Genomic DNA, 72,089 nt, shown 5'->3' with positions numbered 1-72,089 from the left:
CTACTATTAGGAGCTTCAGAATACAACAACGGCCCAGTGTAATCCCACAAGTGGAGTCTAAGGAGGGTAATGTGTACACAGACTTTACCCCTACCCCGAGGGGCAGAGAGGTTGTTTCCAGGAGACCATCGGCTCAAGAAGGCAACAAAGAGACGATATATTAGTACCATCAATAGAATTCTAATAAAATAACAACAATATAAGAAATACGAAATAGATGGAAAGTACAACAATAACCAGCAGATAAAGGCTTGCATCAGTAGATAACCACTAGCATCCTAAAACTAAATCCTAACTGGCTAGTCTCACTCTGGTGCGCCGTAGAAATATTCACAACTTCCTCTTAACCTACAACCTTAATGTTCGACCTCCACAATTCTCTATCAAGGGCCATGTCCTCAGTAATCCTAAGTCGCGCCAGGTCCTGCCTGATCACCTCTCCCCAATACTTCTTGGGCTGCCCTCTACCTCTCCTCGTGCCCACCACAGCTAGTCGCCCACACCTCCTCACCGGTGCATCATTGCTTCTCCTCTGAATGTGCCCGAACCATCTGAGTCTTGCTTCTTGCATCTTGTCCTCCATGGGGGCCATGCCCACCTTCTCCCGAATATCTTCATTCCTAATCTTATCCATCTTAGTATGTTCGCACATCCACCTCAACATCCTTATCTCTGCTACTTTCATCTTCTGGATGTATGAGTTCTTAACCGCCCAACACTCAGTCCCGTACAACATGGCAGACCTAACCACTGCTCTATAAAATTTACCTTTTAGTAACAATGACACTTTCTTGTCACACAGGACTCCCAACGCTAACCTCCACTTTATCCACCCCACCCCTATATGGTGTGTGACATCCTATTCGATCTCCCCAATCCCCTTAATAACTGACCCAAGGTACTTGAAACTATCCCTCTTGGAAATGAGTTGAGAGTCAAGCCTCACATCCTCTCCGGCTTCCGTCGGCTCGACACCAAATTTGCACTCGAGGTACTCCATCTTAGTCCTGCTCAACTTGAAACCCTTAGACTCAAGGGAATGTCTCCAAACCTCTAACCTCTTATTGATGTCGCCTCGTGTCTCCTCAATCAGAACTATGTCATCAGAAAATAGCATACACCATGGCACCTCCCCTTGAATATGATGAGTCAGTGCATCCATCACCAGGGCAAATAGGAATGGGCTGAGCACAGACCCTTGGTGCAACCCCATACAACCGGAAAATGCTCTGAATCGCCTCCTTATCCTAACCCGAGTCTTAGATCCATCATACATGTCTTTAATCACCATAATAGGCAATCAAAACCCCTTTAGCCTCCAAGCAACTCCATAGGACCTCCCTAGGAACCCTGTCGTACGTTTTCTCTAGATCAATAAACAACATGTGTAGATCCTTCTTCCTATCCATGTACTGTTTCACCATCCTCCTAATAAGGTGGATAGCTTTTGTGGTAGAACGCCCCGGCATGAACCTGAACTGGTTGTCTGAAATAGACACCGTCCTCCACACTCTCATTTCTACCACTCTCTCCCAAACTTTCATGGTATGACTCAGTAATTTGATATCTCTATAACTATTACAATAAATTATACATATCTTCCTATCTTCTTTTGGATACTCCTTGCTCTCCTTTGTTTAACTCTAGTCTCCAAACATCCTACCATTTCAATTTTATTTGTTACTAGGAAATCTTTAAACTTTCTCTGTTTAAAAGATTTGTTTAGTCCTCTTATATTCCATGTGTTGAATATCATATTGGTGGTATAGTTGTTGGAGTATGCCCTTTAGTAATCCTCTACATTTGGTTATACTCATTGCCTCCATTGATATCGGGAGGCTCACTCTCCTGAATCCTCAATGTTGCATATTTATTTCTCCTTGTCAGCTCCTCATAATCCATTGTTAGTTGGTCTTTATTACTTGATGTACCATGGTATACCATTGCTTGTTTGCCTCTGCCCCCAACCTGTATTTGAGTCTCCTATATCTCCTCTTGTGAATCCTTCTTGTCATTTGTTTCTTTGTCTGCAATAGGTGGTTCAATCTCTTCATTTATATCAGCCTTAGTCTTCCTCGCCCATTTCTGCTTTTTACCCTTATTCATCTTTATTTGCCTCCCTTCCTGTTTTACCACTTGCATTCCCCATTAGAGTGACCAAATTGGTTGCACCCTTGACATAATTTGGGCTTCCATTCATAGTCCAATATTTGCTCCCTTATTCTACCATCAGGATTTCTATATTCGGTGCATCTGGTAATGGCCGTGTTATATCCATTTCTATCAACACACGAGCATAGGAAATTCGTTCACACTGTGCCATGAGTCTGTCAGTACATATAGGCTTGCCCAAACAACTTGCAATTCTTTCCAGATTTTCCCCAGCCCACCATTTAATAGGTACGCCTGGGAATGTGACCCACAGTGGTATCACACGCATAGTCTCTTTATCAAACCCAAAGTCTTGCTCCCAATTCTTCAGCACCATTGGACTATTATTGAAAGTATATGGTCCTTTTGCCATAATCTACATTTTGTCCTCAACTAAATCAAATCGAAATATGAAGTAACCATCATCATGTAACAATACCGTAGGAGTAGTGACTGAATTCCACACCACATATGCAAACTCCAGCATCTCCTTGAAGGTTGGATTTCCTCTCATGACGTATCCAATGAGTGATGATTCCCATTTTTGACATTGCAACTCTATTTCCTTCTGATTCATCTTCACAATTTTAACTTCATCCCTAACCTAAAGCTGATAGAAATTGAGTTATAACCCTTGTTGTACTGTTCTATTCCCTTTGACCACATCTGCCATAGTTCTCTTTTCTTCCCTAGATCCAGTAAATAGGTCAATTTCCTTGTTGTCGTAGCCACAGTGTTCTCCATTAGTTTTGTAATTTCAACTTCCTTAGGCAGCGGGGCTTGCATGATTTTTGATGCACTCCCCATCCCTAGCATCCACTGTAGCAATTGTACCGGAGCTAGCTGTTTTACAATTCTTGTTTCAGGTGTAACTATTCGATTAGAAGTTTCCTCATTACTGTCCACCGACTCCATTTGCTGCGAATTAGGTTTCCTGTTAGTTTTCCAGTGAGTCATCTTTGTTGGTGCATATTAGCTATCCTTGCTAAACATGTGCCTCCAGAGCTATCTTTAAGAATTTTTCGGAATATATTTACAAAAGCCCAACAAATACGGCCTCAAAATAAACAAAAATGTTCATAAAGAAAGACAAAAACTAAAAAAAGATGATAAGGTATCTACGCCTAGTCTTCACAACTGGAATCATCAGAGCCCTCGGCATCCTCGGGGTCGTATAGCTCCTTCACCTTGACCTCGAATCTCTTTGCTTCCTCAATCTCGGCCAATAAGTCAAAGCCTCGGGCATGGATTTCTTCGAGGGTCTCCCTTTGGGATAGCCGTTTCATGTATTCAGCCTTTGTCTTTAGGCAGATCTCGGTAGCCTCCACAACTGCCTTGTATTGGGTCACCATTTCTTCGGCATCAATGGAGGTTATTTCTAACTTGGACTTCAGTGCCTAATATTCCCTACCGAGGGCATACCGCTCTCCGGTGGGCGAGCTCAGCTGTGCTCGAAGACCATCATTCAGCTAAGACCATATGTCAGCTTTGTCTTTTACCACCCGAAGTTGGTCCTCCATCGATGGTAGCTCTACCTTTGCAGCCTCCTTCTATGAGGCCAGTCGGTCTATCCTGCCCTTCCACACTTCGATCTAGGCCTTGACCTCGTCCATCTCAACTTACATCTGATCTATCATATCCATCTTCTATTGAACCTGCGAAGTCGTGTTGTTTGTTATTGCGACTAGCTGCTCGTTCTTATCTTCAAAGACCTTTACCTTTTCAACTAGGTCGGCATGATCCCATTTCAAGGTTGATGCTTCCTTTCGAGTTTTTTCCAGCTTGACCTAGAGAAACGGGAGGTCCTTAAGGGCCTCGTCCTGTTGCTCACTCAAAAGCCTATACATGTCCATCTTATGGACCTTCTCCTTGAGCTCGAACTCGAGCTAGCTAGTTTCCAAGTAGTACCAAAGGAAGCTCTTGTGGTAAAGCATTGAAGCCTATAAAGCAAGAGAACTAAGTAAGAAACATCAAAGTAAAACCTAAGTGATTCATAAGGGGAGTTTGAAAGTGTTAGAGCCTTACCCGGTTCAAAGCCTATTGTGCCTCGTTGAAGAGACTTGACGTGCCCATCTCATTCATCTTTTCTAGATCCTCCTCAGTCGCCAGGAATCTGAGGTAGCTGGCTATGCCTACCAGAGCGGATAGGACCCGGGTATCCTCCGAGACTATGTGAACAACCATCCTCTTGCACTCAGGGTCCGCACTCGGCACAGGGAACAACTTCACCAATCTCGGGCTTGTGCTCGGACCGTCAGCTCCCAAATGCACATCCTTCTTCAATATCTCTAGCTAGCCTAACCCGGACAAATCTTAAAATATAGACATATCCATGCCATCGAAGAAGAGTGGAGAGGGTCTTCTGTACTTTGTGCTCCTTCACTTGATTTTTCTTTGCCCGATTGGGCCTCTTCGAGCACAGACTCTGTGTAGGAGGGAGTCTTGATGATGTCAATCACACCGGTCGCCTCCTTCAGGAAAGGAGCGGTTTCTTGAGAGGTCGCAGCCTCTATTTCTGCTTCGGCCTCTCCAACCAGAAGGGGGTCAACCTCATGTCCCCTCTCCCCAGTCTTCGACTGTTCCATGGTGGGGGTCGATCCATGGGCGAAAAAGATATTATCTTCATTGGACTCATCCTTGAGTCGATAAAGAAAGTCAGGGTCTGGTATCCTAGACTTGGTATTCTTCTTGGGCTTGCGAGTTTGGGTAGCCGCCCTCTTTTTTATTTTCGCGTCGGGGTCTGGGGAACCAGAGAACTTTCTCTTTTTCTTCTTCTCCTCCTTTGTAGCAGCCCGGGTGTCCCATAACGGAGGGATCAACGGATAAGGATGCTTCCTTGTTCCCTTCCAGTGGCCTAAGTTCGATGGTCTTAGGGAAACCTGCGAAGAAAAAAGAAAAGGTCAGCATTATGTAATTTTGAGGCATAGTAATAACTATTCAGAAAAGAACCTTACCATGAGAACGGGCCTCCCATCTGCCTTTTGAAAGTTTTCTCCATGCGCGCTTGAAGTATGACATCTACTTGCAGATGCTTTCAATCCACTCCTTGAGCCAGAGGACCACATTGGGAAACCGGGCAACAACTGCACGAGCACAAATACTGATGATGATAAAGGAAATGAAGGAAAATTGACACTTAAGGAAAGGCTACACTTACGAGATGCATTCTACTTCTCGGAAAATGGTAGGAATTCGGGAGGGATCAAATCTTCCGTTTTCACCCGAACAAAGCGTCCCTGTCATCCTCGATCTCAATCCTCGCTGATGCTCGAAAAGGGATCCTTGCTGGCCCGGTGAGCGAGCTTGATTAGTCCCCCTCAGAAAATTCGAGGACTGTACAGGCGGAGTAGGTGGTCTAGGGTGAACTGAGGAGATTTGGTGTTGTTTACAAAATAACGTAGGAGGATCACGATCCTCCGAAGAGACAGGTGGATTTGCCCAAGGCACACCTCATATCTCTTGCAAAAGGCCAAAACTACTGGGTCTACCAGGCCCAGTGTGAAGGGGTAAGTGTAAACACTTAAATACCCCTCCAAATGAGTAGCAATATCGTCCTCAGGCCCGAGGAAAACCATGTCATTGCCTTCCCATTTACAATACTCTCGGACTATAGAAAGAGTATCTTCAGTAATGGAGCATATGTATCTCCATGCTCCTTCATTCCAGTCCTGTTTGGATGAGGCCTTCTCAACTTTGAAGTCATCTGCAATTGAACAACTCTTGGGTATAAAGCTTTTCATGGGGGGCTTGGGAGCAGCTATCTCGGGGACAACTTCCTCGGGAGCAACTTCCTCGGGTGCAGCCATCTCAGAAGCAGCTACCTCAGCATTTGTGGCCGGGTGGGAAGATGAAGGGACAACCTGCTAAGGAACCGATTTGGAGGTTTTTGCCATCGCAATCTAGGAAATGTATGAAGATTTGAAGAGGGTGTATGAAGATTTGAAGGTTAGAAATGAAGAAATGAATTCCTGGGTTGAAAATCCAAGAATATATATGAAGGTTTGGAGGTTGAAGATGGAGATGTGAAGATTCAAGAAGCGAGGTATGAAGATCTGAGAAAGCTGAAAGTCTTTGTAAGATTCAAAGATCAAAGTTAGGATCAGAAAGTGAAAGAAGTGAAAGGGGGCGAAGATTTTATAGGGGGAAACACGTGATGTTTTGCATACGAAGGCAACCAGCCCACGATCAACACGTGTCCAAAGTCAGAACGACGCGTCTGATGGTACGTTTTGGCTTATCCGTTATCTCGGTTGTAACGTGCGAAGGAAGGAACTGGGGTTCATCTATCATTTTTCATAATTTTGGCAAATCTACTCTCTAGGAAACGAGGGGACTATCTGTATACGGGTAAAACCGGGGCTAATGAGCACCTCAATTTTTCGGTGGGTTAAACGAAGCAAGCACATGACTATATGGGATTAGAATCGGAGCTGGGAACTTCTTGTACTGAGGCCCGAATGGAGTGCTCGCAACCAGGTCTGATAGGACAACACTTCCCTGAACCCGGAACAAGCTCCAAAACCTTGGAAAACACAACAATGGTTGCACACAACCAACAGAGGGCCGTGATATCCGCACCCCACTGCATATCACACCGTATATCTTGCCCGACATTGGCAGCGGATCAGTAATTGACGAGAAAGGAGGATTTTTACCTTTTTTAGAATTGTACTAGGGATGAAACTCTCCTACTAATAAATGAGAAAGTTTTTCTTTGATAAGACACATTGTAACACGCATACCAAGACAATACAAACTCATTTCTCTACCCACTGCAAAGTCTTTACTTTATTTTTGTTCTTTGTTCTTGTATGGCTTCGAGCCTAGGACCCGATCGAGGGCAAAAATTATTGCTCGGTCCAAGTTTAAGCTAGGCCATAACGATACGACTCGATTGATTATTCACTATATCTTTAGCTCATTTATCTAATATTCTTGATTATTTGTGTTGAATCAACCCGCATTTCTTTAAAATCGCATATAAATTCAATTGTTATCCATTTTAAGGATAAACAAGTATAGTGGACAAATAAAAGTAAACCCCCCCCCCCACACACACACACACATCCCCGCAGCCCAAAAAAATAAATTAAAGAAAAAACGATAGCAAAATTCTAAAATAAAATTGAGGTGCTATAACCTAAGTTATTCAAACGACAAATTAGTATATCTTTAACTATTCTTTAGTTACAATTCAATTTTTATTTGTTTATAGAAATAGACTAAAAATGGAAATAGAGAGTCTGGCGTGGCAAGGCATTGCTGCAGTGGGTTAGCAAAAATTTTGAAGAAGCAATAGCTTTCACAATGAAATTAATTAGTAAATCCACAAGTGCATGGCAATTTAGTTTGATAGTATCATGAATACAAAACAAATTAATAATCAATGGCGTCCCAATTGTTTGAACGTTGAGCCAAATAATAAATGTGTCATTTTATCATTTTGTCAAATGATAATTGTAGAGAAATGTTGAGGATTTTAAGATGGAAAAATCATAAAAAGAGGGTGAATGGGAAATGGAGGGAAAATGAAATTTTTGAGTAAAATTTTAAGTTTTCCTCTCTTGAAATATTGTCCTTCAATGGAAGAGGAAAAGGATTTTGGTGGGTATATATATAATTACTCGTCTTGTAGCTCTTAAAGAATTAAGAAGAGGGCAAGCCTCGCGCCGTCGACGTTGTCGCTCGCTCGGCTCAGCTCGGCTTCTGCTACGGCTACGGCTTCGGATTTGGTCAAATGATCGATTGATTAATTTTTTTGACCAAATTTATTTATTAATAATAAATATTAACGTAAGATTATCCGCATTTGTAACGGATATGTTCCAATCCGTGTATTGTACCACCAGTTGCAATAGCAGCCGCCTAGTGCTCCTCCCACCATGGCCAGGTGCTTGCTCCATAACAAGCTAGTGCATGCTCCACCATGGAGGGGGGGCGGGTCTCACAACTGACTGCTATAAATATGAGTAGCAGCAGTTGGAGAATGACACACCGAAACAAATTGAGAGCTATTGACCTTCTCTTCACCGAAATCTCAACGTTGGCTATACTTTGCATTCCTTCCTCTCAGAATTTCCATTCGACTTCTGAGTTCTCCTCCCTTGTTTTGCATTGTTTTAAACTACAAACAAACTGTAAGTGTGATTTGCTGGCAAGCCTCGCGCCGTTGTCGTCGTCGCTCGCTCGGCTCGGCTCGGCTTCTGCTACGGCTTCGGCTTCGGATTTGGTCAAATGATCAATTGATTAATTTTTTGGACCAAATTTATTTATTAATAGTAAATATTAACGTAAGATTATCCGCATTTGTAACGGATATGTTCCAATCCGTCTATTGTACCACCAGTGGCAATAGCAGCCGCCTAGTGCTCCTCCCATCATGGCCAGGTGCTTGCTCCATAACAAGCTAGTTCATGCTCCACCATAGAGGGGCGGGTCTCACAACTGACTGCTTTAAATATGAGCAACAGCAGTTGGAGAATGACACACCGAAACAAATTGAGAGCTATTGATCTTCTCTTCACCGAAAACTCAACATTGGCTATACTTTGCATTCCTTCCTCTCAGAATTTCCATTCGACTTCTGAGTTCTCCTCCCTTGTTTTGCATTGTTTTAAACTACAAACAAAGCAACCGTTAGTGTGATTTGCTGGCAAGCCTTGCTCCGTCATCGTCGTCGCACGCTCGGCTCGGCTCGGCTCGGCTTCTGCTACGGCTTCGGCTACGACTACGACTTCGGCTTCGTCTTCGGCTTTGGCTTTGGATTTGGTCAAATGATCGATTGATTAATTTTTTGGATCAAATTTATTTATTAATAGTAAATATTAACGTAAGATTATCCGCATTTGTAATGGATATGTTCCAATCCATCTATTGTACCACCAGTTGCAATAGCAGCCGCCTAGTGCTCCTCCCACCATGGTCAGGTGCTTGCTCCATAACAAGCTAGTGCATGCTCCACCATGGAGGGGGGCGGATCTCACAATTGACTGCTATAAATATGAGCAGCAGCAGTTGGAGAATGACACACCGAAACAAATTGAGAGCTATTGATCTTCTCTTCACCGAAAAGTCAACGTTGCCTATAATTTGCATTCCTTCCTCTCAGAATTTCCATTCGACTTCTGAGTTCTCCTCCCTTGTTTTGCATTGTTTTAAACTACAAACAAAGCAACAGTAAGTGTGATTTGCTGCCAAACTTTGTGTTCGCTGAAACACTAGGGTTTGAAGTAGCGCTACACCAGTGTGTAATTCGTTCTATCCTGGGAGGAAATAATCCATAACCTTAGGTACTAGGAGGGGATTAAATTTCTTAAGGAAATACTGTGAATTCATTGGGTTCGAATTAATTTCTATTTCATTTATATTTACGTTTATAAGCTAACGTTCTAATTTCCAGAATCATTATTTACAAATACAGGTTAACTAACAAGCTTAAGGAATTTAATAATTTTAATTTTTGTATTTGTGTTATTCTTATTATTCTGGAAACTAAAACCTTTGTGGTTTTGTGTACTCCCGTTTGGAGAGTAAAGCCTTCGTGGCATTTGTTGGAGATTAAAATCTACGTGATTTTTTACTCCAGTTTTAAACATTTATTAAACATTTGTTTGTCATTTTTTACAGGAAAAAATATGGCGAATGATAACGGAAATCAAGTTGTTCCGATGGTGACTGCCAACGCATCGACAAGCTGAACACCGGTGTTGGCATCGACAGAGAAACCCGAAAATAATTTCGGGATTGATTTCAAGCGCTGGCAGTAGAAGATGTTCTTCTACTTGACTATGTTATGTCTACAGAAGTTCATCAAGGAAGATGTTCCTGATCTGCCAGATGAAACTTCAGAGAATGAAAGCTTTCTCGTGATTGAGGCGTGGAAGCATTCTGACTTTTTGTGCAAGAATTATATTCTTAGCGCACTAGATGATAATCTGTATAATGTATACAATGGCGTGGAGACATCAAAAGAATTGTGGAATGTGCTTGAAAAGAAATACAAAACTGAAGATGTCGGGATGAAGAAATTCGTCGCTGCAAAATTTTTGGACTACAAAATAGTAGATAGCAAGTCTGTTATTACCCAAGTCCAGGAATTGCAAGTGATTATTCATGATCTAATTGCTGAAGGTATATTTCAAATGAATACTGATGTTGAAAGTAAAATTTTTAGTATTTTTACTAACGAAATTTTCATTGAAGGTCTTGTCATCAATGAAGCATTCCAAGCAGCAACAATAATTGAGTAGTTGCCTCCATTGTGGAAGGACTTCAAAACTTATTTGAAACACAAACGAAAAGAGATGTCCCTTGAAGATCTCATTGTTCGATTGAGAATCGAAGAGGAAAATAAAGTTGCTGAAAGGAGAGGCCGTGGAAATTCAACAATAATGGGAGCAAATATTGTTGAAGATAACAAAAAGAGAAAGAAGGCTTCTGGTCCGAAATACAACCCAAGCAAGAAGCGGTTCAGTAGAAACTGCTACAACTATGGGAAAACCGGACACAAATCTACGGAGTGTTGTGCTCGGAAGAAAGACAAGAAAAGGGGTCAAGCAAACATGGTAGAAAAGCATGATGATGTTGATGGCTTGTGTGCCATGCTTTCTGAATGCAACCTGGTAGGAAATCCTAAGGAGTGGTGGATTGATTCTGGAGCCACTCGCCATGTTTGTGCTGTGAGGGAAGCATTTTCTACATATTCTTCTTCTGGACCCAAAGAGAAGCTTTCTATGGGAAATGCTGCTACAGCAAAAATTGAAGGATATGGGAAGATATTTCTCAAGATGACTTCTGGCAAGGTTATGACTTTGAACAACGTCCTTCATGTTCCCGAAATTAGGAAGAACTTAGTCTCTACTGGACTTCTTGTAAAGCACGGTTTCAAGTGCATTTTTGTATTCGACAAGGTTGTAATAAGTAAGAATGAAATGTTTGTAGGAAAAGGTTACCTCACCGAGGGCCTTTTCAAGCTGAATGTAATGATTATTGAAAATAATAATAAAATTTCAGCTTCTTCTTAGTTACTTGAGTCAAATGATTTATGGAATGTACGTTTGGGTCATGTCAATTATAAAACCTTGCGAAAAATGATTAACTTGGAAGTGTTGACTAAGTTTGAATGCGAAAAATCAAAATGTCAAATATGTGTAGAATCTAAGTATGTTAAACATCCTTATAAGTCGGTTGAAAGGAATTCAAATCCTTTAGACTTAATTCACACAGATATTTGTGATATGAAGTCAATACATCTCGCGGTGGAAAGAAGTATTTCATAACTTTTATTGACGATAGTACTTGATATTGCTATGTTTACTTACTTAATAGTAAAGATGAAGCAATAGACGCATTCAAGCAATACAAAAATGAAGTTGAAACGCAACTTAACAAGAAAATCAAAATGATAAGAAGTGATAGGGGTGGTGAATATGAATCTTCTCTTGAACAAATATGTTTAGAATATGGAATTATTCATCAAACAACAGCCCCTTACATGCCCCAATCCAATAGGATTGCGGAAAGAAAGAATCATTCATTAAAGTAGATGATGAACGCATTGTTGATAAGTTCTGGTTTGCCACAGAACTTGTGGGGGGAAGCCATTCTTACGGCTAGCCGAATACTAAATCGAGTACCCCATAGCAAAACACAATCCATTCCATATGAAAAATGGAAAGGAAGGAAGCCCAACTTGAATCATTTTAAAGTGTGGGGGTGTTTGGCAAAAGTGCAAGTTCCTAAACCCAAAAGGGTAAAAATAGGACCGAAAACAGTTGATTGAATGCTACCAATAGTAAAGCATATCGATTTCTGGTTCATAAATCAGAAAATCCCGACATTCATAATAATACGGTTATAGAATCAGATAATGCTGGGTTCTTTGAAAATATATATCCGTATAAAAAGGAATGTGAGTTGTTTAGTGAAGGATCTAAACGACCTCGGGAAGAAACAAAAGAAAGTACATTTAATCAGGAGGATCCAAGACGTAGTAAACATCAAAGAACGTCTACTTCATTTGAACCAGATTTTGTGACTTTCTTATTGGAGAATGAGCCTCAAACATTTAAAGAAGTTATGTCTTCTTCGGAATCATTGCCTTGGAAAGAGGCAGTCAATAGTGAAATAGAATCCATTTTGAATAACCATACATGGGAATTGGTTGATCTTCCTCATGGAAATAAACCTTTGGGTTCTAAATGGATTTTTAAGAGAAAAATGAAATATGATGGCACTATTGATAAATTCAAGGCAAGACTTGTAGTCAAAGGGTATAGACAACGAGAAGGTCTTGACTACTTTGATACATACTCTCCAGTTACAAGAATTACGTCCATACGGATGTTAGTAGCATTAGCTGCAGTGTATGGTATTGAAATTCATCAAATGGATGTTAAGACGGCCTTCTTAAATGGAGAGTTGGAGGAAGAAATTTACATGGAACAACCTGAAGGGTTTGTGGTTCCAGGTAAAGAAAAGAAGGTATGTAGACTTGTTAAGTCCCTTTACGGATTAAAACAAGCACCCAAACAATGGCATGCGAAATTTGACCAAACAATGGTGTCAAATGGTTTTAAGATAAATGAATGTGATAAATGTGTGTACATTAAAAATGTTCCAAATCACATAGTCATTGTTTGCCTATATGTAGATGATATGCTGATAATGAGCAATGAAATTGCCAATATAAATACTACTAAGCGTATGCTCAATAGCAAGTTTGATATGAAAGACTTGGGAGTTGCTAATTTAATTCTGGGAATTAAGATCCATAAGACTCCTCAAGGTCTGGCATTGTCACAATCTCATTATATTAAGACAATAATTGAAAAATTCGAGCACTTGGGCTTTAAAATTGCAAAGACTCCAATTGACGTGAATCTTGCACTAGCAAAGAATAAAGGCCAAAGCATATCACAATTGGATTACGCTCGTGTGTTGGGATGCTTAATGTATATCATGAATTGTACACGACCAGATATAGCTTGTGCTATAAGTAAATTGAGCCGATATACGAGCAATCCAGGTCAATCTCATTGGATGGCAATGAAACGAGTTTTGGGATATTTAGAACATACCCAGAACTTTAATTTGCACTACAGTAAATTCCCTACGGTGATTGAGGGATACTGTGATGAAATTGGATCATCGGTTCAGCTGATTCTAAGTCCACGAGTGGATATGTATTCACTATTGGTGGAGGAGCGGTATATTGGAAGTCGTCCAAACAAACATGTATTGCCCGCTCTACAATGGAGGTTGAGTTCATAGCCTTAGATAAAGCCAGTGAAGAAGCTGAATGGCTCCGGAATTTCTTGGAAGATATTCCATTTTGGCCCAAACCGTTGGCACCAATATGCATACATTGTGATAGTCAAGCTACAATTGGAAGGGCTGGGAGCGTTATGTATAACGGTAAATCTCGTCATATATGACGAAGACATAAAATCGTTAGGCAATTACTCTTTAGAGGAATTATCACGATTGACTATGTAAAGTCAAGTGATAATGTGTCGGATCCACTTACAAAAGGCCTAACTAGAGAGTTAGTTGAGAAATCATCAAGGGGAATGGGGCTATGGCCGAGAATAAGTCATTGTGGCGGTAACTCTACCTAGAAGACTGGAGATCCCAAGATCTAGGTTCAAGGAGATCAAACAAAGTCATTAATGATAGTTCAACATTGTCAACTAAATTTTAGTCCATTCTCGTAATGAGACAATGTTCAGTACCAAGGAGAAAACATTAAGGGTTTTTTAATAATTTCTAAGTTTGATACGGGGTATATCAAATAGTGTATCTACTGGACGACACATTTAGGAATCACCTATGTAAGTGTGAAGTGTTAGCCGCTTCAAGGAGAATTCCGTAAGGCCAGTTCTCTACGTACTTATGAAACCAGACGGTGTTCATGGCTGAAACGAACATAACAATGAGAACCAAAAACGGTTAAGGGTTGATTGTGTGACTTATGGTTGTCTAGGTATACACCAAAGATCGACGGTTCAAAGATATCAAATCTACCGATTGACCGAGTATATCCGACATAAATTCACTACGGAAAGTTCAAAGGGAAACCTACTTATCCAGATGCAATTAATCCTTGCTTGCAAATCACACAATTTTTGCATGCATACTTCCGCGATATAGCCGGTCCCCATACATGTGGGGGATTGTTGAGGATTTTAAGATGGAAAAGTCTTAAAAAGAGGGTGAATGGGAAATGGAGGGAAAATGAATTTTTTGAGTAAAATTTTAAGTTTTCCTCTCTTGAAACATTGTCCCTCATTGGAAGAGGAAAAGGATTTTGGTGGGTATATATACAATTACTCTTCTTGTAGCTCTTAAAGAGTTAAGAAGAGGGCAAGCCTCGCGTTGTCGTCGTCGTCGTCGCTCGGCTCAGCTTCGGCTTCGGATTTGGATTTTGTCAAATGATCGATTGATTGATTAATTTTTTGGACCAAATTTATTTGTTAATAGTAAATATTAACGTAATATTATCCGTGTTTGTAACGGATATGTTCCAATCCGTGTATTGTACCACCAGTTGCAATAGCAGCCGCCTAGTGCTCCTCCCACCATGGCTAAGTGCTTGCTCCATAACAAGCTAGTGCATGCTCCACCATGGAGAGGGGGCGGGTCTCACAACTGACTGCTATAAATATGAGCAGCAGCAGTTGGAGAATCACACACCGAAACAGAATTGAGAGCTATTGATCTTCTCTTCACCGAAAACTCAACGTTGGTTATAATTTGCATTCTTTCCTCTCAGAATTTTCATTCGACTTCTGAGTTTCCTCCCTTGTTCTGCATTATTTTAAACTACAAACAAAGCATCCTGTAAGTGTGATTTGCTGCCGAACTTTGCGTTCGCTGAAATACTGGGGTTTGAAGTACCGCTACACCAGTGTGTAATTCGTTCTATCCTGGGAGGAAATAATCCATAACCTTGGGTACTAGGAGGGGATTAAATTCCTTAAGGAAACACTGTGAATTCAGTGGGCTCGAATTAATTTCTATTTCATTTATATTTACGTTTATAAGCTAACGTTCTAATTTCCAGAATCATTATTTACAAATACAGGTTTAATAACAAGAAATCCATACGTGGTCCATATAAGATAACCCCTTAAATTAAAAATATAGAAAAAAAGGTGTCAATTTAATTCACAATATCACGAGTTTTAAATTTAATAATCTCATGACTAATTAAGTTGGGACATAAAGAAAAATTGGCACGTGAAAAGGTTAATGAGCTTTTATTTAAGTAATTGCATTTCATTCTTGACCCCTTCTATAATGCATATTTTGCAATGTTACGACCGTATTAATACCTTACTTTCTTGAATAGACACAATGACCTATGAAAAAGCATCCTATAATTTCTATTCATTTTCCAGAATATTCAGGGATTTCTAAAGGTATAAAATCCATTATTTTCCCTTTCAAAACCAGGTGTATAGCAACATTCAATGAAGAAATCTTCAGAATAAATCCAAATATACTATTTGACCAGAAGGTCCTTAATTATTTGACCATTTTCAAAAGGGTCAGAATCAGACATACACAGAATATGTGGCCTCACTGGCCTGTATAGAAAAGGAAACTGGACCCAATCAAATTCTATGTATAAATATAACAAGCCAGTCACTTTCATGCCTGAACATTTTTTTTTCTGTTCTTTATTTCTGAAACCATTTTATTTTTTTCTCCCCCTATCCTTATGTTGTGTACATAAATTTTGTCACCTTTTGTTTTATCTTTTCTCCTTTTTTATTTTTCACTTATCACGTTGGAGGAAGCCCATTGTTGAATTGTGTGATTGAGCCTGAATCTTTTTCTTATGCAAAGCACATAGAATTTTTTTTTTTTAAATACTTAATTATGTCTTCAGCACCGAACTCTCCTAAGAATAAAATAAAGTTATTATGCAGCCATGGAGGCAAGATTCTTCCCCGACCAGCCGACGGCCACCTAAAGTATGTTGGAGGCGAGACTCGTGTTATCTCCGTTCCTCGGGACATTAAATTTCATGGTACATTTCTTTTTCTTTTTGCCTTTTATTTGTCATATATATATATTCCATTTCCTATTTAATGCATGGAAAATGATGGCTCAGAGTCTCTGCTAATTACCAGCTATTGGCATCATTCTCAATCTTCCTTTCTTGACTCTGCTTCAAGATTCTATTGCTGGCGGGTTATTATTATCGCTTTTATATCTATTTTTTTGTTTCTTAAATTGCTAATACTATTTTTCTAGTTTTTGTTGTTGTTATTGATCCATTGTCTATTGTTTATTTTCTTCTTCTTGAGCCGATGGTCTTTCAAAAACAGCCTCTTTATCCCTCCGGGGAGGATAAGGTCTGCATATACTCTACCCTTCCCAGACCCTACTTGTGGGATTTTACTGGGTTGTTGTTGCTTCAAGATTCTATTGCATTAATCTTAAAAGTCCCCGTTCTCTTATCCAAATTTTGCAATGAACCATTTTTGGTTGTACATTTGCAGAGTTAATGAAGAAACTGAGTGGCCCAATTGAGGGCGACATGGTTCTGAAATATCAATTAGTGCCTGAAGACCTGGATGCCCTTGTTTCAGTAAAATCAGACGAGGATCTACGCCACATGCTTGATGAATACGATCGTTGTGAAAGTGCAGGAGTCCCACGGCTCCGAGCCTTTCTCTTCCCAGTAAAGCCTATTGTCCTGGACCACCACATCGCGTCTTCAGAGCCACTAGAACAGAGATACATTGATGCTGTCAATGGCATTGTTCGTATTGCAGAAGCAGGAATATTCAGGTTACATCCGCCTCCAGGCATAAGCCATGCGTCCTTTGGCATTTCCTCTGTCTGTTCCTCCCCAAGGTCTCCAGAGAGCTGCACGACTGAAGGCGTTGTTAATCAGGAAATCTTCACACAAAGTAACTATCACAATAGAAGTCAAATGCACAAAGTTCATAGCTCCCCGAGCATTTTCAATATGACTAGCCAACAACAACGACACGGCTTCCATCATCAATTCAACAACTACAAGCCGCCAGTCCATCAGTTTGGCAAACCTCCACCCGTTGATCCGGAAAGACTTATCTCTGTTAGGTCTGTGGGGCGAGCTGAGGGGATGAGATACCATGTGGATCATAGTCCACATTACTACCATTCAACCACGAGGCACAATCACAACCGGGGCAATGGATGTATGCATTATGAGGATTGCAGTCACTACGGGGAAAGAACAGGCAGTCTTTCTCCTGTGGACAAAAGAAATGGTAGCTTTTCTCCAAGTCCCCATTCCCTAAGTCCCCTTGCAGGATCAACAGATAGTTGACTTCTCCACTTCTCTCTCCTCAGATTCTAGGTGTGGCTAATTAACACCATGTTATGGGATAAGGTGGGCTTGATCGGAACAACTTTCACCGCTCTTTTTGTACATATGTTTGTGGAGTGTTTCTGATCAGTACATACTATTATCCTATCATCAAATGAAATGGGCATCAATTTTTCATGTTCTATAAAGGCTATCATAGGACATTTGTTTACCCGTAAAAAGGTACAATTGAATTTATAGTGTGGTTTATAGATAAATGAATCGATTTGACCCAAAAATATGAAATGAATAGGTCATCACCTCAGATATCCTCTTTTTCCCAGCTTCATATTCTTATCTTAGCATTTGCCATCATCATCATCATCATCATCATCAAATTCTTAGGTGTAGTGACGAAATTCAATCACTAAACACATTATGTACTTGCTACCTCCCTCGAACACAGGTGTTAGGTAATTCTGTTTTGACAGATGTGAAGAAATCGCCTTAATTAATTTGAACTTGGTCCCCCTCATGGTCCATGAATTTGTCCAAGTTCCTTCAAGCTGCTTCTCAGTCTGGTCGACAACAAAACATGCCTGGTTCTTTGATCCTGGGCAAATTCTTTGACGATTTATCTCAGCCTGTTTCATTCATTCACAGCTTCCCTCGTTGATTTGCATGAGAAATAGGAGGCAGAATTGGCATAAATTTTACATGACAGAAAATGCTTCATAAGTCATATACATACCTTATCACCAGGTAATGTGTTGATGTCTTGCTTCTTACACCATTGTCAATACAAGTGACAGAAAGAATGCATTTGCATTAATGTCAATTTGAGGAACTACTCCTGAGGCTGAGGGTTGTACACTCTAATGCTCAATTCGACTCACTAAAGCCTCATTTGTTTGCACTTAATGGAGGTCGAATCTTAGTCATTCAGATCTCAGATATTAAATGTGTTTGTTTTTAAAGTTTGAATCTTAATTATTCATATCTTAATCATTAAGTTTGTTTTTTTTTACTTCACAACCACTTAATGGGTCTGAATAGGTCTGTATGATTAAGATCTATAATAGAGACTTAATTTCATTAAGTTGCTATCACACATTCATTATTAACTGCCGCCGCCGCGTATCATTATCAACTACCACCATGCTGCCACCACCACCATACTCAACCACCACCACCACCCCTACCACCTCTACCTCCATCACCACCATGCCACCATCATCCTCAATCATAGCCGCCACCATTATCGACCATCACCACCCACTATCCTCACCACTCTGACCACCATCATTCTCACCCACAATGAACACTCATCCACCTCAGCTACCACAACTGACCACCTCATCACCATCAACAACTACAGCCGGCACTGCCTATCATTATAACCTACACACCACCTTCCTCAGTCATAACCACTACCTCCACCCGCCGTATTAACTATCACCACCACCATCCTCTCATAATCGTCACCACTACCAATCACTACTAGCTACTAATATGAACCACCATCATCAACCAAAACTACCACCAACCACTGCCTCTAGTCGGCATTCTCCCGTTAGCCATCACCACCAACAACTATCATATTTTAAGAAACTATATATTTTATTGATAGAATACTAGATTAGTTAATATTTTATTTGAATTTTATGTTTATTAATTTTTAAATAAAGATAAATTTTATATATTCAAATGTTAAAAATCAAGAAGTCTTAATTATTTAGTATTCAGATCTTAATACACATCTTAATATATTCAGATGTGTATTCAAATTCAGATATCTTAATCTTAATACACATCTTGATGTTCAGATGTGTATTCTGATTCAGACGTCTTAATCTTTAAAAAAAAATGAGGCCTAAGTCAGTTCGAACAAGTTATGCATTGCAAGCTTTGACCCTTCATGTTTGGTGGATACAGAGGCCTATCTATATTTCGGATGTCTCTTCTCTCGTTCTGGTTATAATTCCCTTGAACATCATGGTGAGGAATTTCTTGGGGAAGACAACCTATCAGTTCTTGGAAATTGGCTACTGTTAGTTTATATGAGTCCACCAAATTATAGAGTACATGATTCTCTATGAGTTTTCACTGAGAATACTTATGAAGCAGTAAGTAAAAGAGACACAGAATTTTTACGTGGAAAAATCTCACTCAAGAGGACAAAAACCAAAACCTACATCTGTAGGCTTTCAACTTCACTAACTTGTAATCTCACTATTACAAGCCACTTTGTAATGACTCTATTACAAAGACTTCAACTTAACTAACTTGTGATACTCTTACCACAAGCCACTTTGTCACTCTCTAGTTACAAAGAAATTAACTTATGACTAACTCTAGTCACAACACAAACTTAGAGGGTTTGTGATTTTGGGTTTCCTAAAACACAGCTTCTAAGAAAGCAAGATAGGAGTTACAATGAAGAACAAATAACAAGATTACAACTCAATTACGGATACACAAAGACTCATTATGAAACTGATCCTTTAGTGGAGTTGTCTTCTTGTTCTTGACACACTTGTGACTTCAATGCTGGATCAACACTTTAATGCTTGAGAAAATATCACTAAATACTCGAGTGAATATCTTCTGCCTTGCACCAGGTTGTTATACTACAAAAGATATCACAATGGTGATATCAATTCTTGGTACACGCTTCTTCCCAATGGGAAGTGACTGCTGCAATGTCTGTTGCACTGTCGCGTGTATAGTTGCAGACAGTCACTTTCTGCAGTTGCGTTCCAGCTGTATAGTTGACTTATACTTCTGTCAGAGAACACCAAAGGATCAGGTCCCTGTCGTGTTCCTTTTTGTAGCAGTTCATTTGCTGGAGTTCAGACTGAACTTCGTTCATTTGAAATGTGTACCAAGTGAGCCAGGTTCTCTATCTGGTTCTTAACAATAAGTTTGTTAGATCTTCAAAACATAAAAAGCATAAGGCAAAGATATTGATAACCCATCAATTTCCCTCTTTTTTATGATGACAAACTTAGGCATTGATAGTATTTGTTTAGAGCAGAAATAACCAGATGAGGTACCAGGAACTTCACAAGTTCCCCCTGAGCTTTTGCTTTTGATTCCCCCTTAATTAGATCCCCTATTTTTGCGTCAATTTTTCACAAGTTCCCCCTGACCTTTTGCTTTTGATCCCCCATTTCAGAATACATACACCTACTATCACAATGCATGCACTACTCACTATATTATCTTCCCCCTTTTGGTATCATTAAAAATACACACAAGCAGGCAAACTGCATAAAGAAGTCTAATACAGCTAACTCATGCCACATATGTGCACACAATATGACAGAAAAGAGAAGCCAAAGGAAAACAACATTGTACAGGCAAAAAGAGGAGCTGTTTCATTGATATTAACAATGGACTGAGCAAAACAGGAGAAGTAATGGTGAAGTCCAGCATGCTATCAACAAAAAGAGAAGTCAAACAAAAGTAGAAACAACAACCACAAAACATCACAATAGAAGACACTGGTTCACTAGGGGGTATCTAAGAGGCACTAGAAGAGGAAGACTGGGAGAGAGAAGCAGTAAGGGTTTTGAGAACCAGGTCCAGTCGGGCATTTGCAGACATCTGCTCTTCAAGCAGTTTTGCGTGAAGCTTATCATTTTCCTTTGTCAGGCAGTCAATATCTTCATTAACGGAACCGAGTCCTTTAACCGCTTGACTGAGCTGAGTTTCTAGTATGGCATTCTGAGCCCACAACCTTCTGATCTCTTCAGAAGCAGCATTTTGAGCATTTATTAGCTGAGAAATGGTCGCGATGTTTCCACCAACCCTTTCTACGCACTCACATTCTTCCAGAGTGGTATTAAAGAAGGTTTGCTTGTGTGTGCCCACTCTGAGATTACCCAAAGGAACCTTGTAAGATTTAAACACTTAAGTGAGGAGAAAGCCATATGGTAGCCCATGATTCCCACCTTTAAAGTTTGCTACATTTTACATATGATCTATCATGATTGCTGGCAGATTGATTGGGACAAACTCATCAAGAGCCTCCATTAAGACCAGATCAGACTTTATAGCAATAAACCGCCTCTTAGAACGAGGTAAAAGCACCTTATTAACTAGCTCAAAGAGAAGCTGATACTCAAGAAGTAGTACCTTCTTATGCACATGTTCCCCCTACTGAATGCTTGCTCTTTCATGATAGCTCTCCTAAAGTTGGCACCACAAATACCTTTAACTGAGGACATTCCTTCACATGGAATTTGGAGAACCTTTCCAAATGCCGAAGCATCAAGTACAATGTATACTCCATTTATTAGCACACAGATGTGATGCCCCTCAATAGTGAAGAGAGATGCGTAGAAATTTTGTACCGCATCTTCGTACACCATAGGCATGTTCTCCTAAAACAAGTGCTCTCATTGCTAAAATTCCATTATCTGCAAAATTTGCCTCATACCATCCATCTCTAAAATTGTTGAATCAAATGTACGACCCCACAAAACTTTCTGAGTTCTCAATCTCTCCTGCCAAAGACCGTTGTCACTAGGTATGGTCTTCAGAGAACCGGGTTCCCCTACAATTTCCCATTTTCATTTTCTAGATCCTTCAACAGATTCCCTTTCCAACTTGCAAGCCCCACAGTATCTCCTTCAGACATAACTTGCTCAACTATACTCTTCTTAGACTTACTGCTACCCATCACGGATGTTCCATTTTGTTTTTCAATAGCTTCATTCGAAGCTCCATCCATAGACTTCTGGATTTTTATAGATCGTTCTACTAAGGAATTGAGTTCCTTTAGAGCATCTTTGTCAACCTCATCCACTGAATACTTCTGTCAGTCACAAATTCCTTTTGTTTCATTAACCTCTTCTTCCTTATCTTGACACTCCTCTTACTTTTCTACAAGGTAGACTCGTAGCTCTCTTTCTACTGCAACCTAATCGTGGGTGACTTGGAAGAGGATTCTAAGGGCTTAGGATAATCAAGAGGTTCCAAAGTGGGTTTATCTGGAAGAGAATCAGGTTCTCCGGCAGGTTTTCCTAGGACAGTTTCATGGTTTAAAGACTCGAAGAGTACTATGGTTCTTTCATAGCCTAGTAATGGAGTTTCTTCCCCCTGATACTCAGATAAGAGATATGCTCCTTCATTCATCAGACTCTCAGTAGCGATAGCCATGATGTTATGTGCTGCTTCCTTTTCTGGTGACTCTGTGAGAGCTACTGAGTCTAAAATAGAGGAGTTCAGATATTGGTTAGGATCATCCTCAGAGACCTCTGACACCTAATAGGTAACACCTCATGAGTGTTCTTTGATGAGATCAGAGGAATGAGAAGACATGGACTTTTCAATACATAGAAGAGAGACAGGGTTTGATAGAAAAGAAAAAACTATAGGAAATGAAGAGGAAACAGGTGTGGGTACAGTAGCATTGTGAAAGAGTGGAAGAGTGAATTTCTAGAGATGACTTTAAGGATGATAGGGAAGTGGGAGTGGTGTTAATGGTTGGAGAAGGAAGCGATCGTTCGATTGCCATTATAGGAGTATTTGGTAGGTAAGTAGAGTGAGAGAGAAGTGAAGAGAAGATCATAGAGATACAAAAGAGATAAAGGTTCATAACTTGCTATGAAGGAGAAAGAGAGTTTTATTGGAAGAAGGGATAATGATGAGAAGAGAGAGAAACGGGTTCTGAACAGTCCTGAAATGGCGGTAGGTTTGTGGGAAAATGTTATCGTGCATAGGGGATAAAGGGATTTGAAAGACAAGACATGACATGCAGACTTTGAAAAGTCGGATAATGTGGCAGTTGAATTAATTTAGTTAACTCTTTTGAGAAAGCATGCAAAACAACACATTACTACTAACCTGTGGTAAAGAAACCTGATGCTCGAACATATCTTTTTGAAAAAGATTTTATCAGCTCTTCTTTCACAGTTCATAATTGTACCTTTAGCTTCTATGATCGCATGTGTGTTTACTTGCAATGGTATTGATGTGAGTTAGGCTTGGCCAGAAAATACTTTAGCTAATTTTACATGAAGGTGATTTTCATAGCCAACTGATGGAGAATCGGGTTCTCTATTAGGCTTTAATAACCCCAGCTTCACCCTGTTTCTTTCAAAATGTTCCCTACTCAAGGATTTGATGAAGATATTTGGAATTTGGTCTTCTGTGCTGCAGAACTTTATACAGATCAACGCTTTCTCCATATTATCCCTTAGAAAATAATTCCTCACATCAATGTACTCGGTCCTTTTGTTTTGAACTGAATTCTTGTCCAAGTTGAGTGCACCGGTGTTGTCACATAGAAGAGGCACACCATCAATAAATATCCCAAAATCCTCCAGTTGCTTCTTAATTCATAGGAGTTGAGCACAACAGGATGTTGCGGCTACGTATTCTGCTTCAGCTGTTTAAAGAGCCAATGAGTTTTGCTTCCTTGTTCCCCAAGAGATACATGATCATGGCAAGTGAACCATTCCAGAAGTGTTTTTCCTGTCCACAAGATAACCTACATAGTTAGCATCAGCATGCCCAATGAGATTAAAACTGTCACCTGAGGGGTAATATAGGGCTAGGTCCTGTGTTCCCTTAAGGTATCTCAAACTTCTTTTAGCAGCCTTCAAGTAAGATTCCTTGGGAATTGATTTTGGGTTCTATCCAGAATAGAAATACAAAAGGGGCTTAGGGAATTTTTGGATTTTGATTCTTGTCTAAATCTAGAATGAAGGGGAGTGATTATGTTATTAAGTAGATGGGAACTTTTGTGTTTCCAAGTGGGGACTGAAGTTTGATTAGTGGAGAAACTGGGTAAATTAAGTGGATTTCCCTGCATTCCTTGTTCTGCTACTTGTGGAGTACCTTGCACTGTATCTCCAACAGTTTCTTTAGCTTCAATGGTAGTAATTGAAGTACCAGGTTCCTCTTGAGAAGTGGAAAAGGATGTTGCATTGTCGTCACCTGTCTCCTTCATCTAACTCATCATATCAGCCTTCCCATTTGAAACATCAGATACTTCTCAGGGACCAAAAGTGGTTCATTATCTTGATCATCAATGTTCCCTCCTTTGTTAGAGGAGGGTGTCTTGTTGAATAGCTCATGAACACTTTCTTCCACATAGTGTGCCCTTTTGTTGTAGACTTTGTGGGCTTTGCTTTGAGGGAAGTGTCCTAGAAGGGTTCCTTCACCGCTTCTTACATCAAACTTCCCGAGTTGGTCCTTCTCATTGTTGAGAAAATAGCATTTGCATCCAAAGGTTCTAAGATGAGTTATCTTTGGTTTTCTTCCATTGAGCAACTCATAGGAGGTTTTGTTTAGGAGGGACCTGATCATACACCTGTTCACCAAGTAGCAAGCATCGTTTATTGCTTCTGCCTAGAAATTTTGGCGATTTCCCTGTTAATGAGCATTATCCATTCCATGTCTTCCAGAGTTTTTATCTTCCTTTCAACAGCACCATTTAGCTGTGGAGTCCTTGGTGCTGAGAAGTTGTGAGTGATCCCATTTTCATTACAAGACTCATCAAATTTTGGCATTGATATATTCTATCCCGTGGTCAGATCTGATACGTGTTTCCTTCAGTTCCATCTCCACTTGGATCTTCCTGACAAGTGTCGCAAATACCTAAAAAGTCTCTTAACAAACGGTATCCAGGTGGATCTTGAATTTGGCAGTCCACGAACCAGGTTCTTCTGAATCAGTTCATTCAAAAATGAGAGCCGTGAGTGTTCCAATCCTTTATGCCAAGGTTTTGCGTCATTGTCAGCTGCCTTCAAGCAACTCATATCACCAGTTTGTAGGGATTTAAGGTCAGCGAAGTAGATGTTCTTGTTCTTTTGGCAACTAAGACCACTTCACCAGTTACTAGATTGGTAACTGTGCGCATTTTTATAAGAACTCTACTTTGCTCCCTTTATCACAGATTTGGGACACACTCAAGAGACTCTGCTTCAGGCAATGCACATGGCACATATTCTCAATTGAGTGTGACAGAGACTTTCCATATTTTCCAACACCGAGAATGTACCCACACCCCCCCCCCCTTTTTATATATACACAGGATACATTCCCTTTTTTGCAGGGCTTTCTGTGAGGGTTGTAAGGAGTTTTCTCCTTTTGGAACCCGATTCCCTACCTGTTTCCACTATTGTTGAAGTACATGGCAGTAACAGCATCTGAGGACCAGGTCCACTTCAGAGATTTCTCAAGATCAATTTTTACTTTCTCCAATTCAGCTTGAAGTTGCCTATTTTTCTCAAGTTCACCACATAGACTAGTTTTCACATCATTTAATTCCTTCTCAAGCTTGATGTGTGTATCACTAGCTACTTCTTTCCCATTCCCAATATTCACAGTCCTATCTTCTAATTTGAGTCACTTAATGGTTTCCTCTAGGTCAGTGATTATCACTAAAAAGTCATCCCTCTCTTGCTCAGTAGCTGCAATTTTCTCTTCTAGAGTGTGTTTTTCATTGCTAAAGCCTTATATGGTTTCCTTTAAATCAACAACCACTACCATTAGGTCATCTCTCTCATTTTCTACACTATTTATTTTTTCATTAAAAACTTCCTTTTCCTTTTCAAGAATAGCTATGGTCTCATATAGATCCACTACACAGACCACCGGATCATCCATAGATTGTTCAGCATCTCCTAGCTCTATGGTCAAGATCTATTTATCATTATCAAGGCTATAATATGCATCAATTAGAATATTTGCTAATGACCTTAACTTCTTAGAAGAGTGGGATTTCAGATTTCTCTAAACATCCCTGAAATTTACCTCATCATTTTCATCCTCTTCATCATCGTCAGACTGAGCCATCAGTGCAAATAGTGAGTCATATTTCATTGCTTCAGTTTCCACTGCCATTATGGAGCTGTTTTCTGCATCTGGTTCCCTTTCTGATTCACTGGAGGAGTCTCCCAAAGCAGTAAGAGCATGTTTCACAATATTGTCAACTGCACTTTTTTGACTAAATTGTTTGTCTGGAACTGGGTTCCTTTTTGCTGCTTTGTCAGGGTTTTGTTTGTATTGCTCCTATTTCAGAAGTGGACAGTCTTTGATGAAATGCTCTGGCTTTCTGTACCTGTGACAGATATCATTGTTCCTTGCCTTACTTGAACTTCCCCTCTATGGTATACCACCATTTCTTCGAACCATCTTTTGAAACTTTTTAGTAAGATAGGCCATATCATTATCTTCTTCACTTGAGTCACTGTTTTCAGCCTTGAGCACCAGGTTCTTTTCCTTTTTTGGCTCTCTTATTTCACTATCTTTCTTTCTTTTCATCTCGTATGTCTTCAGATTACCAATCAGCTCATCCATGGTTAGAGTTTGTAGATATTTAGCTTCAGTGATGGCATTCACCTTACTCTCCCAAGAACTAGGTAGAACACTAAGAATTTTCCTTACAAGCTTGTTTCTGGGAATAACATCTCCAAGTGAATGAAGCTCATTTATGATGGATGTGAATCTAGTGTGTATATCCTCAATAAACTCATCATCCTTCATTCTGAAGAGCTCATACTCAGTGGTGAGCATGTCAATCTTGGACTGTTTAACCTTAGTAGTTCCTTCATGTGCGGTTTGCAATGCTTCCGATATTTCTTTGGCAGAATCACAAGCTGAGACTCTGTTGTACTCATCAGGTCCTAAACCATATACCAAGATTTTCTTGGCACGATAGTTCTTTTCTACGCCTTTTCTGTTAATATCACTGTACCCCTTTCTGTCTTTTGGCACCATTGGTCCAGTTTCTCCAAGCTTCTTCATAGGAACATGTGGACCATCACAGATGATGTCTCATAGTTTTGAGTCTTTGGCCATTATAAAATCATGCATACGAGTCTTCCACCAGCCGTAGTACTGACCATTGAATCTAGGAGGTCTGTAGGTTGATTGTCCTTCCTCAAAGTTGGGTGGAGCAGCCATTGAGATCCTTTCAAGGTGTTAACCTTTTAGAAATGACCCGCTCTGATACCAATTGTTAGTTTATATGAGTCCACCAAACTATAGAATGCCTGCTCCTCTATGAGTTTTCACTAAGAATACTTATGAAGCAGTAAGTAAAAGAGACACAGGATTTTTACGTGGAAAAATCCCATTCAAGGCGACAAAAACCACGACCTACACTTGTGGGCTTTCAACTTCACTAACTTGTAATCTCACTATTACAAGTCACTTTGTAATGAATCTATTACAAAGACTTCAACTTAACTAACTTGAGATACTCTTACCACAACCCACTTTGTCACTCTCTAGTTACAAAGACTTTAACTTATGATCAACTCTAGTCACAACACAAACTTAGAGGGTTTGTGATTTTAAGTTTCCTAAAACACAGCTTTTAAGAAAGTAAGATAGGAGTTACAATGAAGAACAAATAACAAGATTATAACCCAACTACAGATACACATAGACTTATTATGAAACTGATCTTTAGTGGATTTGACTTCTTGTTCTTGACACACTTGTGACTTCAATGCTGGATCAACACTTTAATGTTTGAGAGAATATCACTAAATTCTCAAGTGAATATCTTGCAATTCTTGGTACATAATTCTTCCCAATGGGAAGTAACTGTTGCACTGTCGCATGTACAGTTACAGACAGTTACTTTTTGCAGTTACATTCCAGCTGTATAGTTGACTTGTACTTCTATCAGAGAACACCAAGGGATCAGGTCCCTATCGTGTTCCTCTTTGTAGCAGTTCATATGCTGGAGTTTAGACTGAACTTCGTTCATTTGAAATATTTACCAAGCGAGTCAGGTTCTCTATCTAGTTCTTAACAATAAGTTTGTTAGATCATCAAAACATAAGAAGCATAAGGCAAAGACATTGAGAACCCATCAGTTACCGTTATTATTGTTATGTTTAGTGGAACCGTCCTCCACTTGGTTATTCTCATTAACATTAATGGTCAGAAAATCTCCGACCATGTTGCTAGATTAAAATTGATAGAAAATACAAAAGGAAAGACTGTTAGTAACTTAGTATATTTAGATGAACAGCAAAATTGATCTAGTCTCACAGTGGGCGTCAAATTGTTTAACCCAAAAACTGATTCAAGGATAAAATAATTAAAGTTATAATTCGGGGCTAAAAGTAACAAATTCAATCTAAATAATAATTAGACATTTAAGATAAAATGTGAGACAAAATAAAAAATTATAGAGCAAAAAATAATAAGAGAGATGTTGCTTGATGATCACTTGAGACTTGAATGCCTGGAGCTTTCTTATAGAGATTTTGTAAGACTGTCAAAAGATAAGGTTTTTCATATAAATAGTGGTAATGGTGAGTGTCAATTGTCCCTAAAATGAACAAAATGTTAGCTTTTGTAGTAATGGATAAGGGTTGCCATTTCTTTGAGTTGTGCTGCCGTTACGCTCATTTATTCTGGTCATTTGAATCATTTGTAACATCTACTTTAGTACTGAATCTCATAACTATAGTTTTGATGATGAATCTCGAATACTCTGGCACCTGTTGATCTTCTATCCTTCTTATTTGTGTACTCCTTAATCATTTATAAATTCTCTGATATTTGACTTTCTTTCCGAGTATTCTAGTTGATCTTACAAGGAGTCTTCCATCTAGTTGCTGGATTATACTCTAGTGTTCGTGTAAGATTACTAATAAATTCTTACCACATGTCATCTTATGAATGGTACACGCGTTAAGTCTATTTTTTTAATCAATAAAACAACCTCACTCAACCACCCTTGAGCCACCCCCAATGGCTCCCTCTGCCCTCGGACCTCAGCAACCAAAATCAAACCAAAAGGTTAAGGTGTCAGGGTTTGAGGTTCATGGTCAAGGTTGGATTCACGTCGGGGATCAAGGCCACGGCCGGGTTTGGGACCGGGGTCAAGGGTCGGGGTGGCTTAGATCCCGATCTTAATCCCGAAACCAAATCCCGACCCCCGACCCCGGACCAATCTCCCACCGTCCGGCTCATCCCCAACCTTCACAAATTTTGTCTCCCATAGTGTTTGTGTAGATTATATATTTTTCAAAAATAAATAAATCTTGCTAACTAATCAAATATCAAAAAATAAGTAAGAAAATCACATGTTTTTCAAAAAAATATTTTATTCACACCAAACGCACCCTTAGTGGAAAATGACTATCCTAGGGGACAGGGAAGTTATTTTCCAGTCCAAGAAATAAGGTGCTATACTCATGCTTCTCATTCGGTGCTACACTATTGATATCCTAATCATTCTATTAGTTTATATGAATCCATCAACTATAGAGTACCTGGTACTCTATGATGAGTTTCCACAGAAAATACTAATTAACACAGTAAGTAAATGAGACACAGGATTTTTACGTGGAAAAATCCCAACTCAAGGGGACAAAAACCATGACCTACACTTGTAGGCTTTCAACTTCACTAACTTTTAAATGCACTATTACAAGCCACTTTGTAATGACTCTATTACAAAGACTTCAACTCAACTAACTTGTGATACACTTATCACAAGCCACTTTGTCACTCACTAGTTACAAAGTCTTTAACTTATGACTAACTCTAGTCACAATACAAACTCAGAAGGTTTATGATTTTGAGTTTCCTAAGACAAAGCTTCTAAGAAAGCAGAATATGAGTTATAATGAAGAACAAACAACAAGATTACAACTCAACTACGGATACACATAGACTCATTGTGGAACAGATCCTTAGTGGAGTTGCCTTCTTGTTCTTGACACACTTGTGACTTCAATGTTGGATCAGATATTTAATTGCTTGAGAGAATTTCACTAAATGCTCAAGTAAGTATCTTGTGCCTAGCACCATGTTGTTATACTCTCAAAGACATCCCAAGGATGATGTCAATTCTTGGTTGGTACACGCCTCTTCCCAATGGGAAGTGACTGTTGCACTGTCTGTTGTACTGTCGCATGTGCAGTTGTAGGCAGTTACTTTCTGCAGTTGCTTTCCAGTTGTATAGTTGACTTGTACTTCTATCAGAGAACGTTCAGGGATCAGGTCCCTGTCTTGTTCCTATTTTCTCTTTATTTGCAGTAGTTCACATTAGCTGGAGTTCAGGCTGGACTTCATTCATTTGTAATGTGTACCAAGTGTGTCAGGTTTCCTATCTGGTTCTTGATAGTAAGTTTGTTAGATCATCAATACATAAGGCAAAGACATTGAAAACCCATCAATTTTCCCCTTTTTGATGATGACAAACATAGACATTGATAACATTTATTTAGAGCAGAAGTAAACAGATAAGGTAATAGGAACTTCACAAGTTCCCTCTAACCTTTTGCTTTTGATTCCTCCTAATCAGATCCCTTGTTATCCCTTTATTCTTTTGATTCCCCCTCAATCAGATCCCCTGTTATCCTTCTCCCTTTTGGCATCATTAAAAATACATAAGCAGGAAAATAGCATAAAGAAGTCTAACACAACCAACTCATGCCACATATGTGCACACAACATGACAGAAAAGAGAAACAAAGGAAAACAACATTGTACAAGCAAAAAGAGGAGTTGTTTCATCGATATGAAAATGGACTGATTAAACAGGAGCAGTAACGGTAAGATCCAACATGTCATCAAAAAAAGAACAAAAAGAAACACAACAGCCACAAAACATGATAACAGAAGACAACTGGTCACTAAGAGGTTTCTAAGGGGCACTAGAAGAGGGAGACTTGGAGAAGGAAACATCAAGGGTTTTGAGAACCAGGTCCATATGGGCATTTACAGACAGCTGCTCTTCAAGCAGTTTTGCGCGAAGCTCATCATTTTCCTTGGTCAAGCGGGTAACTTCTTCATTAGTGGAATTAATAGAACCAGGTGCCCTAACAGCTTGACTAAGCTGAGTTTCCAGTATGGCATTCTGAGCCCTCAACATCCTGATCTCTTCGGTAGTAGCATTTTGAGCATTGATCAGCTGAGAAATGGTCGAGTGCTTCCACCAACCTTTTCTACACACTCACATTCTTCCATAGTGGTTTTGGAGAAAGTTTGCTTGCGGGTGCCCACTTTGGGATTAGCCAAAGGAACCTTGTAGAACTTAAACACTCGAGTGAGGAGAAAGCCATATGGGAGCCCGTGATTGCCACCTTTAAAGTTTCCCACCTTTTGCATATGTTCTATCATAATTTCTAGCAGATTGATCGGGACAAATTCATCAAGAGCTTCCATTAAGACCAGGTCAGACTTTGAAGCGATAGACTACCTCTCAGCATAAGGTAAAATCACCTTATTGACCAGCTCAAAGAGAAGATGATACTCAGGAAGAAGTGCCTTCTTATACTCCCGTTCCCCCTACTGAATGTCTTGCTCTTTCATGATAGCTCACCTAAAGTTAGCACCACAAGCACCTTTGACTGAGGACATCCCTTCACATGGAATTTGGAGAAATTTCCCTAATGCTGAAGCGTCAAGCACAATGTCTACTCAATTTACTAACACACAGATGTGATCCCCCTCAACAGTGAAGAGAGATATGTAGAAACTTTGTACCGCATCCTCGTACACCTTAGGTACATCCTCTTGAAACAAATGATCCCATTGCTGAAATTCCACCATCTCCAGAACTTGCCTCATTCCTGTCATCTTTGAGATTGCTGGGTCAAACATACAACACCACAAGACTTTCTGAGTTCTCAATCTCTCCTGCCAAAGACCACTGTCACTAGGTATGGTTTTCATAGAACCAGGTCCCCCTACAGTTTCCTGTTTTCGTTTTCTAGACCCTTCAACAGACTTTCCTTTCCGGCTTACAACCCCTATAGTATCTCCTTCAGACATAGCTTGCTCAAGTACAACCTTCTTAAACTTATTGCTACCCTTCACGTATGTTCCACTTTGTTTTTCAATAGCTTCATTGGAAGCTCCAACCACAGACTTCTGGATTTTTGTAGATCGTTTTACTAAGGAACTGGGTTCCTCTACAATATCTTCATCAACCTCAACCACTGGAATGCTTTTGTTAGTCACAAATTCCCCCTGTTTTATCAACCTCTTGTTCTTTTTCTTGACACTCCTCTTACTTTTTTGCAAGGCAGACTCGAAAGCCTCTTTCTGCTGCAACCTAGTAGTGGGTTGCTTGGAAGAGGATTTAGGAGTCTCTGCTTGTTTGCGCATTTTAAACCACGCGTTGAGACCCATATCATCTTCACCAATAGGGATTTCACTGGGTGGAATGGATTCCAGGAGCTTGGGATAAATAGGAGGTTCTTGGGTTGATTCAACTGGAAGAGGATCAGGTTCTCCAACAGGTTTTTCTGTGATATTTTCATGGACTGGAGAATCGAAGAGTTCTAAGGTTCTTTCATCGTCTAGGAATGGAGTTTCTTCCCCCTGAGACATAGAAAAGAGGGAAGCTCCTTCAATCAAAAGACTTTCGGCAGCGATAGCCATAATATTGTGTGATGCTTCCTTTTCTGGTGACTCCATGAGAGCCACTGAGTCCAAAATAGAGGAGTTCAGATATTGATCAAGATCATCCTTAGAGACCTCTGACACCTGAGTGGTAATTCTTTCTAAGTGTTCTTTGGTGAGATCAGAGGAAGGGGGAGACATGGGGTTTTCAACACATGGAAGGGAAACAGAGTTTGTCGGAGAAGGAAAAATAATAGGAGATAAGGAGGAAACAAGTGTGGGTGCAGTAGTATTGGGGATAGTGGAAGAGTGGATTTCTAGAGGTGACTCTAAGGATGATTGGGAAGTGAGAGTGGTGTTGATGGTAGGAGAAGGAATAGATTGTTCGTTTGCCATTGTAGGAGGATTGGGTAGAGAATTTGAGTAAGAGAGAAGTTAAGAGGGGATCACAGAGATACAAAGGAGATGAAGATTCAGGACTGTTGTGAGAGTTTTATGGGAAGAAGGGCTAATAATAAGAAGGGAGAGAAATGGGTACTGAAGGATTTTGAAACGACGGTAAGTTTGTGGGAATGCGTAACGTGCAGAGGAGGTGAAGGGATTTGAAAGATAAGACGTGACATGCAGACTCTGAAAAGTCAGATGATGTGGTAGTTGAATTAATTTTGTTAACCTTTTTTAAGAAAGCATGCGAAAAACAAACACATTACTACTAACCTGTGGTACAAGAACATGATTCCCAAACAGTTTTTAAAAAACGATTTTAGCAGCTCTTCTTTCGCAACTCATCATTGTACCTTTAGCTTCTGTGATCGTCATGCGTGTTTACCTGCAACGGTATCGATGTGAGTTAGGCTTGGCCAGAAAACACTTTAGCTAGTTTTACTTGAAAGTGATTTTCATATCCAATTGATGAGGAATCAGGTTCTTAATTAGGCTTCAATAGCCCCAGCTTCACCCTATTTCTTTCAAAATGTTCCCTAATCAACGTGTTTGGTCCTCTTGTGATGGACCAGGTTCTTTGCCATGTTAAGATCGCCTGCTTCAGCTGTTGAGAGAACCACTAGGTTGTATTTCCTCGTACCCTATAAGATTAAGCATGATCCAATAGAATGAGCTATTCCAAATGTGCTCTTCTTAAGGTTTCCTTGATATTTTTTGGGTTCTATCTGGGATAGAAATACAGAGATGACTGGAGAATTTCTGCCTTTTGATTTTGTCTGAATCCAAAATTAAAGGGGTGATTATGTTATCAAGTGGATGGGAACTTTTTGTATTTCCACTTGGGGACTGAAGTTTGATTAGTAGAGAAACTGAGTAGATTAAGTGGATTTCCCTCCACTCCTTGTTCTGCTACTTGTGGAGTACCTTGCACTGCATCTCCAACTCTTTCTTCAGCTTCAGTAATAGTAATTGAAGTACCAGGTTCATCTTAGAAAGTGAAAGAAGATGTTGCATTGTCTTAACATGTCTCCTTCATCTGACTCATCATATCAGCCTTGCCTTTTGAAGCATCAGATATTTCCCCAGGAACCAAAAATGGTCTATTATCTTGATCATCACTGTTTCCTCCCTTGTTAGATGAGGGAATCTCGTTGAATAGCTCATGAACACTTTCTTCCACACATTGTGTCCATTTGTTACAGACTTTGTAGACTTTGCTTTGAGAGGAATATCCCAGAAAGATTCCTTCATCGCTTTTTGCATCAAACTTCCCAAGCTGGTCCTTCCCGTTGTTGAGAACATAGCGTTTGCATCCAAAGGTTCTCAGATGAGTTATCTTTGGTTTTCTTCTATTGAGCAGCTCATAGGGAGCTTTGTTTAGGAGGGACTTGATCATACACCTGTTCACCAAGTAGCAAGCGGTTGTTTATTGCTTCTGCCTACAATTTTTTGGCGATTCCACTATCAATGAGCATTGTTTGTGCCATGTCTTTCAAAGTTCTGTTCTTTCTTTCAACAACATCATTTTGTTGTGGAGTCCTTGGTGCTAAGAAGTTGTGAGTGATTTCATTACGAAGCTCATCAAGTTTGGCATTTGCCAAATTTTGTCCCGTGGTCAGATCTGATGCATTCTCCCTTCAATTCCATCTTCACGTGGATCTTCTCGATAGAGATAAAAAAAACCTCGAAAGTTTCACCCTATGTTCTAAGAACCAGTGGCCAGGTGAATCTTGAATTTTGGCAGACCATGAACCAGGTCCCTCTAAATCAGTTCATTCAGAGGTGAGAAGTTTGCATGCCCCAATCTTCTTATGTCAAAGTTCTGCATCATCAACAACTGCCTTGAAGCAGCTCATATCACCTGCTTGTAGAGATTCAATGTTAGCAACGTAGATGTTCTTGTATCTTTTGGCTATTAAAACCACTTTGCCAATTACCAGATTGGTAACTATGCACACTTTTAATACGAACTCTACTTTAATCCCTTTATCACAAATTTGAGAAACACTCAAGAGACTGTGCTTCAGGCCCTCAACATAGTACACGTTCTCAATTGAGTGTGAAAGAGACTTTCCAACTTTTCCAACACCGAGAATACACCCTTTTTTCATTTCCAAAGGATCATTCCCCTCCCTGCAGGGTTTTCAATGAGAGAAAATCCATGATGTTTCCAGTCATATGCTTTTAGTATCCATTGTCCATGAACCATTGCAGTCTCCTTCCTCTCATTGTTCCCTGCACATATATGGGTTAGCTAGTTTGGGTTCCTTGTTATGAGAGAAGGGATGAATAAGAGTTTTTCTAGTCCATACAGGCAATATTCATTTCTTGTGAGTGGTACCTGGTCCCTCTTTAGTAGTCACTTTTTCAGTAAACAATTTGTTTTTCTGAACAGATTGAACCGTGGCCTAGAAATTTTCTTTGAAGTGCCCATTGTTCCCACAGTGGGTACAATGCCAGTTATCAGGAACTGTGACATACTTTCTATGAGGGTTGTAAGGAGTTTTCTCCTTTTGAAACCTGATTCCCTGCTTGTTTCCACTATTGTTGAAGTACATGGCAGTGATAGCATATGAGGACCAGGTCCACTTGAGGGATTTCTCAAGATCAATTTTTACTTTCTTCAATTCAGCTTGAAGCTGCCTATTTTTCTCGAGTTCACCACATAGACTAGTTTTAACATCATTTAATTCCTTTTCAAACTTGATGTGTGACTCACTAGCTAGTTCTTTCCCCTTATCAATACTTGCAGACCTAAGTTCTGATTTGAGTCCCTCAATAGTTTCCTCTAGGTCAGTGATTATCACCAAAAAGTCATCCCTTTCTTGCTCAGTAGCTGCAATTTTCTCTTCTAGAGTGTGCTTTTCATTGCTAAAGCTTTCTATAGATTCCTTCAAATCAACAACCACTACCATCAATTCATCTCTCTCATTTTCTACACTATTTATTTTTTTCATTCAAAGCTTCATTTTCTTTTTCAAGATTAGCTATGGTCTCATTTAGATCAACTACACAGACCATCAGATCATCTCTAGATTGTTCAGCATCTCCTAGCTCTATGGTCAAGATGTCCTTATCATTAATAAGACTATAATATACGTCAATTAGAACATTTGCTAATGATATTAATTTCTTAGAAGAATAAGACTTCAGATTTCTCTGAACATCCCTCAAATTTACCTCATCATTTTCATCCTCTTCATCATCGTCAGACTGAGCCATCAGCACAAACAGTGAGTCATATTTCGTTGCTTCAGTTTCCACTGCCATCATGGAGCTATTTTCTACATCTGGTTCCCCTTCTGATTCACTTGAGAAGTCTCCCCAAGTAGCAAGAGCTTGCTTTACAACATTGTCAGCTGCACTTTTTTGACTGGTTCCTTTTTGCTGCTTTGTTAGAGTTTTGTTTGTATTGCTCTTGTTTCAAAAAAGGGCAGTCTTTGATAAAATGTCATGGCTTTCCGCACTTATGACAGAGATCATTGTTCCTTGCCTACTGCCCCTTTTCGGTATACCACCATTTCTTCGAACCATCTTTTGAAACCTTTTAGTAAGATAGGCCATATCACTATCCTCTTCACTTGAGTCATTGTTTTCAGCCTTGAGCACCAGGTTCTTCTCCTTCTTTGGCTCTCTCCTTTCATTGTCTTTCTTTCTTTTCATCCCGTATGTCTTCAGATTTTCAATCAACTCGTCCATGGTTAGAGTTTGTAAATCTTTAGCTTCAATGATGGCATTCACCTTACTCTCCCAAGAGCCAGGTAGAACACTGAGAATCTTCCTTACAAGCTTGTTTCTGGGAATAACATCTCCAAGTAAATGAAGCTCATTTATGATGGATGTGAATCTAGTGTGCATATCTTGTATAGACTCAGCATCCTTCATTTTGAAGAGCTCATACTCAGTGATGAGCATGTCAATCTTGGATTGTTTAACCTGAGTAATTCCTTCGTGTACGGTTTGCAATGCTTCCCATATTTCTTTGGCAGAATCACAAGCTAAGATTCTGTTGTACTCATCAGGTCCTATACTACATACCAAGATTTTCTTGGCACAATAGTTCTTCTCTACGGCTTTTCTGTCAATATCACTGTACTCTTTCCTGTTTTTCAGCACCATTGGTCCAGTTTCTCCAAGCTTCTTCATAGGAACATGTGGACCATCACAAATGATGTCCCACAGCTATGAGTCTTCTGCCATTATAAAATCATGCATACGAGTCTTCCACCAGCCGTAGTACTGACCACTGAATCTAGGAGGTTTGTAGGTTGATTGTCCTTCCTCAAAGCTAGGCGAAGCAGCCATTGAGATCCTTTCTAGGTGTTAACCTTTTAGAAAGAACCTGGTCTGATACCAATTGTTAGTTTATATGAATCCACCAAACTATAGAGTACCTGGTACTCTATGTGTTTTCACAGAGAATACTAATTAACACAGTAAGTAAATGAGACACGGAATTTTTACGTGGAAAAATCCCAACTCAAGGGGATAAAAATTACGACCTACATTTGTAGGCTTTCAACTTCACTAACTTGTAAACGCACTATTACAAGACACTTTGTAATGACTCTATTACAAAGACTTCAACTCAACTAACTTGTGATACACTTATCACAAGCCACTTTGTCAATTACTAGTTATAAAGACTTTAACTTATGACTAACTCTAGTCACAACACAAACTCAGAAGGTTTATGATTTTGAGTTTTCTAAGACAAAGCTTCTAAGAAAGCAGGATAGGAGTTATAATGAAGAACAAACAATAAGATTACAACTCAACTATGGATACACATAGACTCATTGTAGAACAAATCCTTAGTGGGGTTGTCTTCTTGTTCTTGACACACTTGTGACTTCAATGTTGGATCAGATCTTTAATTGCTTGAGAGAATATCACTAAATGCTCAAGTAAGTATTTTGTGCCTTGCACCATGTTGTTATACTCTTAAAGACATCCCAAGGATGATGTCAATTTTTAGTTGGTACACGCCTCTTCCCAATGGGAAGTGACTGCTGCACTGTCTGTTGTACAGGCAGTTACTTTCAGCAGTTTCTTTCCAGTTGTATAGTTGACTTGTACTTCTGTCAGAGAACGTCCAGGGATCATGTCCCTGTCTTGCTCCTATTTTCTCTTTATTTGCAGCAGTTCACATTAGTTGGAGTTCAGGCTAGACTTCATTCATTTGTAATGTGTACCAAGTGTGTCATGTTCCCTATCTGGTTCTTGACAGTAAGTTTATTAGATCATCAAAACATAAGGCAAAGACATTGAAAACTCATCATATTCCCTGCGCGTTTGTAGTTTTTCAGTGGGCATGAGACGGAGTAAGGGATTTTGAATTTTGATGAATTGCAAGTGCATGGTTCACTACTGTCCAAGTAGGCATGGATGTACTTTGTTGCTTGTGGCAGAGGATGTTTGAATTTACTGATATTACCCTTCTCCAATGTTCTAATATTTGCTGCCTATAAATTCGTTTCTTCAAATTTTCAAGCATTATATTGTGATAATTTTTGTTCTTAGTGAACCTTCTTGTCTTTTATTTCGGGATATGGGATTTGAATTGGATTAGTCATTTGGTATTAAGATGGGGCTTTAAAAAAAGGAGGGGGTTGGAGGTCTAAAATGAAGCCACGTGTAGGATCTAAGGCTAGGGTCCAGGATCCGTTAAATAGGAGGGTAATTTGTTTAAACAAGTAATGGCGGGATAAATAATATCGAAAAGTGTGTGTGTATATATATATATATATATAGCTCTTCTCCGTAGTGTTTTAAGTGTTGAACCAGATCTTCTTTCTCAAGAAAAGGACAGACATTTCCAAACAAGCCAATTCAAATGAAACCTTGCTTATCCATTCTTTTTGTGATTCAAATATCGTCCCTTTTTCATGCCAAGAATTATTTGCAGGTAAATATAAACACTAATTATCACGTATAAGCAAGAAAAACACTTCATTTGTTAATCAATCCTTAAAGAGATGGTTTAGAACCAATAATTCATTATCTAATAGATCTTTCATAGTAATGTTGGCGGAGGATGGGAAAGGAGCGGCCTAAGAAGTGAATGTTGGGCTAATATTTTTCTAATTATCATTCACACACAGGATTTGGAAATTTATCATCATATCACCGTAAAATAAAAACTTGCATGCTATAGTTGGACAATATATGACTCGCAATTTAAACTAGTTTACCTATTAGGAGATGTGACAAGTGATATTTTAATATAAATGAGGTGCCTATTTTGAATTCTATAAGGTCAGTGAAATTTGAACTCCGTGCATTTCAATTCGATGGTGAGCTTTCATCAATGGATTACCAACTTGGGACTAAATTAAACGCAATATTAACCATTTTTGAATAAAAATAACATCTATTTTGTAGTAAAGAGAGGATAATTTATAGCACAAAAAACCAATCCATCAAGGCAATTATTATGTCTTGGATTCCAAGAATCTAATTAACTCCTAAATATTGCAAGCTCTAATCTTATCCAGGACTAATCATAGAAATATTTTTCAACGGGGTCGAAGGTTGGTTCCAACCCATCTATATCATTGAAACATGGTTACCGGGATTGAAGGTTGGCTCCGATCTATGAACAAAATGGAGCTAGTAATCAATTTTGGTATGTTCCACTTTTCCGCAAGGTGATAACTCCATTAGCTGTGGACAGCAAATAACTTACTACTTAGACTATTGAATTCCTAGTTAGAATACACTAAATTGCTGTCCCTATTTGTAGCACTTCAGTCTTTGTTGGTGGCAAAATGAGACTTAAAACCAAAATTACTAGTAGGAGCCGCCCATCGCAACTCTGTTTTCTACGTGTGTTCAAGTCTATTTATTGGAAAATTGGTCCGAATAGAGTTGCGCATTCATTGGAAACAAGTGTAAATTCATACTTTTTCGGTGGCTATGGACTTGAACAGATTGCTTCACATGAGAAGAGATCTTTCCCTCGATTGTTACCACATTACCAAAATATTGGAAACAAGCAGCACTCAGCCTCGGGGTTCCTCTTGTTGGGAAGGGGAAGAACTGAAAGCAACTCAAGTAAATCGAATAAATGTAAAATTAACGACCTACAGATATATAATTGCTTAATATATAAACTGCACTATTATTTTGGATGGCTGATGGATCAACACCAAAATGCTCTTTCATTTTACGAACAAACCTTACCCTAGCACACCCCAACAGCACACAAGTAATGGGAATCCAATTGTTCGACGCTTCAGCGCTTGGATTTTGCTTAGATTAACTAGCTCAAACAAGCCCTCTCCAAAGTCAAGCCTAGAATTAATATGGGGTTATAGACATATGAATAAGTAGTGTGGGCACTTCCCCTGATCCCACATTTGTATTTACAGTTCAACAAAAGCTAAGTTGCCATCTAGGAAACTATATTTTCTTGATTATCAGCCGAGTCAAAGGCAGGAACGAGGATATCCACAGCTCTGATGGTGAAAAGACGCCATCACAAGGAACACCAGCCGAAAATTGTGGTGATATGTCATTAATATGACTTTCTTCCCTCGTGCTCCTATTCCTGACCATCTTTGATACAATCTGATCAAAGGTTAATTCTAAGGTGAACACCAGTGCCGGTAGCACCCTGGTGTATCGAAGTTCCATTTGAGGTCTTTGAATGCACATCGTTGATCCAGCAACCTTGCTCACACCTGTTCTGCCGAGCAAAGAGCTCTCCAGCCACTATATCGTTGCATACTTGATATGGTAAACAACCAAGTATTTCACTGTAGAAAAATCAGATAATACAATTGAAGACATCAAAAAATGGTTAATTTTTCAATCAAACATAAAATGCATTAAAGTTATGAGAGTTTATTATAAAGTAGAAACACCAGATAATACTATTGAAAACATCAAAAAATTGGAAACAACCAAACATATCAGGCATTAAAGTTCTCGGTGTTCATTTTCAAAACAAGTGCAGCCATCTTTCTCTCTCTTCCCCCAACTAGGTCCTGTCCCTGCCCATGAGTTCTTTCCCTTTGTCGGGGTGCGGGTGGATGGCAGTTTTGCCTTGTTAAACTTGCCAATAAGATCTAGGTACCTAAATCAAACCAAGTGGCATGGAGGAATAGATAGACGGAGATATGTGAAGAAAATATACAAAATAGCAATACTGACATTTTTGGTGACCATTGGAGTAACCAAGACAAGAAACACTCAACTTTTCAAACAAGGGCATCTTAGAATTATATTTGATAAAACCCACCAATGAGCCTAGTCTGCAATCCAACTATTTCTTTTCAGCCATAAGGGAAATGCATAACCATCAAGAGTCAATGAGAAAGCATGACGCAAACAGTGTTATTAGAAACCATCATTTTGTTGATTAAAATGACGGAGAGATGCAAAGAGGGGGGTCATCGCCTCATGGGAGAAACAATGCACTTAACTTTATGAAGCACACACTACGCATAGTGAGGTGCTAAGCAATTCTATAAGACCAACAACAACTATGCTCAGTCCCAAACAAGCTAGGGCCGGCTATCTGAATCCTCACTTCTTCATTTAGCTCAGCTCTCTATAAGACCCTTATTTAAAAAATCCCTATAAGAAGCCCTCGCTTCTTTGAATTCAGCTAAAGATGAAAAATAACAGATTTGTTGTTTGAGAAATAGGACTTTCTCCACTTAAACTTCATCAGTCTCTTTGGTGATCCTGTCTGCTTCATCTTTCTCGAGTTTGCTAGCACTTCTTCTTCTACTACTTATGCTTCTCTGCTTCTTCCTTCTTGTTGTTCTTCAAAGAATGTTTGTTCTTCTGTTACTTCTAGGATAGGGAGTCATCTTCTTATACTTCAGTTTCTGGGTTTCTCTCTTGCTTCTCCCTACTACTCTCTTGGTACAATTATTAAAGCAATTATGACTATAAAGGCGATTATATATAATATTGAATATTACAAATGAAACTTAATTCTTTTAACGACGTTTGATTAAAATTGAAAAATTCACTCTGCCATTGAAGTTATCTTTTGGGCGCTCGAAATTACTGAACTTAATGGCAATTTAATGTTATTGGTACTAAAGACATATTTTTTTTGTAGTTCTGGTGAATTGTGCAATTCATATGCGTGCTTTGCCACTTCTCACTCAAATCCCCACCTGGCCTTGTCAGTCTTTGCACTTTATTGCTTTTAAAAATATTGGTGGCAGATATGTTAATGCCAGTTAGGCCAACACCAACAAAATGTATAAAAGTACAAAGGAAACCGAAAGTAACAGGGAAAAGTGTCAGTTTCCAACCCTGACACCAGTTACTGATGGATAAAAGAAAAATGGGCCACTAAATTCCATTACCCTAAGCTGCTTAGACAAAGCCTAAAACTGCAAAATAATCCAGGACACATCCATCATTCCTCGCACATATTGTTGCCTATGGTTGAACACAAACTGTTCCTTTGTTCCAACAAAATGAAATTGCATGCTTAACCTAATAGACTGCACTTACCCCCAAAGAGATGGTCCCATGCTTTCCAACCATCAAACTAAAAGAAGTAAATATCATAATACTTAATCCCTCTGTTAACCTTATATTTTAAGGTGTCGGCTATTTAGGAATGTGTAGTGGTGGGTGTCATACATTTACTTCTTTTGCCGAATATGTCTGTGCCTCTGTGAAAGAAGAAAATTCAAGTAAAAACAAAGTAAACACCACATGGACCACGAAACTTACCATTACATAACATAACTAAGAACCAGAACTTGACTTTTGAACCCACACTTGTTTCTGCATTTACATCATAGTCCATGCAAGCACATTAGTAAATGTACATAGTAAAAGCAGAGATAAGTACAAAATAAGGCTTTGAAAAGAAACCAGACCTCAAGAGAACTGTAGGCAGAAGTACCTCCCCTTCTCACAGGTTTTCCGTCCCCAACAGAAGGTCCATCTGCATCCCTCAAACCACGACGACTACCATGTTTATAGTTACCTAGATTCATCAGAAACTTTTGAAGTAACCACAAAAGAACCAATAGCTACGAGACAAGAAAAAATTAAGCATAATATTTCATGTAGAACTCAGCACAATCATCTCATGGCCTTAAAAAAAAGGCTATCCATTATCAGCAGAAGAATGAGAATTACGCCCACTTCAAATCAGTCTGAACTCACAGCAGTGCGCGATTGGTACATCACTTTTCGCTTCTCCTTGACCCCGAGAAAAAAGGAGTACGATTTCAAGAGAAAAAACTGAACTAAAGGTAATCTTACATACAGTGAAACATTTAGCTACAATTACGAGGTAAGACGCATACACTCCTTTGAAATTATAAGAGTTTATTTTCCAATCAGAAGATTTTGAGAATGTATCCATCTGAAAAAAGGGCAAAAATTAGTTATTAGTGATACAAGTGAACCAACCTTCAACAAAATCTCGCACTTGGGAAGATTGTTCATTACTGGCCTGTGAACTATCAGCACGGCGAAGAGGAGCCCAAACACCACGATCAGGCCTATCTCTATTCCTAGAACGTCTTTCTTGCTTCTCAACATGGACAACATGCAAGTCATTTCCAGCGGCCTTATCCTCATTAGCTCCACTAGTATCCTTCTGAAACAACTGCATACTTGGTGGCCGAGGAGGTCTCTTGTCCTTATCCTGTATTTGATGCTCTGACTGAGATGCTGATTGATTCTGCCGAGCATCCTTGAGAAGAATACTTCTGATGATCCTGCCACTTGCCTCTTGGCGCTGGTTCTGTTTTGGAGCAGATGAACTAGGTGAATTCTTGAGAGTAGATGCCACATTCTGTTGAGCTAATGAACCACCAGAAACCTACACAGTTAAGAGAAACAAGACTAAGTCCCAGATGGCAGACAAATTCGAACTGACAGAAATAAAAACAACCTGAGAAAATATTGATGTGTTATACCTTGTAACACAAAGTTGCAAGTGAAAAAAAAAACATCATTAAACAACTATGTAGAGGCAATAATCCTCTCTAACAGGGGAACCACAGCTTGCAGAACCTGATAATCACATCAAAATCCAGAATCTGATAATCACATCAAAATCCAGAAACTTTCTCATTCAGGCAAGTAAACCCATAAAAGATATAGTACAATGTCTTGAACATTACTTTGTCTTTTTTACCGAATATAGAAGTTTACACCAAGTATTTCATCTTCCAGTGAACAATACCACGTGAAGGCACCTTTTCTCTGTCAGGGTAATCCATATCATTTGGTAATAAATAGATTCTAAGTTGCTCCGACACGGCAGTTTAGGTGCTGCACCCGTGTCGACACAATACTAGTATGGATGTGGGCATGGGATCCGTACTAGATCTGGTCAAATAATTTTGGGTACTTTGACTCACGACGGATGAAAAAATTTGAGACGAGATGCAATTTGATTTCCGAAATCAAAACCAAAACTAGGATAAATTTGAAGAAAATAGAATACCTTATATAGAAAATAATCCTTCACTTGTCTACAACTTGAGAATAAAAAATACATCCACACTTTACGAACTATATGTAAGTATTGCAGAAAACTTCTCATAATTTAGAGATATTTTTATATTTTTATTTTTATTATTTTTAGTTGGATACCCGCACTCGTATCCTTACTAGGATCCATATCCCCGAATCTTAGAATTTACATCTCGAAGGATCTGACCTCTAAATCCGCACCCGTGACCAAACAACTTAGAATAGATTACTATATTACAGTCGCCCAACGGGAAAGCGACCTACTCTTAGATTTTGTCACCTAAAAAATGAAGCAATTAAATCTATATAGGAAGAGGTTACAGCAAATTCTATGAACATATAGATCATAGCCGGTTCAAAAATTGTTGGTAACAAAGAATATGAGCAACGACACAACAGATGATTTCATTCATTCAACCTAAACGGTATTAGCAATAGATCTAAAAAATCTTCAAAATATCTAGTATATCTTTTGTCTCAGTCGCTTTACCAATAAAATGGAAACTGTTCTGCACATGCTATCATTTTCCCTTGGTATAGAGAGGCAAAAGAAAGCCAAGGCCCTTCAATGTTCCCTTCTCTTTGGTCTCCCCCCTCCCCCCAAAGGACCCACAAAAGATAGTTAAAAAAATAAGAGCTCTCTCCTTCTACTACTAAATAAGTAAAACTTACATTAGGACCTTCTTTTTCCTTCCCCTTCAAGAGCAGGATTTTCTTCTTCCCACTATCAGCAGTTACAGAACGACCTGAAATAGATTAGACAGCATTATAGGCACATTAAACAAAATGCAACTTGTACAAGTAACAATGACAAGAATGGTGCAGGGGAGGACAATCTGATTATCTCCACCATTAAATGATGAAAGCAAAAAACTTTATGCAAGTAAAATATCTCTACAACAATCAAATAGACAATAATAATTCAACCAAATTTCACACTCTAACCTCCAACCAAGTGATAAGCATCCAAGACACCAGGCTGGCTTATAAGATAGAAAAGACACCTGATATGCAGTTAGTAACTATATCAAGATATCCTTTCTCTTCTCGACTTAGACTTGGTCTCCTACTAGTGTACATCCATCAGAAAGTTTTGATAAAAACTTTTTTTGATAAGTATATAAAGTTGATAAAAACATAGAAAATTATCCATTAATATCTTTTTTGAATGAAAAATACAAATTGAACGAAAAATACAAACAACAGCTGGCTATGACCCAGAATTTTTTTATGCAAAGAACGACTCTTCCCATAAAGTACTTCTACCTTGGCACCGCATTATAGGTGAAAGGATAAAGACCCATTTTTGCGTTCGGGGTTTTTCTAAGAGCTGTCCATGTTTTAAGAGAATAAACTTCTACTTGCAAAGAAATAGTCAAATGCATAAAGGTTTCAAGTTGTACGTCCAAATGATACCAAATCTTGGAAATAATGTCGTAGTGTGAAATAACAAAAGGAATTCTATGTGGGCCACCTTTTATTGTACTGTATTTTTGCTTCTGAACTATGGTCCTTGATGATTGCAATGGTCAACCTTCAATGGGAACTTCCCCGGACATCAGCAGAGACAATGGCGAGAAGGATATTGAATAAGTGGATGCAAAGAAAAAGAAGCTGTAGAAATTCGCTCCTTTTTCACATCAGCAGAGACAATGGCGAGAAGGATATTGAATAAGTGGATACAAAGAAAAAGAAGCTATAGAAACTTGCTCCTTTTTGCTTTTTTATTTTTTTGTGGGTCTTGAGAATGACAAGAAATAGGAGTACTTTCGAAGGGCTAGGCAACCATTTGTTGAGGGTCAAAATAATATCTTTTACTCCTTTGTTCCACTTATGTGGCACTCTTTCTTTTATAGCATGTTCCCGAAAAGAATGGCACCTTTTCTATATTTAGAAGCTCTTTAACTGTAGACTTCCCATTTTACCCTTGCTAACATCTTACAGCCACAAAAATTAATGCCATGGCATGTTTTAGAAAACAAGATGTAAGGGTACTTTATGTATGTCCAGTCAAGCACCAGCATATAAGATGGTAAGGAGGGACTATTTTTTCTGTTAATTTTGGTGTAAAGTGGAAATACTAGCTTTTTTTGAGAGTTGGCTATAATTTGGGAGGCTCAATGCACATGATCACTACACCTTTGTGAATATCATATCATCCCGGTGAAGTATAAATGAACTCTTTTGATTTACCAAAAAGATAAAGACAGAATGTTTCAGTTATAGCTTCTCTGTATATCACACAAACCAAGCTCACACAAGTTTTATCTATCCCATCAAAAGCCAAGTCCAACAAACTCAAATAGCTTGCGTTTCTACTCGTGTAGCATAGTACATCCTCACTCGAGGCCGAGATCAGCTAGCTAACAAACAAAGAGAAATGCATTTTGGCTTAGCTTGATTATCCAACAAACAGATCTCAAATAAAATGTTATCGAGTAATCACAAAGCCAGAATGTTTTGCCCTCGACTCTCGGAAATACTGTAAAGATTGATACTCTATATTGTAATACAGCAACAGCACTCAAAGTGAGCCGAGAGTCTATCGGAAACGTTCTCTCTACCAGCACACGGTAGGGGTAAGGTCTGCGTACACACTACCCTCCCCAGACCCCACTTGTGGCATTACAATGGGTTTGTTGTTGTTAACAACAGCACTCAAAGATCAGGTTTCATATGAAGTATACCAATTCAATAAAAAGCTAAAATCCAAAACTAAGATAACTAATCATAGCACAAATATTTGTGATATGGCAGGCGGGTTATGCGTTATCGTTCCCTACTCCTCTACTTTTTCTGGCTATCATTTGGCATTAACATCATAGAAGAAGTGACTTATATAAGGGGGGGAGTCTTCCTCTGAACATCAAGGAGGAGGAAGATTAGGTTGATCCTAACAGAATGATGATGAATTACTTCTGTGGCAGTACCCCAACAAGATTGAGAGAGGGCTCAGAAGAGAGGGTGCTACCCGGGTACATAAGTATTAGGTCCACCAGCGCACACAAGTATTCTCCTGTCTTTTTTATTTTGGTTCACGAACCTTTATACACATTGATGCTTGTTTCTTTCAAGATATTAGTTAAACTGATCAAAAAAGATCACAGAAAAGATGTATGATTGTCATAGTTCTTTGGCCTGTTAAGACTGAGCAAAATACTAAATATAGTTCAAGAAATCAAATGTCTCCGCGGCAGGTTAGTGTAGTTATTTTCCTAAAACAACCTCCGAGACACAAATAAAAAGCTTGGAGGTCTAGACACAGAACTTTTACCTCCTTATCCACCCCACCCCTGCCTTTCATACTCTTACACTATGGCCTGCTAGATCCTCCTTGGGGTTTTTGACAAGTCTCCTACATCCACGTTCTCCACTAGCAAAGCTATGAAGCTGATCTAACTGCTTTTAGCAACAAAAAAATGTACCAGCAGTGCAGCTTCTTTACCTTTAATCTAAATCTCCATAAAATGTGATCTCCCTTACACTTGTTATTCCTCTCAAATGCATTAACATAAGCAGTCATTAACATCACAAAATCCACATGTTTGATTATTCCTATAAAAATATAAAGATAGAACATACTCTTCTCATCACAGTTTAACGCCCCTAAAAGTGAACATTTTTTCACAAGTCATGTAAAAAGTGAACTTCTAATTCACACAGAAAAAGAGTTTCCATGGAACAAAGTTATACACTATTAAATCTGCTTCCATTTTTCTACTATTAGCAAAAAAAATTGGTCCGACTCTTATCCTTTTCTCTTTTTTTTTCAGCAAGTAAACTTCTACTAGATATTCAGGATACAAATTTTTGGTTCCTGTACGAATAATCATGAATGTATCCTACCGATTTATCGGTGCACTCTACAAGTACTTTATTTATCCCTAACTGTAGTAAGGTTGAAAATCTAGAATATAAAAGTTCTACCACTATTTTGGAGTTCGAAGAAAATTTGCTTCCATTTTCCAATTACTGAGTTTCATCACGTCAGCATGGTCAAATAAGAAGACTTCCTTCTGCTTGGTTCGAAAGCTAGCGTTCCGGGAGAATCTAGTCATTTAGTAACTATCTCTGTAAAAGCAAAGTTAATGAGCAAGTGAATGAACGACGTCATGGTCCAAAAATAAACTTTCCCCCGTCCTTTTTTTTTTGTTTTGGGGAGGGGGGTTATTTTGTCAGAAATAATTTAGTTAGTCCATCATATTCAGTCAAAACACCATTTTGATTGATAGACACCCTCACAGGACATCTCCCTCTATTAGATAGAAAAAGAATCACTTGAACGGAAAAATGCATTAGCTCACAAACACAGCCCATGTGGACCGAGTGCTTACCAGAATATGTCTTACTTTGTTTTGGTCCTTCTCACGCGATTCAAGAATTGCAAAAAATCTACTCCCATTCTGCATCTATCCAATTTAATTAGTTTGTTTTTCACTGAAGTATTAATATTTCATCATGTCAATATGGCAAAATAATTGAGACTTTCTTCAGCTTGGTTTAGGTTTTCCTTGTTGGGTGGCTTGGGTGGGGGGTTTTCATGCATGCTCCTTTTAAAAGAAAGAGGTTAGATAATCTGTCATATTCAGTCAGAACATTTGGACTGTTAAATGCTCCTCCAACCCCTACCCCACCACACCCCCAACTCCAAAACAAACAAAAAAAGATGTTAATATCAACTGTATTCTGTAGTAAATTTGTAAGAACTACGATACAAACATAAGACATACCAATTTCCCCTTCCACTAAATCAATCCCAGATCCAGGAGCAGAGGTTCTCGACTTGTCAGAGAGCTGCTGATCATCACGTTTTGGCACTAGAATGTATGATTTGTCCTTACCATTTCCAGCCTTAGAACTGTCTCGTAGAACATACTGCAGAACAAAGTGGTAATTCCGTAAGCAATATAAGATAAGAGTTACTGACAACATGTCAATAAACAAAGAAATATCCAACAAGTAGCAGTTTTATTGTCAATACCCAACATGAAAAGACAAAAACTAAACATGTGCATCTGTGTGTGTGCGCGCGCATAAGCTTATGACGTAACTAACAAATATCTGGTGCAAAAATTGAATAAAACAGGCTTCCAGGCTGTTATAGAGAACAAGGAAACTAGCAATGAAAAGCTCAATTATAAGGCAAAGCTGCAAAAAGCAAAAGCAGAGTAAGAGCAGTGAAGGCCCAATACCATCATCATGTACAAGCAGGCATATAGATCAAACCAAGTCAGGTTTTACAATGAGAGACAACTGAAAGCAGGTCAAGAGTAGAGAATGGTACACTTAGACAAGGCCTTCATATTCTCTGAACTAGAAACGCAAATTTATCATGTATAAAAAAGGTGTGATATAAAAACACATGGACTAATCCCAGTAGTCCATGGCCATAAGTTTGGGAAGAAGAGCATGTACCATGGTTGTAGAAGTCCTCTTTTCAGAGCCTCGTTTAGATGCAGCTGAGCTAGGAGTTCTTGAGGATGTGCCACCAACCCTTTTGGTTGATCTTCCATTAGATATAGATCTCTGACAAAAACCAAGTCCAATAAACTTGGTGTCATTTATTACTAAGGGGAAATTGCTCAAACTAGTGATGCAATAAATTTTTTTCATAAGACAAAAGAGACCATATTCGAAGAGAAGTTGTAGAGAATGCAATGGAATCATCTATATGAATACAAAGTAAGCAAAGGAAGACTGATGAAGGAACTTTAAGAAGAAAAAGACTGAATATTAGTCCTCAAATCAGCTTCTCAAAAGCATGTATAGATAAAGTAATAATATTTTAATATAGAAGGGCAAAAATACCCGTGTAAAGAAGTATCAGCTTCACAAGAACGTAACACAATCTTTACCACAAGATGCAACTCAACTATATCTAGTTCTTCCAACGATTTGTCCCCTATACATCAATTACCATCTATTAATACCATCCACAATGGTACATAATTCACCGTCAAAACTTCAGTTCCTTATATAAAAGAATTCATTAATAAAAACGCCAGATTAACAGGGACATTTGATTTAGTGAATAAGCAAGGTTAGAAGCTCATTCTGGTAAAATATCCACAAATAACAAAACCTTATTTACCAACAGGTAGCTCAAAGGCCAAAGCAGAATATGTACAGCTTCTTCATATCTTTGAGCATAGATCTCATAACTGAAACAGAAAGATAAAAGAAAAAGAGGAGGTTCCCAATATATAAAAATCCACTTCAGACCAACTGATGAAACCTTTTTCTCGGTTTGCTCGCGTACTCAAGTCGGTCAACAAAGATAAACACAAACCAGTTTAATGACGTGGAAGAATTAATATTTTCCCATATCTCTTTTTCCCAACAGATAAAAGCACGGAGCACCTACAAGTAGAAAGCTGCACCTCGACAAAAACAGACAGCAACTAGTTCTTTGCTAGTAAAGTTTGAAAATCCCAACATTGGGAATTTCGAAACAGGAAAATTTCCTACCCGAGCTCCACTCTTCGCAGCTCTTTTCTGACGTATATAATCCATTAATGGAGTAACTATAGGAGCATCCTTTGCTGAGCCTGAAATACAGAATAAGTGGAACTTCAATCTCAAACAACATGCACTCCACCTTCATGTTTTGCTCTCCAACAACTCTCATTTTGATAAATAAGATCTCCATTTGATGCACAACAAGAGTAGTACAAATTTTCTAGAGATGTTCTAACTGACCAGCTCGTTCAGCCTCTTTTCTCTCCAATTGTATCTCAGCACTTGGAAGATTCTCAACGGGCTTTGCAAGAAATTCAAGGAACTCCAGATATTCAGGATCTACAAGTGCATCAACAAAATTAACGTAACTGCAGATAAGATGGAGGTAGCATGTACGTCACATGCAATCAGCTCATCAATTTTAATACCTTTCAGTATGGTCGCTTCACGGGCATCCTTCTTGGACCAGTGCTTTGGAACACGCTGTGAAGGAGCATACTCGACAATTGTTTTGAACTGAGTGCCTAACATAGACATTCCCAGAAGATGAGAATAATAATTTTCCAATCAAAGATTAGATCACTACGCAAGATAGTTCTAGCAGGAACCAGAAAAGAAATGGTGCAACACATAATAGTGTGTGACAACCAAAGGGACCAAAGAGAAACCCAATAGCAAAAGCTGAACCAAAATAAATAAACAAATAAATCATTTTCAAATTTCATCTTGATGGAAGGAATGCCCAATCGATCTCTTGTAACTGCGCTTGAGCTTACCTTTCTCATTCACAAACACGTGTCCATCAAAGAACTCAGCGAACTCAATAACATCTTCTGTATTTCTAAAGTCAATATAGGCTCTTGAATAGCTTTGATGCTTCAGGCTGCAGAAGAAATTTTTAGCATAAAAGTGTCAACAACGCCAATGTTGAAAAAAATGAATCAAGCTATACCAGTCTAAAGTATGTATATTCATGTTTTAAACATACCATACTTGCACAAATATCAGCTTTTTAGGTGGAGAGGGCTATAAATCATTTCCCGAGACAGTAAAGAATATGGAAAAGGAAATCTTTGTTTTTTATGAGAAAGGTAAAGAAAAGGAAATCTTTGTTAAATAATAGAAGAAAAAGAAAAAAGTAAGCAAAACAATCTGACCAGTTTCGGACTTTATGCAAATAAAACCATGCATAAGAGTTTTTCTGAATAGGAATAAAACCATCCATAATATTTCTTTCTTAGCAAAATGGGAAAGACTTCATTAATAACAAAAATACTCTGGACCCCAAAAAAATAACATCCAATACCGCATACACAAATCTGAGGCAAAAGCTTAAGCGATACTGGACACGCCACGGAGAGCTCTAATCCAAACACAAACTACAGATATGCAGCCATCAAGCTGTTATAATTGTACACCCAACTTGCTATCCATTCCCTGGAGAACTAGTTGGATACACAAAATGGATAAATCATGAAACTTCATACTTGTAGGCTAAGTTGCTCCGACACGGCAGTTTAGGTGCCGTACCCGTGTCGACACGACACTAGTATGGGTGTGGGTATGGGATCCGCACCGGATCTGGTCAAACAAATTTGGGTACTTTGACCACGATGGCCCGAAAAAATCGAGACAAGATACAAATTGATTCCCGAAATCAGAACCAAAACTAGGATAAATTTGAAGAAAATAACATACCTTATCTAGGAAATCAATCTTTCACTTATCTACAACTTGAAAATAAAAAAGAAATCCACACTTTAAAGGCTATATTCCACAAAATTTCTCATAATTTAGAGATATTTCTTTTTTTTATTTTTTTATTATTTTTATCCCGATCCCCGCACCCATATCAGTACTAGGATCCGTATTCCCGAATCTTAGAATTTACATCTCGAGGATCCGACCACTAGATCCGCACCCGTGTCGGACACCCACACCTGTGCCCGAGCAACTTAGCTTGCAGGTACCAAGAACATCGCATTTTGTTCAAATCATTTCACAAAAAGAGTAGACTACAACAATATACTTTTTTTATAACTGCAATGTCCAAGCCAACTTGCGCACCTCGATTATTCTAACACATACCCGCTATTTTCCCCAAAGCATGTACCAGATAATTTTGTCGATCAAAGCTTAGGCAGATGAGACAAATCGCCAAATGCCTTTTGTCTCTGTAATAAATTTGAACCCTGGACACACATTGGTTTTCACCAACTTCATGGAGGCTACACCCTTTGGTGCAACACCAAACAACATACTTAGACTCCATACCAAACACTGGAGTATACAATGACTCGTGAACACAGTTCCTTGCCTAAAAGAACAATTCAATGCAACTTATTTCCTTTTGAAGCAAAAAAACTATGGATAAGCCACAAAAAATTCTTTTTTTAATTTTTATTTTTTTATAAAGTGGTGTAGTCACACACCGCAACTAATTTACTGAGCATTTGTTACCTCTTATCAACACAAGCACTAGGTAATTCTATCCATCCACCATAATCTTCCAGGATCTTTCCCCGACTTCATTGACCACTTGGTTATACCCTCGGAGCAAATGGTTTTTTTATTCTAAGGCTTGAACCTGAGACCTTTGATAAGGATAGAGAATCCCAACCATCCCTCCATAACACTGGTGCCAACACTATTTAAATTTCATAAATTGAAAAATTAATATTATATATAAAAACAAGATTTGGCTAATAACAACAGGGTGTAGTACGTTAGCACCATATTGATTTCATTTCCTTTTAATACCCCTCACTATCTCACCAATACCAGGGGGTTTCAGGCATTCCTTTAAAACAAGTACCACCTTACTACCCCCTCCTATGGAGAAGGAACATTTCAAGATATGTGTTTCTAATGGGCATTAAAAAGATGGCTATGGTGAAACACAAAGCAAAGCATAATTTTGTAAACACGAGCAAGTATGTCGATTATATTGAATGCTACTACATCCCCCCCCCCCTTTTTCCCTAGTGCTGGATCAAATAAACTCTTACATTTCTTAATAAATATGAAAAAAATGAAACACTAAAGGAATACTGAATTTTTCATCTGACACATAACTCACAGCAACCAGTACGCACAATCACAAGCTTAAGGAATTAATAGCACTAAGATAAAGCATAATAAAGGGAAACTGGAAAAAATATATAAAAAATAATATAAAGTCACAAGCAATATCCAAAAGTAAAGAGTTACTACTATAAGTACCACAATAAATAGACAAATCATATAAATATCAATTATTTGCTGTAGAAAAGAAACCAGACGAAATACAAAATATATAATAATAATAATAATAATAATAATAATAATAATAATAATGCTACCAAGCAATAAATAACGATTACAGAAGATAATGTAGTCAGAAACCACATATTACATATACAAAAACACAATTTTGTATCGTGTAAACAAATACATAAAAATTATAAATAAAAAATAAAAATAAAAAACTTCTTAATTGCTATTTATGGAAACCCTAACCTGGTCTTGCCGGGGCGAAAAGTGAACCAGTTGTACCGACCAGCGAAGCGAGAATCAACCTGCTCGAGAAGCGTAGACTGAGAAAGCGTCGGCGGCAAGTGCCGCACAACCACTTTGGTTCGCCGATTCTTCATGCGACACTATAATACCCTAGGTAAATATCCAAATAATATCCACCCTAGTGAAATTTGCATAAAAAATTAACTGAAAATTGCTAACGAATCACATCTTTCCCCTCTTTATCACAGTCGATCGATGAAATTCGTGTGCGCTAATTTCCAATTCCTACGCGAAATGTCCGTGCATGAGATTGCTAGAGAGAGTGGAAAAGGGGAATTTCTTTTAGAGAGAGAAAGGGGCGTGAAATTACCAGCGTGACGAGAGAGGATTTTGCAAAGGAATTTTGTGTTTTATATTTGTACATTACATGTATTCAAGTAGGTATACGCACGCTCGTGTTGTGACGTGTTGTACGTCTATACAATTTGCAAGAAGTTTTGCAAATTGTGTTTGGATTACTTTTTTAAAAAAAATAATTACTTGCGATAACAAAAAAGTAATCTAATAGTGGTGAAGATAGAGGAGAACAAAGAGGTCCCTTATCCTAGGAAGATCATTCTTAGCGACGGGCATAGTTATATTAGATATACGAGAGAAGAAACTTATGTTTAGAGTGAGTGAGGAGACGATGACTTTTAAGATAGATGTAGGGAAAAACAAGCTGCAAATATTAAGGAGGAATTTATGGAGTCTACCTATTAAACTAAAACTAATTACCCGGTTATACCCACTTGGATAATAATTACTATACATACATATTTCATATAAAATTATTACCCGTCCATCCATTAAGAAAGTCTTTAAAGACTTTTGGGGCAACGAATCTATACCTAACCTATACAGGACCTTTCTTCCTTCAATCCAAGGTAAGAAACATTTTATTTCTCTCTTCGTCGATTTTCTCTCTTTGTTCTTGCTTCTATCTTCTATTTTTGAGCCGAGGGTCTCCTGGAAACAGTCTCTCTGCCCCTCGGGGTAGAGGTAAGGTCTGCGTACATATTACCCTCCCCAGACCCCACTTGTGGGATTACACTGGGTTGTTGTTGTTGTTGTTGTTGTTCTTGCTTCTATCTTCGTAAGTAAAATTGTTTATCTGATAGGCTATATTATTATAATATTCACAAAGTAAAATATTGATAATTAATGGGAGCAAGGAGTAGCAGTTTTTGTTTAGTTATGTGATGATTTTGTTTATACAAAAAAATAGATTTGCTCGATATCTATAAATTATGATTCAATTAACTCACAACACGCATGTAGTTTAATTTTCTCTTGCTGAATGAAATCATCGCCTATTGAATATTTTTCGTCGCCACAAAATTCTCTCTCTCCCTATAAATTTTATATTTTCTCGTCGCTAATTATTCTAGTTCGAGTCATTTCCCAAAAAAATTTAATTATGATTCTGTTGCTATTAAATATTGCTTATAGTATCTTTTCAAAATTCTTACTGAAATTTTATCGCAGTTGGAGCTGATTTGAAGTGATCGAGATCGAATTTTTCAGCTGAAAATCGAAAAAGAACACAGTTACCCAACAGTATATTACTATAGTATACAATATGTTGTAGGAGTATATAGCTATACTGCAACAGTATACTATTATAGTTTACAATATACTGCAACGGTATATTGTAATAATCGAAGAAGAACACAGTTACCTAACAGTATACTGCTACAGTATACAATATACTATAGGAGTATATAGTTATACTGCAATAGTATACTATTATAGTATACAATATATTGTTACAGTATACTATAATAATATGCAATATACTGACAGTATGTTGTAATAGTATACAATATACTATAATAGTATACTTATTACCCGTAAATTCACTTGCCTTTTCCCTTTTAATTTGCTTTAAGCTTTTACCCTGCGTGAGGGGCAAATTAAAAATGCAAAAAAAAAATATTATAGTATGCTATATAATGTAACGGTATACTCTTACAATTAGATCCTTTTAGAATTTTTTTAAATTTTTTATTGACAAGTGATATTATTTCAGTTTAATAATTGAATTAAAAAAAAATAACTCTTTGCGTACAATTGTATACCCTGTTGGTATATCTATATACTATACTGGTATCATATGTTAGTTAATATTTTTTTGGTTGTATTAGCTACATTTAATTGGCACACAATTTGATTTTTCTGTAGTAATAGTATAAAAAAGAATAATAAAAATAGTAAAAACGGTAAATGAAATTAGATTATGAAGAGAAAAAGAATATAAAAAAAGAAGTTAAATGAAATTAAAAAAGGAAAAAAGAAAATAAATAAGAAAAAAACGAGAAAAAAGAAAAGGAGAAAAGAAAAAAAAAGAAAAAGAAAAGAAGCATAGAAAATAAAAAGAATTGGAGAATAACGAAAAAATTCCTCACAAAAACTACTATGGGTAAGAAATGTAATTAGTTTATGGGTAGAAAAACAAATGGGTAGACAAGGGTAAATAGTTTTGTTTTTGTGGGTAACTGTGTCAAAACCCCAATATTAAGTGGAAAGTAAAGAGTTTGAAAGAGAAGGCTAAAGTGAGTGAGAAAGATAAGTACGAGGTGTATCCCAAAAAGGCTAAGAAAAAGCTATTTGCATGGATGTGTACATTAGTTCGGGCGCGAGGAATGGAGCCCGAATTCGACCCAGACCCCGACTAGATATTCTGGGAAGTTTTTTTCGTTACCTTATGCTTTTTAATTATGTGTCATGGGGACATGCCACAACTTAAAGTATGGGGTGAGGGATATTTATATATTGTATGTATATGTGTTTCTTTTTGTAGATAAAAAAATTGAAAAATAACATAAAATTTTTAAAATTATTGATTTATCCCGAAGATGGATATCATCGACAGGTTTTTTGCGGGATTAAAGTTAAAGGAAAAAAAACAAAGATTTTCTTTTGTAGGTAGTATAATAAATTTCTCTTGATTTTTCTTTGTGTCGCGGTTCTTTTTCAGAGGTTTTGTTTGAACCGGGTGTAGTTAGTTTTTATTTTTGTTAGGAAACCTTGTTCTATGATTTGAAGTGAATGCAATATCTCTTGACTTTATTATGTCTTGAGAATAGTAGGTATTTCAGTTGTGACGCTTAGGCTTAGTTTTTGACTCTTGTATAAGCACCATAAACTGTATGATCTTAACTTTACTTAACTACTTTGACTAGAGTGTCTTGATGAGTCCGATCGTGAGTAAGTTACGTGTCATGTGTGTGTGAGGTTTTGGGTATTCTATGCATTGCATTTGATGTCTAGAACTTGCCCTGTGTGTTTGCAAAGCGAAATAGTAATTTTATTCAGTCTTGAAAGTGATATTGGCGTTTATTTGTTGAGCCAGATATATGCGTTTACCCATCTGATTGTTATGTATCTTAGTTTACTCCTTTGAGCTTATCATCTTGTTTCTTTGGTAACCACATTACAAGTCTTACTCATTTATTTGAATTGATCATCTATTTGAACCTTTTACCTCTCATGAGCACTTGAACTTGTTATGAACTTTGTAAAAGTTAAAGTGCGGGGTGTTGGTTTGGCTTTTGAATTGAACTATTGAAATAGGAGAAAGGTGCATTGTTTTGGAAAAAAATAAGAGCTCTTGAATTGAATAAGAAAAGAAAAAGAAAAATAGTTGTATTGTTATGAAAAATACTCCTTGATAGTGGTAACTCTTAATGTATTTGTGCTCAAGGAAATAGGAGTTGATGTATATTGATGTGAATGTGGAGTTATGGTTCGACATAAGTGTGGGGTTTTGAACGAGTAATTGTGTATTAAAGTTCTTAGGGAAGTGTAGTCACCCTTATATCTAAATGTATCCTATTCGTCTCGCAACCTACATTACAACCAATTAAAGTCCTACTTGATCCTTGACTGAATGAGCTCAATTAGTAGAGTAGTACACTACGGACAAGCCTATGGTACGTCTTTTGTGGCATATGAATGTTGTTTATGAGAGTGAGTGAATTTTTTCTATCTTGAGTTCCTGATTATTCTTAAATTTTATTGTGTGTGGAACTACTCTTTATTATTGTGTGGGGCACTTGATTCACGAAGGAAAGATAATGTCGTTGACCTCTATATTAGAGTAAGTGAGCGGGTTGTGAAAAATGTGTGGTGATTTTGAATCAAATCTTGAGGCGAGGATGTTACGTAAGAGTGCTTAGTTTATTTTAATTATTCTTAGTGTGATGAGTTAGGAGAGTTGTTTAAAAAGGTCGTGTCTATATGAAGTGTAGTTTGACTGCTCGGGGGCGAGCAATGGTTTAAGTGTGAGGTGTTGATGATAGGCTATAATCTCGTGCTTTAGTCGCTTATTGCACTCTAATTCACTGCACTTTACTTGTGTTGAGCTTTAATTGGTACTATTTCGCACATATTGCGCATTTTATTCCTTGTAGGTATGATTCCGACTTTGTAGATGTTGTAGAGCTAAATTAAATAATTGTAACTTTGAAGTCTGAGTAAAAGCCCAAATGATTAAGCCGAGATCGTGTTCGGGGGTCGAGGATCACTTCTGGACGTCAAAAATTAAGGAAGAATCCACATTCTGAGGAAATGCACTAATGCGATGCACCATGCGTAGCACAGTGCGACGCATCAGTGCAAATGTGTGTCAGAAATTTGAGAAGTTGAGAGATTTGTAATTTTTGGGTCTGACAAAAAAATACACTAAAGTTATGCATAATGCGTGGCATAGTGCATACCATCAGTATAAAATTTTGTCGGACAAGCTAAGTTCAGAGAGTTTACAACCAAGAAAATTGCACTAATGCTATGCACCCTGCATAACTTAGTGTGACGCATGGAAAGTAATAAGTTTGTAAGTTTTCCTATTTCGGCTAGGAAAGGGAGGTTTCGTCTGGGCCCGACCCTACTTGGTATAAATACATGAAAAAATATTATTTTCTGGAGTTTGGACATACTTTTGACCTAAGGAAGCTAAAGAGGAGTTGGAAGAACATAAGCACAAGGATTTCATCATTCATTCCTCACTCAAGATCGGAGTTGGATCGAATATATGTTTCATATACTTTAATTATATTTGTGATGAATTGCTCTATGAATATCGATTAGTTCCCTTTTGGGGTTGATGGATTTGGTGTATTGATAATTGTTTGTGGATTATAACTCTAGTTTTATGTATTAAAGTATTTTTGGATGATTTAATTGTTGCATCTATATTCATTTGTTCATGTAATCGAGAGAGGTATAACTTCTGATATTCTTGCATTATATTGTTGGTTAGGTTCCTTAATTCTTCTGAGTAATTGGAAGATGCTAGTTGAATCATTGATTAAACCTAGTTAGGAGGATAATCGAGAGAGGTTCTCCTAAAGACCAATCCACTATGAATTATTGCATATCTATCTCGTGAGGTTGAGACTTAATCGAGAGAGGAGTTTCTGTTGAACGTGTGAACTAATAATTGAGTGAATTCGAGAGTCTCACTTAAACATTAAAAGTGAATTATCTAGAGTTAGATCTCAAACAATTATCTTGCACCTATTATATCAAAACCATATTTCTCCCACTAATAACTTTCTTTGCTTATTCCTTGTTTCAACTGTCATTAGTCAATAGCTTTAGACTCTTAGTTAATTTTAGTTAGAAATCATATAAATCACAATTGTTGATCCTCTTGGATAGCAATCAAACTAGAAACTACGAGAATACTGTTTAAATCCAATCAATGTGGATACAATATTATACTATACTATATTTGATTAGCGAGCATAATTTAAGTGTGTGTTTTGCACTCATCAAGAGGACCTACTGATTTTGCTACTTTCTGGTGTCTAAGATTTTGTGCTTCCCGATCGTAAAGGTACTCTCGCGATTGCGAAGGGGAAACTAGGACAGGGGCGGGACTCCTTCATCAGGAACACGATGGCTTGGTCGCGAGTGCGAAGCACTGAGGGGTTTACCCTTCGTAAATGCGACCAGCCTCTCACGAATGCGTAGGGTCATGGGATTTTGAGGGGGAGTTTGTCAGTTGCTCTATGCGAGCGCGAACCCAGGCTCGCAAACGTAAAGGCCAGGGGAGACAGGCCATCGCGAACGAGGAGGTCACTTGGGTCGTTGTTCTTCGCGATCGTATTAGGCCCTTCACGAATGCGGAGAAGGCCTGACGCCCATTGATTTAAATATCCCAAAGTCGAGATTCACCCCATTTTTCACCATTTCCAAGTTTGAGCTTGGCCTAGATGCGATTTTGAAGAGGTTTTTTATCCAAACTTCATAGGTTAGTAAATTTTAACTTGTTTCCTTCTTTTTCCATAAACACCCATTGATTTTAACCTTTAATCTATACTTTTCATGGTAGAAATTAGGTATTTAGGTAGAAATTGGGGATTTTGAGAAATTGAGGTCGAATTTTGAAACTAATCACATAATCGGGCTCGGGGCTGAATATTTAATCGGGTTTTTGTCCGAATCTCGGGTTTTGACCAAGCGAGCCCGGGGTTGACTTTTGTTGACTTTTTTCAAAACATTAAAAATTGAATCTTTTTCACTCATGAGTAGTTTCTAAAGCTTATTTTAAATTACTTGAACTATATTTGGCTAGATTTCATTGGTTTGGTGGCTAATTCTAGAGGAAAAGCTGCGGTTGAGCCTTGATTTGGTTGCGGAGAGATGTAAGTGTCATGGTTAACCTTGACTTGAGGGATTAAGACTTGTTGGTCTATTTGCTACGTGTTTAATGTGTGGGAACAACACATATGTGAGGTGATGAGTACTTATGCATTGTCATTGGATTAAAGCATGCAGGTGGAAATTGTTTCTTTGTATTTTATTGTTTTGTTTAATTATGATATCCATGCTTAGTTTAGATTATTACTTCTTTGATTATTCATTTTGTATTTATTGCTTATTTCGAAGTTGTTGAATATTTTTTGAGGTTGAAGTTTGATATCATGACATCATATTTGAAGTTATATCATTATTACATGGTGAGGAAGCGAGTAAAAGCACGAAGAGTGATGTCGTGCCATTTCATTTACATTATCATCATTATATGGTGAGGATGTGAGTAAAAGCACGAACGGTGATGCCGTGCCATTTCATTCATATTATTATTATTATTATTACATGGTGAGGAAGAGAGTAAAAGCATGAAGAGTGATGTCGTGGCATTACATTCTTATTATTATTTTACATGGAGAGGATGAGAGTAAAAGCACGAAAGGTGATTATTACGACCCCAATTTCCCTCCGTAGGATGTTGTGATGGCACCTAGTCTCTAAGACTAGGTAAGCCTAATATATACTAAATTAAATGACAAAATTTAACCAAAACAGCTATTGAACATGAACCATAATCTTCTATAAGTCAACAGCCTCGGGTACAATACAATATCCCAAAACAGGTAGTACAAGTCATAAGCTCTACTGAGTTCACTAGGAAATTTCTAAGTACAACTGTTCCAAATAGAAAATAACTGTACAAAATAAACCTCAGAAGGTGACTCCGAGGCCTGTGAATGCGATGGCAGGTATAGCTTGAAGTCTCCGCAGCAATATCTGATCAGCTATCTAATGATCAACGAATTCCGAAGTATGTGGATCTGCACAAAAATATGTAGAAATCGTAGCATAAATACACCACAACGGTACCTAGTAAATATCAAAACTAACCTCGGTGGAGTGATAAGGAACAATCAAGACACCTACTAAACATAATAACCTGTACAAGTATAAAATGTGAAACTAACAAGGAACAATATCAATATAAAGTTAAGCATGGTAAAACGACAACAATACTTGCAATAGGAAACTAGGAGCATTAATTATCAACACGGAACAACCAAGTAGTAACACCGTAGAGTAAGCTAAATATTGTCAAGGTCCCGTGAAACCAAGTAAAGAAAATAAGTAACAACTCAAAAAGAACAACTACTTTCACACAAGGTTTATTCAAGATTTTTTCCGAGGTACCACACCTCATAACCACAAATCACGAGTCCCAATTCATGAACCTAATCATCTAGCATCTTGTGCTCACGTTACAAATCACAAACGCACGGACAATTGACGTGATGCACGGATAACTCACGTGCCAAAAATAAAAATAACTCAAAACTGCAAGGACAATTCACTTGCCAATAGTATAACTCTCACACATGAGGCAAGTAAACGAGACTACATGTAAATGGTCAATAAACATCAAAATTCATCTTTTTAAACCGATATGAGTGATTAATTATGTGTATTCTTGTGCAAGTGTTCTATCTTAACTCGAGTTAGCAAGTAAGAGTAGATACAACGAATGGTGTATAGGAAATAACACAACGAAATGTAAAATGCATAACTCACACCAGGTAGGCATATCACTACACAAATATCATCAACAACAATGCCCCTAGTCCATCACAAGTCATCACAAATCATCCCTGACATAGACTCCCTTGTATTATCACATGCGCAACAATAAAATAAATGCCCGCCTTGTCTCGCGTAACATTCCCACCTTGTCTCGACGCACGTGCATAATAACATTCCCACCTTATCTCACCAAATGTGTAAACCTATATATATATATATATATATATATATATATATAGCCTGCCTTATCACGCTGTATGTGTAAATATCAATGATAATATCAATAACAACAACAATATCACGAGAGTACGACAAGTAAAACAACACGAGAATTTCAAAACACAAAGAAATAGAAGAACGAACTAGGAATGAAAGACGTAACAAGTAATAATGATTTAAAACAAGAATGACTCGACAATGGGAAAGATAGTGTGTAAAACGATATCAAATAGGAATAACCTAACAATGGAAGGTATAACATGTAATAGTGATTACAAATATGTACAATTCAACAATAAGAGAGATAACGTGAAACAATGATTCTAAATAGGTACAACTCAATGATAAGAGAGATAACATGTAACAATGATTCTAATTAGGTGTAACTCAACGATAAGAGAGACAATATGTAATGATGGTTCTAGTCAAGTACAACTCAACGATAAGAGAGATAACATATAACAATGACTCCAAATAAGGATAAGTCAACAATAAAAGAGTTAACAATAACTTCAATTAATGTTAAGAAATTATGGAAGAGATAATATAGCAATAAAAAGGCAACAACTTCAATTAAGGCATATAAGAGTATATTTGGCAATAAGGGTAGAACATGAAGCAATCAACTTCAAAGAAGACACGTAAAGGTAAATTTAGCATTGGAGGATTTAACATGATAAGACAACTTCATTTTTGATGTACATAAAAACCTAAGAATCTAAACCGGTAAATCTTTTACATACAAGCTGTGTACACACTCATCACCCCGTGTACACGTCGTTCACGTAGTTCAAATAGTACAACAAACCAATTCCTACGGGGTAATTCTCCCACACAACGTTAAGCAAGATACTTACCTCAAGAGCCCTCAATCAACACTCTAAAATAGCTTTCACTTTACAATTCACCTCCACTCGGCTCAAATATAACCAAAATCGACTCAATAATATCAAATAATACAAGAGAAATCAATTTCAATAACTAAAGCAATGATATTTACACAATCTTTCAAAGGTCAACAAAAGTCAACCCGGGACTTGTCCGGTCAAAACCTGGGTCCAATGGTAGATTCCGACTACCCATGACCCCACGAGTTCATATATGTGATTAGTTTCAAAATCCAAGTCCCAATCGACTCTCAAAACCCAAATTCTCATTTTTCAAAAACTTGACAAAGTTTCATAAATTTCACTTTGATTCTCACAAATTTGATGTTAAAACTCACATATAATCATGTAAAATAGTTGAAAATTGAACAAAATTAGTTACCCAAAGATTGGAGATGAAATTCCCTATCTAAAATCGCCTCCTACTGAGTCTAGGATTCTAATTTATTAAAATAAGATCACAATCTCGTCCCTCAGATTTTTGTCCAGTCGCAGGTGTCGCAAATGCGACCTACGGTTCGCAAATACGACAAATCAATCGCAAATGCGAAGAAACTCACATACCTGTTGTTATCGCAAATGCGAGAAATCAATCACAAATGCGAAGAACCTCACATCCCTATTGCTATCGCAAATGCGATGACATTTTCACAAAAATACGAACTTGGACACTCGCAATTGCGACCCTCAAGATAGCAAATGCGAACAACTCACTCAATCCCCTCCTTCGCAAACGTGAACACTTTCCTCGCAAATGCAAACCTAACATACTACTCCTAACAATGCAATTTCTATCCAAAACTCGCAAATGTGAGACCTAAGGCATCAGATCATACCAACAAATTTCCATACTCTTCCAAACATTCCAAAATGCATATGAAACTCACCCGAGCCCCCGGGGCTCCAAACCAAACACCAACACAAGTATAAAAACATAATACAAACTCGCTCACATGATCAAATCATCAAATTAACATCCGAAAGCACGAATCGAACGTCAAAACACAAGAATTCAACATGAAACTCAAGATCTTCTAAAAACACAACCGCATGTTGATTCTAATCAAATCAACTCGGAATGACGCCAGACATTGCAGATAAGTTCCAAATGACAAAAAGGACTTATTTCAAGTCTTGAAATAGAAATCCAAACACTATAGCTATGAAATCAACCTACGGTCAAACTTATCAAAATTCTAAGCCTTCAAATTTCCAACTTTTGGCAAAATAACACAAAACAACCTACAGACCTTCGAATTCGATTCTGGGCATACGCCCAAGTCCAAAATTATGATAAGAACCGATCAGAGCCATCAAGACATCGGTATGGGGTCATTTTTACAAAAGTCAAACCTCGGTCAACATTTTCAATTATGAGACTAAGTGTCTCATTTCACTCCGAAATCCTTCCGGACCCGAACCAACTAACACGGTAAGTCATAAAACAAATGTAAAGCATAACTTGAGCAGTAAATGGGTGAACATGGTTATAGTACTCAAAATGACCGGCCGGGTCGTTACATTATCCCCCTCTTAAACAAACGTTTGTACTCGAACGGGTTTAGAATCATATCTAGAGTCTCAAATAGGTGTGGATATTTGCTCCGCATCTCCTGCTCTATATAAGCATGCACACAGTTTTTATAAATTTTCCCATAATTTTAAGGATTTAACACTACAAAAAAAACAGCGTTTAGCGACGGAATTTAGCAACAAGCGATATTCCGTAGCTAAATAACGACGGATTAGCGACGCATTTTGTACTTTGTCGCCAAATAAGCTAAAAAAAGAATCCGTATAAAATATAGCGACGGAATAGCGACAAAAACTTAAATTCGTCGCTAAAATTGGCGCTAAATGTTAGCGCCTTTATTTTACCTACAAAATTAGCGATGAAAGTGAGGCGACAAAAATTACTAAAACCTAGCGACGGATGTAACGTCAAAAAATCTGTTGCTGCAGTGATTTTACTTATCAAGACATTCCACAGTTGATTGCGACGAAATATTCCGTCGCTAGTTTCCTTAAAATATTAGATATTATTAGCAACAGAAATTATGTCCGTCGCTATTTCCGTTGCTAAAAATCTAGTTCCATTAAAATAAAATTTCATTAGCTATTATAAGCGACAGAAATTCGATTCGTCGCCAATTCCGTTGCTAAATATTTGTCCTAAAAATGAAATTAGGAAAACACGCCCACTCCTCTCTATCAGACTCCCATACTCCATACAATTAGGGCAACACGCCCACTTTCTTTCCTCTCTATCAGACAGACTCCCACTCTCAATATTCTTCAATAATGTGAGTTTTTTACTTCAAATACAAAAAATTGGGCGTGAATCTAGGGTTAATGTCGAAAAATAGAAGAAAACTTTTGAAATTGCAAGATTTTTGTTGCAGAACTCTGAAATTCTTCAATTTCGGAGCCTCGATCTTGTTGGTGTCAGTAGTGCTTAGTGTATTATTTTCTTGTGTGGCACAGGCTATTAGGTCAAGCCTTACATGGGAAAATATATTATAATTATTTCTTAAATTATTATTATAATTATTTATTCATTTAATTTCTATACTTATGCCAAAATATAGCCATTCTAATTTTTATGCATTACATGTAGTATTTTTTAAAGCTAAATTGCATATAATTGCAATGTTAGCCCATTTTAAGGTATAATTATATTTTATATGCGTAAAATTGGTTCCTATATTTTTAAAATGTTAACTATGTATTTTAAATCATTTTGGAACATTAAATTATTTTCCAGAAATTACCTATTATTTATTATAAATTAAAATAGGGAAAGTGACTATTTAAATAATAGCCAGATTTAGCTTTCAATTGTAGCCCAAATCGGACCCAATCCCCAGCCCAATTTCCTATTAAATAACCCAACCCAGACCCTATAAACCCTTACCCAAACCCTAAACCCACCTACTCGGTTGAATCCTGACCGTTGATCTCTAGATCAACGATCCACACACACCCTTTCCTTTTTAATTCCTAAACGACCCCCTAACCCTACTCATTTCCAAAACCCCCGCCGCCTTCAGATGCTCTCGTCTCCCTTCTCTCTCAACCTAACCCTAATCATTCTTCAACCACCGCCTCCTTCTCCGCTCATCTCCGGCGACTACCTTTCAACCCCAAGCCTCCAATGGTCACTCCACCGCCTTGCTCATCATCTCTAAGGCCTTCAAGGGTCCTAGGCCATGGCGATTTGGATCTAGGGTTTCTTTTTCTGTTATTCATGGCTTCTTCGGTGTGATTTTGGGCAAAATCACACCTTATATGTTACGATCGATGAAGTTTACAACAGGCTCTTTTGTTTCTATTTTGGTTTCCTTTGAAACCCTAACTCTTGTCCGAATCTCTCAGATCTGTGCTATTTTTATGCTTTAAGTGTGTTTCTTGCTATGTTTTGCACTATTCTCGAACTTCTTCTCAAAGACTCTCAACTTTAAATTGTTTTACTTTCTTTAAAAATTAGGGTTTCTCGGAGTTTCTTCTACACTTGTTTAACCGATTTTTCTTTATGATTAAACCTCTTTCCTTGCTTATTTTGACTGATCTTATGTTCCTACTGCTTTTTAACTCGACTCTGTTAAAAAGCCCCAATTTTTCTAGATCTTCTTTGCTTTAGTTCTGTGTGTTAGCATGACTACCTGATTTTGTTAAGTTTCTGTTGGTTACCATGCTTCGAATGGGTTTTCTACTGAGTTTTTAGCCTACCTATGTCACTTCTGTATGATTGTGTTCATCTCTTGCTTCTTTTTGTCGATATGGCTGACCTTGCATGTTGCTACGCCTGTTCGTTCCCCTCTATTTATATGTTGAAGTACATAATCATGACTCCCTCTTGATTGATTCTGATTTTCTTAATTTATGGTTTGATTGTAAGATTTCCTTTCAAAACCCTAAAATTCTACTCGTCTATTTAAATTGACTGATTCCATTTCCTTATTTGCTATGATACTTCATTCTTACTGAATCCTTTCCTTAATTGGTATATTTTGTACTTAGACCCAATCATATGCTCTATACTTTTACTACCCCTTATATGGTAAAAATCAGTCTTTCTCAATTGATTTTCTTTCCTTGGTTATCCCTATTGGTATCCGTTTAAGCTGTAATTCCTTGATTAAAGGGGAGTACTTGTATTAATTGGATTCTAATTGTGATTACTTCCATAATTGTGCTAAACCTTTACTTGTTACCTTATTTTCTGCCTATTTTCAAAACTATAAATACCCTAAGTCTTTCATTAAGCGAGGGGACTTGGTTTTCAAAACTACCTCTCTTACTAAAAATCTCTGCTCTCCCCTCTCTCTTGTGCTATTTAATGTTATTAGCCAGCTGCAAGCCAAGGCTAATCATTTGTGCTCTGTTGTTCTTTCATTCTGCTTACTTCTCTCTTCACTGGTATGTCCTAGTTTTAATTTAAAGTCTCAACAACAACATGCTTCTCTTATTGTTTCAGTTTCTCTTATTTCTAGTCTGCTTCTACTTATGGTTCTGTTGTGAAACTTGTAGTTAAGTTACATTATCAGCATGTTGTTATGTCTCCCCTTCCCTTTAGATTAATGTATTCCCTTATGTATGTTTCAAAGCATGCCTTGTCAATTGTCTTTTATTTACTGTGTACTAACCATCTTATGAATCCCCAAATCCCTATCCCCCTCTATATGTTTGTGTTCTTCCTGACTGGTTTGTGATTATGCCAGTGTCAACTATTTCTGAGAATGTCCAAACCAGACCTAAGACCCTTGCTGGGTTATGTGTTTGCAATCAAATGTCTATGTGTCCCAAACCCTTTGACCCCTGTGTGACTACTGAATTCATTTGGATTTTATAGACTAGCTGTGTGTAATCCTATCTTAAAGTGTTTGAGCTTTGTTCACTACTCCAACTTCTTTTCAAACAATCTCTGTTGCTTTACTAATTGCTTTAAAAAACAGACTTTCTGATCCAGTCCTTAATAAACCTTTTGCAACTTGTGTCCTGCACTTCCACTTTACTCTTAGTCAATAAGTTCTGTCCCCTCTAGTATGTGTACTACCTTGGGATCCTCTTGAGAGCCCTTTGAACTCTGGCATACTGAGGCTGGCCTTTCCACACTGCACTGGTTCAATTTTTGGTTGCTAAGTCTAGGTGTAAGCATTACCCGGGGTCTTTGAGACCCTTAGGGAACTTTGATGCACCTAGACTCTAATTTGTCTATGGAATTGAGGCTTATGAGACCATTGGAGGCTTTGGGGAAACTTGGGCCTAATTGCAGGCTCCCTATAGAATAACTTCTTGATTTTCTATTTTACTTATGTAATTCATTCATTGTCCTGCAATAATTTGTAAACATATATTTGGGGTATTTAGTAAAAGGGTGGGTAGATGTATACTTTATTGGTAGAAATCCTGCTCTTAGGATCATATTTTTAAAATCTGCCTGCTTTACTCAATAGAAAACATGCTCATAGGGTTTTACTCTTTTAAAACTTGTTGCTTTGCCTAATAGAAATCATGCCTATAGGATCTCATTTCTAATTTCGTTTGCATCAAGTAGAAACCATGTTCCTAAGGTTCCACATTTTTTCATGTTAGAAACCATGTTTATAGGTTCCAAACTGTCACGACCTCGGTTCGCCCTCTGTGAACTATCGTGACGACACCTAGTTTTTATGACTAGGTAAGCCTAAATTACGGAAGGAAAACCAAAATTTTGCGGAAGTAAAACAATTTAAAACAAGAATAAAGTAATAATAGTGTTTAAATGTGCCGCTCGGCATACACCATGTTTAACTCTCAATACCAATATGTAAATCCAAGACCCTGAAACCACGAATCACAAGCTAAGAAAAATACTACATAGCTCTAACTCCGGAATGTCTAATAAGAACAAAAAAATACAAAAGGGCTAAATAATAAAAGTAGGAATAGAAAGGGACTCCTCGGTCTGCGGACGCGACAGATGTACCTCGAAGTCTCTAAAATAGTTGCCTCCCTCAATGATGGTAGGCCTGACTAGCGGTACCTGGATCTATACATGAAAACATGCGCAGAAAGGGCATGAGTACACCACAACTGTATTCAATAAGTGCCAAGCCTAACCTCGGTCGGGTAGTGACGAGGAAGGTCACGGCCCTACTGAGGTTAAATAAATAATAAGATGATAGATAAGATAAACAATACAATTGAGAATCTACAGTAAGAATCTACATAGGATAACAAGAAGTACAATAACGAAAACTAAAATAAAGGCAAACACCAGGAAGTACCACTTACAACAAGGATGATACCCGTGGATCTCTTGGTATCCCGAGGATCTCTTGGTATCCTCAATATATGCTAGGGATCTCTTGGTATCCCGAAAATCTCTGGGTATCCTCAATATATGCTAGGGATCTCTCGGTATCCCGATGATCTCTTGGTATCCTTAATATACGTGCCAGGGATCTCTTGGCATCCCGCACTTCAGTTCAGATCATAAATACGTACAGGGGATCTCTCGGGATGCTGTCCCATAGTCCCAAAGTAAAAACACACATCAACAACACAAGAATACCCGATTAAGCTAAATTTCGTACCAAGTAAACAATTAATTCTAGCCTAACATGCTTCACGTAATGCAATTAAGGCAATTTAAGCAAATAGGCAATTAAGTCAACTAAACATGATTTTCTAAACTAGCAATAAGCTAAATTCGCAAGTAGAATAAAACAGGAAAAAAAGAACTCAATTGAAATACTTAAGGAAAAACCGGATTTTCAACAATTAGCTCAAGTAAGCGCTCGTCACCTCACATACAAGGCATTTCAATTATCAAATATATCATATCCTAAGGGGAAGGTCCCCCACACAAAGTTAGACAAGCCACTTACCTCGAACCGGCTCAAAATCAACCCGAAACCACATTCTTGCCACGAGTATTCGACTCCAAATGGCCCAAATCTATTCAATTCAATTGTATAACATAAATAACACTTCAAGTAACTGATTCTACAATTGAATTCTAAACTAATACTCAAAATTAGGTAAAATGACCAAAATGCCCCACGGGCTCGCGTCTCGAAATCGGTGTGAAATTTATATTTTCAGAAACCTCGTACTCTCACGAGTCTATACATAATAAGAACACTAAAATCGGAGTTCAATTGACCCCTCAAATACCCATTTTAAGGTCTCTTAATCTCAAGCCCTAATTTCCCATTTTTCGCAAATTTTTCACCACTAATTAGGTCTTTAATCACATATAAACAAGTTATGAAGTCAAAAATGTTACCTCAAAGTGATTCCCCTTTGGTTTCCTCAGAAATCAGTCTCAAAAGCTTCAATCTCATTCAAAAATGGTGGAAAAATGAAGAAGGGTCGCAGATGGGCTATTTAAATACTGCCCAGATTTAACTCTACGCGATCGCAGTAACACCTATGTGATCGCATAAGACAATTTCTTCAAAGCAATGCGATCGCGACCAGCTCTATGCGATCGCATAGAGCAATTCCATCACCTCACTGCCACTCCAAGCCCTTCTATGCGATCGCAAAGGTCTCTATGCAAACGCATTGACCAATACTGCTCAACCTATGTGATCACACTCCTACTTTTGCGATCGCAATTCACAAAATCTCTCGGCCTCAACTTACTCTACGCAATCGCAGGTGAACTCACGCGATCGCAATGAACAAAACTCTGCTGCAAAAATACCAGAAAACCAGCAATCTTCCAAAGACCAAAAGTGGCCGTTTGTGCATCTAAAATACACCCGAGGCCCCCTGGACCTCAACCAAACCTCCCAAAATATCCCATAACATCATTCAAACTTGTTCCAACCTTCGGAACTCCCCAAACAACATCAAAACACCAATTTTCATCGGATTCAAACCTAAGAATTCCAAAAACTCTAAAAACACGCTTTCGATCAGAAAGTCTATCAAATCTCGTCCGA

At 38.1% G+C, this 72,089-nt stretch overlaps 2 protein-coding genes across 2 annotated transcripts; one reads left to right on the top strand and one right to left on the bottom strand.

Moving 5' to 3' along the window:
- The first annotated feature begins 15,804 nt into the window (after window positions 1–15,804).
- Window positions 15,805–17,638, top strand: LOC107770752 (uncharacterized). The gene is made up of 2 exons (XM_016590085.2): window positions 15,805–16,186; window positions 16,662–17,638. The coding sequence occupies exons 1-2, from the start codon at window positions 16,036–16,038 to the stop codon at window positions 17,477–17,479; spliced, it is 969 nt and encodes a 322-aa protein (XP_016445571.2). The 5' UTR covers window positions 15,805–16,035; the 3' UTR covers window positions 17,480–17,638.
- Window positions 17,639–40,332: 22,694 nt separating this feature from the next.
- Window positions 40,333–55,074, bottom strand: LOC107788108 (regulator of nonsense transcripts UPF3). Its single transcript, XM_016609766.2, has 12 exons — window positions 54,668–55,074; window positions 51,946–52,052; window positions 51,598–51,693; window positions 51,410–51,508; window positions 51,179–51,258; window positions 50,126–50,236; window positions 49,441–49,585; window positions 45,383–45,456; window positions 43,637–44,051; window positions 43,096–43,205; window positions 42,947–43,000; window positions 40,333–40,998 (listed from the first exon to the last, which is right to left on the bottom strand). Exons 1-11 carry the CDS (start codon window positions 54,799–54,801, stop codon window positions 42,962–42,964), a joined length of 1,410 nt encoding a protein of 469 aa, XP_016465252.2. The 5' UTR covers window positions 54,802–55,074; the 3' UTR covers window positions 40,333–40,998; window positions 42,947–42,961.
- Between the last annotated feature and the right edge of the window lie 17,015 nt (window positions 55,075–72,089).

The sequence above is a fragment of the Nicotiana tabacum genome, chromosome 10, assembly GCF_000715075.1.
Source record: "Nicotiana tabacum cultivar K326 chromosome 10, ASM71507v2, whole genome shotgun sequence".
Taxonomy (NCBI): domain Eukaryota; kingdom Viridiplantae; phylum Streptophyta; class Magnoliopsida; order Solanales; family Solanaceae; genus Nicotiana; species Nicotiana tabacum.
The sequence above is the reverse complement of the archived record's forward strand: the minus strand, read 5'-3'. Positions and strand labels throughout refer to the sequence as shown.

Coding starts and splice junctions, on each gene's coding strand:
- LOC107770752 (XM_016590085.2), top strand. CDS start 16,036: ATGTCTTCAGCACCGAACTCTCCTAAGAATAAAATAAAGTTATTATGC. Junction 16,187..16,661: donor TCGGGACATTAAATTTCATG/GTACATTTCTTT, acceptor GTACATTTGCAG/AGTTAATGAAGAAACTGAGT.
- LOC107788108 (XM_016609766.2), bottom strand. CDS start 54,801: ATGAAGAATCGGCGAACCAAAGTGGTTGTGCGGCACTTGCCGCCGACG. Junction 50,237..51,178: donor CTGCGAAGAGTGGAGCTCGG/GTAGGAAATTTT, acceptor GGTTTTTGTCAG/AGATCTATATCTAATGGAAG. Junction 44,052..45,382: donor AGGAAAAAGAAGGTCCTAAT/GTAAGTTTTACT, acceptor TTAACTGTGTAG/GTTTCTGGTGGTTCATTAGC.